Below are 72,089 nucleotides of genomic sequence, written 5' to 3' on the forward strand. Positions count from 1 at the left end.
AGGTTCAGTAAGCACCGGCTACTGCGGAGAGGCTCTGGCAGCAGGGATTGCCTCAGGCTTCCCGAGGCCTGCCCAAGCCAAGGGCCGAGAGCTGCCATCGCACAGGCCCTGGCATCGCTCTGTTCTTGCCAGTGAAACAGGCAGGACTACGCTCTTACGCTCCCATTTCGGTATTATTTGCACTTCGTTATTTACAGAGAGTGTGACTGGAAGCCGTGATGAAGGTGCCATGAGGTGACAGGGCGGTGCCACCCGCGGCGCAGGCCCGGCCAGCGGTGCAGGGCAACACCGGCCCGCTCAGAAGGCGGCGCGGGCGGGGCCGTGCCCGCACCACCCGCGGTCCCTTCACCGCCGGCGGATATTTACTGCTCGTGTATTCACTTGCTGCCGTGCCCCGGCCCCGCCGGCCGACAGGAGCCCGCTCCCCGCTCCGCTGGCTGCCCCCTACCGCCGCCCCGCCGAGCGAAGCCCCGGGAGCCGCGGCACGGCCGGCGCCGCCGCTTTTCCTGCGCTACGGAGTTTCCGTAGCCGTGTCCTCCGCTGCCCCCGCGCGGCGCCCCCGGTTGCCAAGCGCGTTTCTATGAGCCGCCTATAAACAACATGGCGGCGGCGGCCCCTCTTCCTGCCCGCGGTCTGTAGGTGGCGCGGTGGCTGAGGGGGCGCAGCGGCGGCGGGGCCCGGCCGCGCCGGCCGCCTGCGCTGCTCCGCGTCCCGCGCTCCCCCTCCTTGCCGGGGCCGCGGCGGGGGCGGCAGGGCTGCGCTCCGCCCCACCCCACCCCACCCGCCGCGCCGTGCGGGGGCGTGCGAGCGCCCGGCGGCAGCCCGGCTGCTGCATTGCCGCGGCGGCCCGCAGCGGAGCGGAGAGCGGCGGCGGCTCCTCGGGGCGGCTCGGGGGCGGCGGGAGGGAGGAGTAGAGGGCGCGGGGGCTCGAGTGCCGGCGGGAGCTGCGGGGCGGCCGGGAGCGGGGCCATGTCGCTGCAGAGCCCGCCGGCGGGCGCGGCTGCCGCTGACCTGCCCCCCGGCCCCGGCGCGGGGCTCCCGGCGGGCGCGGAGCTGAAGCAGGGCAGCGCGGCGCCCCCGTCAGCCGAGGAGGGCGGCGAGGAGGAGGAGGAAGACGGGGAGAAAGACACGGAGCGAGAGAAACTGCCGCCCATCCCGTCGGCATCCAGCGCGGCTGCTGCCGGGGTAGGTGTCCTGCGGCCGCCGGTGGGGCCGGGCGACCCGCCAGCGCCCGGCCGGTGCCGCCCGGCGGCGGGGAGCCGCACCGGCTTTGCGGACCGCGCTGCCGTTTGCTGTGTTTAACGCTTCATTGGGGGGGGCCGCACCGTGTTCGTTTTCGTTCATGTCCTTTTCCCTTGAGAGGCTTTCATTCAGTTTTTTTTTAAAATAACAAGTGCATCTGTAAGCAGTGACATAATGAAGCTATAAATTCTTCCGTCTACTTATAGTTCTTTAACATTTCTCACCGGTCTGCGCCTCGGGGTTAGTCATGACTGAGGCTTTGCAGCGCCGAGCGCTCGTTGGGGGTTGTCGGGGGCGGGGGGGGGGTGTCGGCTCGTAGCAAGCCTGGCAGCAGCAGAGCCAGCTGGAAGGTACTTGTGTATTTTTAACTTTTTCTTACGAGATCTTTTCCGGTTTTTACTTTGCGTTGAAGCAAAGATGACAGAACGTTGCAAGAATCGATGGATGACTTAACACGGGTAAAAAATCTGTGGGAAGGATATTTGCCAGAATAATTTAATTTCAGAAACCTTGTGAGATTTTTAATTCTACTGAAGTTATGATCTCCTTTGTGCTGACCATACATTATTATGAAACATAAAATTTTCCTGGCATGAGTTGGGTACTTACATAGCTCAGCGTTAAAGCTTGCAGTGAGTTATTTCAGTCCAACAACAGAGCAAAAATTTCACCAATCCCGTAGTAAGTAATACGGTTATGAGGTTTTGATTCAACGGTTCTGATACGTAACTGACTTGCTAGAAATTATTTTACATAATTTGAATTTAAAAGATTGAGCATCTGATGTTTGACTGTCGTGAAATAATTGTAACATTAAATGAAGTAATGCAGGCAGACTACAAACTCCCATGTGCAATTCCAAAAGACTTTAAGCTTTGCAATTCTGTCAGAGTGTGGAAGAAGATGTGTGTTCTTGTGATACGGATTTGGTGGGAGAGGTCTGTACGGACAAGTGCCCAGGAGTTCTTTTTACCTTTGGAAATCCCTATTTCAGACTTTGAATGGCAAATGCTAGCCCCTTAGAATAAAAATACAAGTGCTGCTCTGAAGTTTGTCGGGCTTAGCTCAGCTAATGAAAAAGGTGCGCAACTGGGCAGCCATGCGGAATTCCCACCGCCTTGGAGCTGGATGTGCATTGTGTACTCCTGAACCGTTGCCCACAGGCCTGAGTTGGCTAAGTTGACCTGCTACAGATCTGGCTAGGTGTGACTGCTTATCAAATGCCTGTGGGATTTTGAATTTACAAAGAGCTGCATGTGGGTTTTAATATTATGTTACAGACAGTGAGTTTTGTGGACAGATGTAATGGACAGTTCCATAGCCCTGGATTTCTCTGTAACAGAATACAGAGAGAACGCAGGTATGCTTTTGTGAGGACCTTTATGAGTTGCTGTAAAGAAGATATCAAACCATTGGTCTGCTAAGCCCTAGTTGTGACCAGCCTACCAGGGCTTTGTGAAGTATGTTATGAGATTCATCATACGTAGCAATGCAAGTTCCTGTATTAAAAGTTCTGATTGAACACCAAAAAATGAACGTTACTTCATCAGATTCTCTCAAACACTTTTTAAAGAGAGAAGTGTGTTCTCAGCTTCCTCATTAAGCTAGGGAAGTTTGTAATACGGTGTGATGACAAAAGGGAGAACTTGCTGTCTCTTAAAAAAATATCTTTGCTTATTCTTGGGGGGTTTGCCATTAAAAATTACCTTCCTTTAAAAATACATGCCTGATACAAATACAGTGATATTCCAGATAACCTTAATTTTTGTATGCTCCCTGCCTATTATTTTTAATTTTATAGCCACCATATGATGACTATGGTGATATAGGTACTATACCTTGTTTCTGTATGAAGTGAGACTCAGATATCCATGTCTCAGAACATCTCCCCAGATTTTGTGTAATTGACATTTTCTCCAGCGCTTTAAAGATGCACCATAGATGTCTGCAACCGATGTGGCAAAGGTGAAGGTGACATGAAGGTGTGACACACCCTTTAAACAGTTTCCATTTTCCACAATAGCTGTGTAAAAGGTCAGAATTTTAGTAAGTCAGTAGATAACCATGGTATCCTTTTTCTCCTCTAGTGCTGAAAGATGTCTCATCTGCAGTTTAAACTGGTTGCAAGTTGGAATAAAGGGATGGTGTGACCATTGCTGTTGTCATTCATATCCTGGCTTTTCCTAGCCAAGGGCTGTGTGGAGTTGTGGAAGAATGGTTACTTTTTTTTTTCCCTTGTATTTCTGAGGAAAGTTGTGGAGATTAAATTAGTCCATGAATAAACTGACAAGGCACTGCAAGGAGTTCAGGGCCAAATGGTGATTAGAAATAATGCATAAGGGGTGATGGTTTGGAGGTCAGTGTTCAAATTCTAAAAAGAAGCTTGTGGGAAGCTAAATAACTTACCCCCTAGTAAGCAGGAACGAGTAGAGGCTTCTGTAATGCAAAACCAGTCCTATGTTATGGCTTTCAAGATAGGGATGGAAGGGAAAAGCCTACTTCTTGCGTAGGCTGTTTTATTGACAGCTGCCTTTAGGTAATCTGAGTATCTTCCATGTCTTCTTGCAAAGGCAAGAAAACCTTTTACTCCTTACTGGCCTTTGCTTGCCACATACACATGGGTCTTGAATGAGTTATGTTAGGGGTAAAGAGTAGGATTTTCAAGAAGTGAAGCATGTGCTCTTTGCAAACAGTTTGACTTTCACCATCTAATTTAACTTCAGAAATGAAAACCATAGATCTGTGAAGCATAATGCTAGTACCTTTCCAGTCTTATGGAGAACTTAATGCTTTGGAGAACTTCCATGAAGAAGCCAGCAGAGCAGAGTTGTCAGTTATTAATATGCTCCTCTTAAAAAAGAAGGATTAAAGATTACTTTGATCCACTTGCTCCCTCTAAGCATACTCATTCTTGTATGTAGGGTTTCAGTTTTCTGATGGCAGTATGTGTGTAGGCTCTTAGGCTCTAGAGGCTTGCTGACCTCCTACAAATTTTTCTAAGTATGACATGGTGCTGTACATTTGTCCTAGATTACTCTCCCAGGAGATGTCAGAGATCCTCGTTAATAAGTATGCAGTTTCCCAATATTCTCTAGGGATTTCCATTAAAGCCTTTGTCCATACATTTGTTTAATATTGTTGGAACTGCACTTGGAGCAGGATGATGGAGTTAAATAGCACGTGCATTTTTTATTCTGAGAGTGTCATTAAGAACATTTTAAAATAACTGTTCAACTGTACTGTTTCAGCGGTGTGGCTGGAGTGAAACCTAGAAAGCTGAGTCAATCAAAAAGGCTGTCACAGTAGTCTGTTTCATAAAAGCTTATCTTCTCAATTATCTGTGATAACTATTCTCTATTAATAGAGACTATTCCAAGCTCCAAAGGTTTTCTACCTAGAGCACACATTTTGTGACACAGCAGATTAACCTCAGATCTGGATTTGTTTAAAAGCCTGTTTGTCAGTTGATCATGTCTTGGCATGTTTGTTCAGGACCTGGTTTTCGCCAGCCATGTGCCAGGTGATTTTTAAGAAGCATCTTAGTGATATTTCAAAGGTGATAGAAAAAAAGAAAAAGGTAATGTGAAAATTCCAATGGTAACTACATTTTATTTTTGATTGTTTGTTGCATACCAGCAATTGGGAGCTAGAAATTGAAACTTTTAAAACCAGAAGGCTTGCTGATTGTGTAATTTGCTGAGTTTATAAGCCATGGGAAAATGGATGTTTGTGCCATAGTTATTTAGAATTCCTGACAGTGCACCAGCTTGCATATACTGTGGCATGGCAAGTTTATGGGCTGTGTTACAACCCTCCTGGTGGTATTTCAGGATGTTGTGGTGTAACTGAAGTGCTTTCCTCAGAACTCTGGCTGCATGTCTTAGTCCAAATTTACTACTCTTAAGGGGAAAAGGGAAATGTATGGGTTTAAAAAAATTGATGGGATATTATGTTAATTATTCTAGAATTTTTATTCTTGTTTGGGGAATTACAGTTTTGATTTGCATGAAAACATTTTTTTCTAACTGGGAGCATAGATACTAGATATCAAGCAAATGAATCTGTAGGTTAGTGTGAGGCTGAAAATTACGATGTGCAGGGAGAGTGTGTATATTTTCTGAAGTTGATCTACTTTGTCTGGTTTCAACTGATGACTTGGAGCTGAGATGGAAATTAAAAATCTCCATCATGCAACTTCTGTCCTCTTGGGCAAGCTGCTTAACTCATCTATGCTTTGCAGGTTGTCCAGAGTAAATAACTGTATCTACTAGCACTCCACATCAAACAGACTGACTGGAGCAATCCTTTGGAAGTCTGTTGTGTGATTTCACTTCTGTTCACTGTTAAAACACATTAGCACTCAACACTTCTTAGCAAAGGCTTATGCAGACAGACTCCTTGGTGGCAGCACATACAGGTACTCCAGCAGGTTTTTTTAACACAGTGTTAACAAATGTTTGTTGGCTATCCTTTCTTCACCAGGAGCAAATGCTGATGATTCTGAATCATTAGGGGCTTTTACCCAGGTAGCCACTGTTGAAAATGTATTAACATAGAATTTTTGGTCCCACATTTCAAGTCTTGGGAAATTTGTCTAAACTACTGCAGTATATTAGGGTTATTTGGAAAAAGGACTATGTGGCACTCATCTGTTTAAACTGAGCTGGATGTAGTGAGGAATATAAAAGCAGTTAGAAATCAGGATATGGACAGTTAGAACATTGTTGAAAGCATTCTAATCTTACTGTGTTTTTCTCGCAGTAATCCAAGGATATCTTCATACCCTGAAAATTAATACCTGAGTTTCTGAATGTAATGGAAAGGAATTTTATGGTATCTCCCCTGAATCAATTTGAAATAAACTTGCAGAATCATTATTTATGTCTTACTTGGGTATTACCACTCTGATTTCAAGATAAAAGGTATTTAAGTACTCTGTGTAATACCTCATAAGTAAGATTACACTTGCAGTAATGTATTAGCCCTTTATAGCTTGCTGTCATCTTAATTACAGGGGTTGGAGAGAGGAGCCAAAAATCAGTTTTCTACTTTCAGCAATTTCATCACAACTATCAACCAAAAGAAAGAAGGCATCGGAAACAGAAATTCACCTACGCAACTTGTTATGCCCAACATCAAAAATGGTAAGAGAATAAAAGCCCTGTGTTACTTAGTTACCAATTTAAGAAGGTGCTCGGTGTTCTGCCAGTATTTGTATTGTGGTAGTGCCAGAAAATCTAGAAACCTAGATTTCATTAAATTATGCTATGCTGTACATTGTACAAGCAGTGACATACATGATAATCCATCCTCTGCAGAGGTTAAGTCAACAGAGACGAGTTGGATAAGAAAAACAAATAGTCTTGGAGAATGAAATAATAATCTGAAGTTTTAAAGGAAGTTACAGATTGAGTAGTCCATCTGCAGATACTGTTTGTCTAATTGCAGTCAGATGGCAGCTTCTCTAGAAATTGTGTCAGAACTTTGTGGAGAAAATGTTTCTATCTCCATCTGAAGGATGACAAGCATAGTGCTTTTAAAGGAGACAGATGCTGAGAGTTGCTGGGTTTTTTGAGTGAAGATGAAGGCCAGTGATGACACGCAATAAAATTCACAGACAAAGATTGGTCAGTTCTGAAGAGCTTTAAAGGTGAGAGGAAAGGTGGTTGTGGTATGTTAAGGTAAAGATAGGGAAAAGATAGAAAGTGGACTTGTGTATTCAGTATGGTAGGCTAGAATTGTGAAGCCTGATGAGATGGTTCATCACAGACCTGAAATTTTTATTAGATTGTTGGGCTAGGATATGGAATTTTCATAATTTGGGACTTCTGATAAAAGGCTGTTCAAACATTTGTCAGGTTTGTATTGATCTTGCCTATGAGCAGTTCCCTCTCAGCCTTATTCTGTGATTCAGTAAGTCTTTATAGCACTCAATGAATTTAAAGCTAGGAAGAAAGAGACTGTATTAAATAAGAGATCTCAGTAGGGTGAGTTTGAAACAAAACTGCTGACAGGTATTGTCAGTCTTAAATTTGTGTAGAGAAAGATGGCTTATACCTTGCAGGACTGGATTCTTACTAAAATAATCTTTGTATCCTTGCAAGCTATTCTGCAAAAGTAAAAGTCACTCTCAGTGATGTTCACTCTCATGTGCCTCAGTTCTTGCTGCACATGATACTGTCCCAGTAGTAATTACTGCCTCATAAGTGCTTAGTGGTTAATTTTCACCACATTAAGGCATGGCAGTATTTATTACAGTCAAGGATATATTCTTGAAATAGAGCTCAATGTGTAAAATTCAGCAGATATTCTAGTAGTTTCAGGATAACCAACCTATGTAAAACCAGATAATTTTTACTAACAGTCCAAGGTGCACTCAAAATTTTTTGAGGAAGTAGAAGTATTCTATGAAAAAAATCATCAAAAAAAATATCAAAATAATCATTGAAACAAACTTCTCATTTAAAAAGGCTTCTTTTGCTATTCTAGAATTCAGGAATGAGGCTGGTTTTGTGGGTTTTCTTTATCTATACACATATTCAGAGAAATAGCATGTGTGTGTATGTGTGCTTATACTGGTAATACTTCAGGCCTGAGTTCAAAGACTGCTGTTGAAAAACAGAAGCATGGAAGAGGTAATGCTGGTAAATACAGCACGAGAGCTAGGGTGATGTTTGCTATGTAGCTACCACAGAGATTAAATTTATATAACAAGTCTTCTAATGCAACAATGATCTAGTATGAAATCTAGATATGAACTAGATTGTTCTAGTTCTTCTATAATGTTACAAATATAGCTAAGATTTGTTTGCTTTACCTACTTCGAAAATTTTTATCTGCTAGTAGCCATGTTGGTCATAACTGCTGTTCTAAATTCATTCACACTAAATTTCCTTGTACTAGTCAATTCTGCTTCGTATCAATGAGATTTTCTTCCTCAAAGTTTTTGATCATTCCCTAAGCAGTCATGCATTGCTGAGTCTTTGTTTGATGTAACTGGGCAAACAGCCAGAAATGATTGCTTTTTCTTGTCTTGTAATAATGTGTTATTGCTGCTTATCAACTCAATGCATAAAGTTTCAAGTTTCTCCTCAATGGAACTCAAGTGAGAGATCTTAATTAATATTTTTAAATGTCAGATGAACAAATACATCTATTTACAAATAAACTTGAATTATGGCAAAACATACTGAAGTTGACAGTATTTATTAAACATGTTATTAAACCCCAGTTTTAGTATATCTAATTTAACCTACATATATTTCAAAGAAAACTGCATCACTGACAGGGTGCAAGTTACCAGCTTAGCACCTGCAGCCTCAATTTACTGAAATGAGAAACAGCTTCTGTCAGCAGCTGTCTCTTCTACAGATGTGGAGAGAATATTTTCCTCATTTCAGTGTATTCAGCTGGTTATAATTCAATGTTTAATCCATTTCAAACTGAGAAGACAGAATGAGAGCTAAATGAAAGTGACTTGTCTTTCTCAGAGTATAAAAATAAGACATAGTCTTAGTTTCTTTTAGGTCAGGCCATCTTGCTTTCAGAGAATGATGTGCAATAGCAGAGCACTTGCCTGGCAGCATTGTTTGGCACCTTGGCTTGAGTTGAATTGATTTAATATGTATGTGTCCACTTTGGTTTTTTTTAATTACTGCTCTTCTCTTTCAATAGCTTTAAATTTCAGCCCTGAGAGTGGGCAAGATTCCATATCTGTAATCAATGCCATACTCGGGGAGCAGGGGGCTTGAGGGCAGCTCTGATCTATTATCATCTGGTGAGTGGTGGCTGAGTTAAGTCACAATGACAGCGTCTCTGTCATTAGCATGAGTGTAAAGAATCTGCCTTTGGGTTTTGGGGATTTTGTTAGCATTTGTTTCCCTGCTGTGACAAATGGAGTAGGCAGCTGAATAGTGATACTACTTTGATGTTTAGTTAATTTTAAAAAACAACTCTTGGAAAAGGCCTAGAGGGCTCCTGGAAAATTCATACAGGGTTTTGGTTTAATATGTTTGACTTCTGAGGACACTTTCTTTATATAGTGTCTTTTATCCCAAACATGTCATAATTTATATAGATGCTTTTAAAAACATGCAGTATACATCAGACTAAAAAAGCATTTTAAGGATATTTGAGAAGACACTGTCAGTAAAATGGATGTTCGTGTGTACTGCATTGGAATAATTTTTTTTCATTATTTTGGTGTGTTTACCTTGGCCAGCTGCCAGACACCCACCCAGCTGCTCTATCACACTGCCTCTCCTCAACAGGACACGGAAAGAAAAATGAGATGAAAAAGCTCATGGGTTGAGGTAAAGGCAAGGTGTCCACTTTCCAGTTACCATCACAGGCAAAACAGACTTGGCTTGAGGATATTAATTTATTGCCCATTAAAAAAAACCCAAAACCTAACACCTTTCCCCTGCCCCCCTTCTTCCCAGGCTCAACTTCGCTTCCTTGTTGCCCACCCTTGGACTTCTGTCCCCCAGGCGGTGCAGGGGGTGAGGAGTGAGGGTGGTAGGCCACTCACAACATTTGTCTCTGGTATTCCTTCCTCCTGGTGCTGTTACCCTGCTCCAGCACAGGGTCTCTCCCACCAGATGCAGTCTTTCACAAATTTCTCCAACATCGGTCCTTCCTGTGAGTTGCAGTTCTTCACGAACTGCTCCGACGTGGCCCGTGCCGCAGGGTGCAGCCCTTCAGGAAGGGGCTGCTCCAGCATGGGTCCCCCACAGGCCCCAGTTCCTGCTAGCAGCCTGTGTGGGCACGGGCTCGCCACGGGCCACAGGGTGGGTATCTGCTCCGCCGTGGGCTGCAGGGGGGCAATCTGCTTCACCGTGGGCTTCTCCGTGGGCCGCCAGGGAATCTCTGCTCCGGTGCCTGGAGCACCTCCTCCACCTTCTCCACTGACCTTAGGGCCTGCAGGGTGGTTTCTCCCTCTCTCCCCCCTTTCTTAATTTAAAAATCTCTCTCAGCCGCTATGCGGTTTTTTACCCTTTTTTAAACATATCATCACAGAAGTGCTGTCTTGGCTTTGGCCAGTGGTGGGTCTGTTTCGGAGCTGGCTGTACCTGACACAGAGGCAGCCCCATCTCATCTCACAGAGGCCACCCCAGCAGCCACCCCTGCTGCAGAGCCTTGCCACGTAAACACAGCTCAACACTCTGGAACCAGGGAGAAAGTAAGGAGCAGAATAGGAAGGCCTTGTTAAAGCACTACTATCTGTACTTAGAATAGGCAGCCAAATTTATTGAAAAGAAATGTTTAAAGATGCTGCTGTTTCAGCTGTAATTCTCTGCAAGACAGAAAACTTGCATTTTTCATTTAATTTATTGGTGAGATTCTTTTAGGAGGCTATAGATGATCCACAGACAGCTTTTAGCTAAAAATTATGTATCATAGTGTAGAAAAATTGAATGAAGACTTGTCCTTGTATGTCAGAAAACAGTTGGACTTTGGTGTGGTTGTGCTTGAGATTTTTATTGGGTAAAGGGAACATCAGTGTTACAGTTTGTATATTACGGAATTTACATCATATGCTGTAAATACAATAATGGGCAACACTACTATTTATGGCTAATAGCTACCAGTCATGGACTGCTCAGTTTCTCTTTCAAACAGCAAATAGAACAGGATCATTCTGTGTAATTGTAATTCCATGACATCCTGTGATTTTTTTTTTTTTTTTTTTTTTTGTAGTAATTATGTTCTAACTTGCTTAGCTTGAGTTCCTTATAGGTTCAGGTAGATGTGATGTTCAGAATAGGCACTTTGTTTATGCATCTGACTTCAGAAGGCACTTGGCTTAATGTTCAGAAGGTTGAGCATCTACAGCTACAATAAATTTAATGAAAATACTGCAGCACTCATTTCTTGTGTGGTGTGAATAATGCTGTGTGTATACCATTGTGTGATACAATACCAGCGTGACTTACGTAAGTACAGTGGTTTGCTATTTTCCCTAAGAATGAGTTGGAACACAGGTCACCAGGTTGGGGTTTTCTTGGTTGGATGGGCTTTTTGGGTGTTGGTTTTTTGGGTGTGTTTGCCAGCAGCATGTCAGCAATTCAGTTGTGAGAATCTGTCTTGTTTTTTCCTTTGTTTCTGTAATAGCCAATCATTTGTTTGCAACTTGGTCCAGAAGCTCGTTTATAAAATGGTAGCAACTGCCTTCTTTCAGAAGGTGTTAGATAGGAGACGGGCTGGCCAGTTTTCTCACTCAACTGGCAGGAGGCAGCACTTCATTCACAAAGACATAGTTATGAACTCAGGATACAGTTTTTTGTTTCTAGGGTTTTATTTCCCTTTAATTAGTTGAAGTTTCCATCATGTCTGGGATGAGCATGTGGTAAGAAAAGTACTGGGATGAATAGGGGTTTAAAGATGTAGAATCAACCAGTGTGACTTTCCTTTTTTATTTTTCCCCCTAGGTCCTACATACCTGTATTTCACGAGCTAAATGTTTATGTATATTGTATATGATTACATTGTGTTTATTGTTCTTTGCATTTTTTTAAGTGAGGGACCTACCACCTATTTGTCTCGATGTACGACAAAAGCAGCGCATCTCTATAGATACACTACCCCAAGAACTGAAAGCACCAATTCCTCCTGAACCTTCCCTTCCCATCCGAACCAAAACAGTGAAAGATTTTCAGTAAGTTACACTGAGGTTTCTAAAAGTGTACTTTCTTTCTTTGGACTTTTTTCATTTTGTCCTAATTCATACATCTCAAATAAGGAAACAGTTCAGTAAGACTGACAAGTAGTTAGTCTGGTTGTGATGGTGGGATCGATAACTTTGTTACTGTGAAAATGATCAAAATACTTTCTCTAGCTTGAAGTGATGTTCTGTTCAAGAAATGGCAAAGCTTGTACTTCAGAGTTAGAAATTCAGCTTCTGACATTCAGTGGATGTTTAGTCTGGGGGGAAAAAAATGTATGGCTTATTGTAGGCTGGAAAATCCCTTTCAATCTTAGCTATTTTGTTTGTATTGCCAATTATGGGGTGTCCTGTCCATTGAGGTATTGGGCATTCTCAGTCTTGTGTGCACACCAGACACTTACATGTGTAACATCATGTTTGAGGACCTGGAGTGGTGATTATGTGGACTACACTATTTCTGACTTCGTCCAAAAGTGCCTTTCTTCATGCATTATGTTAGAGAGTGTTGATTTTCAATATTAGTTTTATGGCAAAAACTTACTACTTTTTTCATGTATCCTTGCTGCTTATGTGACCAAAATTTTAAGCAGTGTAAGTGTAAGCTATTCTAGCACTTCTGAAAGGCACGATGCTTTAAGTTTGTCTAAGTAAAAGTAAAAGCTAAGATCAGAGTCTGCGTAGTCAGTATTTATGTTGCTGCCCCATAAAACTGATTTTCACATCAATTCTACTTCTAGATAAGTGTGTTGTGTTCCACTTCTGTTTTTGCAGATCAGTACAGACCCTTAATCAGAACTGTATCTGCATTAGATTTCTTCCAGCACTGTTATGATACTCGGCACACAATGCTTGATTGACTTAGCTAGGCTAGCAGAAGTTCCCAGGGAAACCACCTGAATTGTTTTTAAGTAGTATAGCCCATTTCCTTGATGTCAGGTCTGCATCACAGAGTTTTGCCGGCTTTACTTTGTTCACTGTAGGGACAAGGCAATAGGGAATATTTTTCCTCTGCTTAACATAGCTATGGTCCTCAGAATTGTGATATTGGCACTGCTATTTGAGGAAGTGGTATAATTTTGTGGGAAAACTAATGATATAAGGCTGTTATAGACCCCCTAAACTGGGGGACTCTGCCTGCAATACGTGAACATATATTGGCATAGTATTTCTGTAGTGTGGATGTGTTCTTAGGGGGGTATTACTAATTCATTGGAAGCATGGGGTGGGGTTTTTTTGTTTTTTTCAGCCTTAGCACCTACAGAGCGGCATTATGCTGCTGTAATACCCTGAAGTGTTTTACAGTAGGGTAATCTCGGTCAGGAAATAGGGAAAAGTATTCCTAGGAAGAAGCCTGATTCTTCTGTTTCTCAAACAGATGGGGGGGAAAAAAAATCACAGTTGCTCCAAGTCATGTGAGCATGTACTCTTCATTGCTCTTTTCTGTATTTGAAATTTTTGGCGTTCAGTAAGGACAAGGAATGCTTTTTGATTAATCAGTGTGTGTATTTGGTGGAAAAGGAAATGTATAAAAAAGAATTGGACAAGAGGTGATCCTTTGTTGGTATTCAGGTGATCTGAAGAGCTGAAATCTTTTCCATATTCAGATTTTTGTATCTATTGATTGCTCTGCCTACTTAAGTAATTATAAAGATTTTTTATTCTTTCAAGTATAGTATAAAAAAGTCATTAGCATTTTCAGTATGTCTTACTGATAACGTCTTAAAAATAGCTAGTGCAGAGAAATTATCTGGGGTGGTGCGAACTGGGATTTGTATCACCAGCATTGTAGATAACCAAAATAAAATTCTGCTTCAGAGGTTGGTTGGTTTTTTTGTTGTTTGTTTTCAGTGTGTGATATTATACAAAATTTCATATACAGTTACTTGCTTTAAGGTCCAAGGACTTTAAATATAAATCCAAAGTTTTGTTGTCCCCTTAAAGAAAGTGTACAGTCACATACAAAGTTTGTTTTATTTGAAAAAATTGAAAAGAAATAAAACCTTTTACAAATGATAATGAGTTTTATGACTTTAGGAGCCTGCATACTTAAATAAACTACTCTCAGAAATCTTATTATGTCAGTGTATCTTCAGCATAATTCTGTTCTGCTAATTATTTGTCTTAACATACCAAACTGTGACACCATGAATTAACATTTTGGATAAAAGACATTGTTCAGGTATATCAAACACAAACTATGCTTTTGTTCTCTTGTAATACTATGATCTTTAAATGTCAAGGAAGATGTTAGAAAGATACTGGTATTATACTTGCCTGTCTTCTAAGTGTGCTTAGTGAGGAAAGCTTAGAGTTACAGTGCAGTCTAAGGCCTAAGTGTCTGGGAAAACTGAACCCTTATATTACCAATATTTTAATATATTCTTTCTAGGGATGATGTGGAAAAGGCTAAGTCATCAGGAGATTGGAAGGCTGTACATGATTTCTATTCTACAACATTTGATTCTTTCCTGGAGATAAATGCTGCATTTAAGGTAGAAAATAATTCATAATACTCTTTAGTACTTACAGTGCTTTGTTTCTTCAAAGTGTTTACAAAAACATCGGTTAAAGGCTTGCAGCTAGTTACTCAAGGCCACTAAGATCATTTTGTCATGATCTTGCCTGCTTTTGGTGGACCATCTGTTATTGCATGGATTTATTGATTCCAGTTTCAGCAACTGTATTTCACATGTCTGTGGAGCTTTAAAATTCCAGTATGTAGTTCGTTCTGTGACACTATGGCTGTGTAGATACTTTCCACACAAGGTACAGTTTAAAAACAGCTTATGCAGCTAATACAGAGGCCCAGGCAAATCTGGAAGCAGAAATTCCCTGTGCCTAAAACCGAAGTGGGATATGGGCTTAAGCAGTATAGCTGTTCTTGTGTTGTGATGACATACTCCAGTTTTCCTTGGGAAAGATCGTATTTGTGCATAAAAACTTTCTGAATTCATGCTAAAATTAGTATTTCCTGACTGTTACAGAGCAAAATGTGCTCAGGATATTTAATATGGATAGTAGAGCTTGAACCTAGACAAAATAACCTGTGACTTTGAGTTACTTGACAAATACCAAACGCTTATGGTTTTGTTGCTCTTGTTTGATGATGGATCAACAACAAAGATGAAAAATGAAAAATCAATGTAATTCATTATTTGAAATCCTCTTACATTTTTAAAATGGAGCAATAAGGTAATGGAGTTACATGAATATTGCCAATGTTAAGTATTATTATTGTTTAGCTTAATCTTTCACATATTAGTAAAAGCAACTTAGATTCTTATGTTTTCATAAGGAAAATAAGTAGTTATATCTGTATGTTTTGTTTAAACTTGCTGTTAAACTTTTATTTTTCAAAGATAGCTAAAATATTCAAAACATTCCAAAACCAAAATGCTTCATGTATTGTCTAACTTTACAGAAAGATACCAATGCACCATTTAATACCATTGAGGACTCTGGAATCAATGCAAAATTTGTGAATGTTGTCTATGATGCCTTATTAAATACTGTAAGTAGAAGAAAAGAATTCATGTTTTAAAATATTGTAACAATTATTTCAGTAAAGAAGTATGCTAAGAAGTAATTTATACCAAAAGTTTTTCTCAGATAGGCACAATTTCTGAAGAATCACTCAAAACACACTTAAAATGGTCCTATGAGAATTGCCCGAGTCATGAAGGCTGCTCTAGTAAAAGAGGAGAAAATTTTTGCTACTAGTAATGCACTAGTTTGTACTGTGGTAGATCTCAAAGACTACTTGCAAGATATGTATGACTGTGATCAGACATTGCATGGTGGAAAATAAGGACAACATGAGGATGGGGGTAGCAAAAAGGAGATTCTGTGCCTCGTAAACAAAGGATAGGAGTAATTCAGAAATTATATTTACAGTTTTTAAGTTGTTTAAAGCCTTGAAAGCCACCGTTGGCACAGCTCCAGGCCTCGGCTAATAGTCTGCAGGGAAAGACACTTAGGAGCTCAGCATCATAACACAAAGACTTCTTAGCTGGCTTGAATCACAAGCAAAACAAACTTGCTTGTTCATACAATATCTTGTATAGAATATTTATAATTACATCAGATATGATTTTTCCTCTCCTTTTTCCATAGCCTCAAGATGTTCAGAAGTCAGTCCTAAAAGGAATAATTAATGGTCTGCTACAAGAATGGACAGGGTAATTATAGCAAATGTTTTCATTAGTGCTGTGCCAGCACTTAAAACTGATACATGTTTTGTCTTTTTTGCTTTAGCCAAAGAAAATGTTCTGATAAAATTTATTTGTATCTCTTAAGATACATAAGAACTTGTCTTCTTTTGTAAGGCAAATCTGCTGAAATGTACCTTGAACTCTGTAAGCTGACATCGAACCTCTGAGAGGCAGACCCAGACCCAGCCATACATTTCCCCACAAAATCTCAGCTGCTTGTAGCCAGGGTGATCTTTTGGGCATCTGAACTGTGAGATGAATTAAGGAATTTATCCAGAGTAAATCATATTTTCCCCCTACCCCCAAAAGCAACTAGGATGTTTAACCTATATAATTCCATGATCCAAAGTTTACTTCACAATTTACGTGTGTGGTAACAGCATAGAAAGGGTAGTGCAGGATGCAGAAAGGGATAGCCCAAAGGTGGGAGGTTTGGAGATGACGCCATTTTAACAGAAAGTAATAGAAGTGCAAATGCAGTTTGATTCACAAAAAGATACAGCAAGACAGCACCTTGTTGTGCCTCACCTGTGACCCAGCCCTTGGCTGTTCCTTTCTCCACTTTATACGACCTTTTCTGTGCTGTTGTGCCATGTATATCTGTGATTATGTAAAAGTCTTGAAGCTGACGAACAGCAAGAAGTACAGAGGCTGCAGTGGTACAAGTGTATGGAGAATTCTGGCAGGAAATATCAAAGATGAGTCAAACTCTTCTGTGGTATTGCTCGAGATTAGACAGCAGCATGGACTTTGGAACACCTCTTGCTCTTCAATTCTATAATTCTTTTTTTTGTTGTTGTTTTCTCTTTTGTTATGCTACAAAAGATGGCTGATACAACAGCCTTTAGAGAGGAGTCGGAATCTTTAAGTGTCCCTCTCTGTTTCTGAGAGCAGTGGAGATCCTTACATGTATTATTCTACACGTATTGGCAAAGCAAATTTAAATTGTAGAGTGCATGACTTCGTGACTCCTGATGTGTGTATATGATGTATACATACATTTCTGCTTATTATTTCATTCATTCATAGGCCACGAACAAAAGATGATCTTAGAGCATACTGTATACTTCTACAGGTAAGAAAAATACAGTATTTTTATTTAAGTATATGTCTGATTAACTTATAATCTATAAACCAGTATACTACGCAAACAAGATACTTTGTGTAGCTGAGATAATTCACATTTAATTTCTTGATATAAGAATGTATTAAAATATGGAAGAAGTGTAGGGTATGCATGATGGGAATGGGAGCTTAATGGAAGATGGTTGATAGGGAAGGGTTGCATAGATTAAAACCACGAACTAATAGGCATGTAATTGTTTCCTATCATTTTGTGGGTTGAAAGAACAAATGTTTTAGCAGGTTATTTGTTCTTATTTCTTCCTTTTTCCCAGATTTGCTTTGTTGCTATGCTGTAACTCTCATCTTTCCAGAAAGTTTCAGTATATGCACTTGTTGATATTGTAGCTTTCTCCAGTGTTGCATTTTATCCAGCAGACTTTCTCCAGCTTGACTGGCTACACTGTCTGATTTCTGTTTGTGTTAACCTATTACCTTTGCTACTGTAGTTGATCTGCATTTGTAGCAAATTTCCCCTTGAAATTTTGCCAGTGTAGGTAACACCTCTCCACACAAGGAGAGGTTTCTGATGTTATTTGAGAAGATCAGATGGTAATTTGATTTTTTCAGACAGTAGTTCTGTTCTCTGGGGTGGTATACTAGCTGTGAATTATGAGGAATGTATCCTGCTGAGAAGTGGGAATGTGTGAACTCATGTGTAAGAGGGAGAGTAAGTTTGGACTGATGTGCGGGAAGACGGGAGCTGTGAGAATCCTTATGACTGAGGTGGAAGGCACATCACTCAGAGGAGTGTGTAATTTATGTGCTACATAGTAAATGATAATAAAGAAAAATATGTTGAGTACTGCCTTAATTACCTGTGGGCTTTCTTCTGAAACGAACAAAAAAATCATACTTTAGAAGTTATGTATTTTTTTATTTGACTGGAAGTTGCAAATCACTTTTTTTTTTAGTTTTACCACTGTCACAGTGATTTTGTGTATTCCTTTCCTGCGTAATTGTATTGGCAACAACAAACATAAGAAAAAATCCTAATGACTTTTTCCCTTTATGCAGTTTATTAACCTAACACATTTTTTTAATCTTTTTCAGAATCCTCAATTTAGTAACACTTCTACTTATGTCATCTATGCTCACTTGCTAAGACAGATAGCAGCATTAACAGAAGCTGACCATCATTTCCTAGTGCACTGGTCTAAAAAGTAAAAAAAATAAAAAAATAAAATAAAAAATTCCATTTTTAGGATTAAAATTGTTACTGTATTTCCATTTATGTTGACTGTTTTAGAAATTCTATGAAAGTTCATTTAATTGACTGAAGAGATTGTTTTTGTTGTTTTCAAAGTACATTTGGACATAGACCACTGGTGATACTGATTTATAGATGCAAACTTTATATAATATGTAAAAATGAATATCTACATGCAAAACAGCCTTAACTGTAAAATAACTTACGTTTGTAAGTTTCTTAGATACATGTTTAAATGGTATTATTAATACAAACATCTTCATGATCTTTAAATAAAGGTTTGTCTTGCATAATTTGCAAAAGACACTGTAACTTTACTGTATTGTGTGAAAAACACAAATGAAATTGAGTCCCTGCTTTGTAGTGTAATAGAGGTGGTGAAAGTGTGTAGTTAGGGCATTAGATTTTGAAGTAATTGAAATAACTCTAATAGCACCTCACTAATACAAGTCATGTGGGGGTAACTGCCCAAAGAGCAGCTTCTAAGGTGGTATGCAGGTTGCATTCCTTTTGAATGGCCATATTCACAATTCCCTTATCTCCTAGGGAATCTGTTAATAAAAGGCTTTCTTCTCTGCAAGGATGGAAATTATATTTCCCTCCCCCCACCCTGTAATATGTCTAGATTTGCTTAAAAGTGTGGTAATGTATGATTTCATTTGAATCGGTGTTTACAAATAAGGTTTACCATCTTGGTTAGGGATGCAGTAGGCATATTGATGTTTTTATTCTTTAAACTTGTATTAGAAATCTAAACCACTAAAATAAGAAAGATCTTATTTAGAAAAGGATGCTTTAATATATCTACATGTGTATGTGTATTGTTGTGATATTATGAAAGTGGTGCAGCACATAATTTAAAATGACATGCTCTTGTCACAAGCATGTGAAGTACTTATCATGCTTTATTCAATAGGACCAAGTATCTCAAAATAAATTAAAAAATCGGAATTCCTCAGTATTCAGATTATGGAGTGAAATAGCTAAGGATTTTTGTTTTCTTTTTGTTTTCTAGAAGTCAAGAACAAGTAATGATTCTGTTGCTTTTATTTATGTATTTATTTTTGTCAAATCACAGACATTAAAAAGCATAGTTAGAAGTGCACTGAAGAGCATTGCTGTTCAGCCAGTACTTAAAAGCATGTTTCTTCAAACTTTATATTTAGAATTTTGTGTTTATGTATAGGACAAAAGCATGGCTTTTAAAAAATAACATTGAAATCTGATAATATGAACTAGTGTGAACAGTGATCACATGAGAGTAATTGCAGCATGTTTGTTTTAGGATTTCACAGAGGAGGTTCAAGCAGCTGGTGGACAGGTTACTGCAATTTATTTCTTTACGCTTGTTTCCTGCAAAACCTGAAGAGTTTCCACCTATGGTGAAATGTACCTGGTGGATTCCATCAGCAACCAAAGTTCTGGCTTTATTTAGTAGGTATTTTTCTTGAACTGTGTATGCATGTGTATGTATATGTATGTGCGTTTGTGTGTGTGTATATATAGAGATATATATGTGTATATGTACATGCACGTGGTGGTGGGTGGAACAGTTGACACATCTCTTCTCGGGGAGGAGACTGACAATGATGGTGGCACAGTATAAACTACAGTAAAATACCATAAAGTAGTAAGTAACAGAAAACATCTTCTGTGGGCAAGTCCTCATACTTGTTTTCCAGTAGAGGATAACTGGGATATGTCATTTTCCTGTAACAACTGAAGATCATTCAAACAAAAATCCACAAAAGTAACTGATGTTCAAGGTTTCCCTTGGATTTATAAAACAAACAGTTTTAAGTGTTTAATTGCCAGAATTTCTCCTGCAGCTGGCTTTTCCCCTGCAGAAGTATTTAACGTCTAAGAGAAGTTAGTCAATTCGTATGCCTCTGAAGTCCAAAACTACAGCTTAAAACTAGTAAATACCTGTCCAGTTCAGCACAGAGCACAGCAGATTTGACCACTGCAGATGCAAACCTCCTCCTCCATCATCCCCAAGAGCTTGGTGATTAGAGCATTTACTATGGAAATGGGAGGCTTAATATCGGTGCCCTTTTCTTGAGGGGTAAAAATCCTTTTTAGGAGAAAATGAAACCACCAAGTGAAAATTAAAATTGGAATGAGGATGGTCTCATTTTGCTGTGAACTTAAAACTTTTAACTAAAAGCATTCTGCACAGTACTGCCTGTCCAGAGCCACAGTTTAGATACATGAGCTCAACTGTATCTAAAACCAAGATATGTGTTGTCTAGTCATCTGTTGAAGAGTTAATTGATTAATTCTGCAAAAAGAGATATTTAGTAATGCAAAATATACAACTACTGACTGATCAAAATTAGATTATATTTAAGTGCAAAGAGAGGATAGTTATTGGCTGTTTGATGTTATATGAATGTTGCATAATGAGATAGGCAGCTTAAATGAGAATTGGTTTTCTTCATTTTGTCAAGTATTTAATTTTTTGTACTGGTGAGTCTAGGTGGTACTGTAGTTACCTGAGGAAATAGGTGTATCTTTGCATGCTATGCTTTTTACACCTCCCTTTCCATCCCTTTTGCAAGCAGACATCAAACTCAAACAGGTAATCGTTAACTGGAAAGCATGTAGATGTAATAACATAGCTATGTTTGAAATTAAGGTGTTTAAGAAATCCATCTATCAAACTGCTTTTTCATTTATTTCAGCAGAACATAGCATGCTTTATTCATGAAACCTTAACTTAGTGTATATCGTTAAGCAGGCTGGAGTCAAATGGAGGTTCTGTTATCATATATGGCTGAACTAGGGATTTACTATATTCTACAGCGATTAATGTGATGTCATACAATATTACGTTATAGTTTTAATTCTGTAGCTAAGACTGAGGCAAAGTTATTTGTAGCTGATTTGGCTTAAAGTTTCTGAGGTCACTGGTGCTCGGGATGCCTAGAAAACAGATGTGCCTGATCCAGGCAGTATTTTAAGAGGGTTTTGTGTTTTCTTTGTAGATGCTGCAAATAGTCTGATCAGTCCTCCTATTATTTCATATACGGATTTCTATAATTCTACACTTGATCATATTGATCTTATGGAAGAATATCATAACTGGCAATGTTATGGAAATTCTCACAGGTAAAAGGAATAACTGGTTGTTTCTTGTTAAGTAGTATTTCAAAGCACTGTATTTATACTATGTATATCTATTGGATATACTGTGTATGTGTTACACATACCCTTTATGTGTGTATATAGAGTCACATTAAATGCTGTATTTTATTGGGAGAACAGTATAGCTACTACTTGCTATACTTGCAACTGCATGGGTGCAAGATTGACTAATAAAACGTTCTGCTGTTGTAGTCTGAAGAAAAGGTGTAAAATGTAGATGATAATAATATGGGGTTATTATTTATTGGCATAGACTTCTGTGTCTTACTACAAACATATTTTAATGTCCAGTATGTTCTCAGAAAGTGGTATTGTATGCATACTTAACCATGAAAATGCATCTAACTACCTGTATATATGTGGGTCTGATCATATTTGTTCCAGTGAAATCAATCGTACTTTTTCTGTTACGTGAAAATAAACACACAAGTTAAGTCTTTACAGACTCAAAGGTTGTAAAGGTATTTCTCTTCTTGTGAGAGGCAGCAGTCAGTATGATTTAGAAATGTCTAGAGAAACGGCAATTTCATCCTTCTGTTAATGTTTAAAATCTTACTAACATTTTCTTAATAAAAATGTTATTTGTGTAGCTGTATTTTTCAGCTTATCAGTCTGTATCACTCAGTCTTTACAGCTTGAATCACAAGATCTATTAAAATTTCCCCATATTTCAAGACTTTTCAGTAAGCTAGTTTAAGACATTAGCCATCCAAATGTAGCTTTTTGTTTATTGTGTCTGTGTGCAATTTTCCTTGCCTTTATCAGCAGTTGAGAAAAACTTGGAGAGCATAATTTGCTCCACCAAAGCAGGTATTTTAGGCCAGGCTTCTGTCTGATACCTGATATTCTGCTTAGGAAGGAAGAAAGAAAAAAAAAAAACCAAACCACAAACCAAACAAAATCCACCAAAACCCATGACATGATAGCAATAGAAGTACAGTAGGCTTTGCGTAGTCTCAGTAAAAGCATTGGTATCTGAATACTGCTGAGCTTCAGAATTTATTTTTTTTCCTTTGGCACCATCTGGCTGTTTTGGCACCCACATCCAACCTTACAAAAGGGCTGTGAGATTTCCACCTGCTGCAGTTCTTTTCAGTTAGCTGGGACATTGGGAATTCAATATATGTCAAAATGAAGTTTGCTTGATACATCATTTCTGGAGTAGCTGAAGTGCAGACTATGGCTGTATAATTCTTAAAGTAAATATAATTCTTTTGCTTTGTTACAACTATATGGTTAGAACTAAGAAGGCCAAGTAGGAGCATGTCCTGATTTACCTTCCATATGAAATATTTTGAAATACGTAATTCTTTGAACTAAGTCAACGCTCCTTAGTAAAATGTTTTGGATTAGGATTTCCAGCAGACTAAGTGAGAATATTTTTTTCCTCATTTTCCTTCCTTTCCCAAAGACATTAGAATCTAGAGCTTCTCACAGGCAAGATTCAGGGTGCACATGCAGTCTGGATTGAAGATGCACACATACAGTCTGAAGCTCTGGGTATTTCTGTGTGAACTTCTGCTAGGTGATACGTGAACTAAATCAACAAAAAACTTAGCAAAATAACCAGTAATAAAAAAAAAAAACTTTTACCTTGATTGTTCAAGTTTTTCCAAGTTATTATATTACTTGACTGCAGTGGAACATGGCTGTGATCTGATGTTAGAAATCAACACCTGTAACCCTGGGTTAAATCTGAAGGACTAGTGGGAAATCAGGTCCTTTGAAAATCAGTTATGTAGCAAATAAGTCAAACTAGAAATATTTTTACTGTATACCTAAGAATGCTGCACTTAGATAGCTTTTTCCTGTATTTAATAAGAAGAAACTTAATGTTTTCTTTAACTCAGTGTATCAATTAAAATTTAGTACTTAAAGCAGATGACTGATTTTAAGTCTACTGATAATGATAAAAAAGCTTTATTGAGGATAAGTATTATTACTAATTACAATTTTAGTAGTATTTGAAAATAACAGTTTGTTCTACTGAATTAAACATGTATGTAAAACAAAAACAACAGCAGCTATTTGCAAATTACTGTCGGTGGAGGAAAGGTAGTTACTAAATGATAATGCAACAATTCACAACTGTGTACTTAAAAAGAAAATAATATGCTAGATGCTAAAACGGAAATAATGTGTTGTCTTTTCTCTTGTTAGGTTTTCTTTCTGTCAATACCCATTTATTATTTCTATAGCAGCAAAAAAGCTTATTATTCAAAGGGACTCAGAACAACAGATGATAAGTATTGCACGGGTAAGTCATTTAGAGATAACTGTTTGTCCCTTATCCATCGATATTTTATCAGCTTTTGTTAGATTGATATTACATACAGCCTTTCATCACAACTCCTAGTATTTCAGATTACTCTGAAACAGAACTTGAGCCATTTTACTATTACTAGTTTACAAATGTCCATGCTGGATTGTCTCAATATTTTTTATTTTCAGGATGCTTATAAATACTGGTGTTTTGGAGAAACAGTTACAGTAATTTAATTTTTTTTTCTTTTTTGAGAAACCAGCATAATGTGCTTGCTTGTTAAATTAACAATGTAATTAAGGAAGAAAAATTCCATAAGAATTTTGGGTTGTTTCCTATCTTATTCTGCAAAGATATGTTGTCATGGAAGACCAGGATGCAACTGTACGTTCACAAGTGACAGAAGAGGTACTGCTTCTGGGCAGCCTATTCTGTTTCGGAAGGGGCATTGTCTGCTTCCTTCAGTGGTAATTTTCTTCAAGTGCTAGGTGATACTGGCTTCCTCGGTGCTCAGCATGGCAGCACCGCTACATATCCATTCCTGTCTTGCTGGATGTTTCTTGTGAATAGCTAAGTAAAGCACAACCCAATCTTGTACGTATGTTTTTAACTGTTTGGGGAGTTAAAAAAGTTGCTGCACAATGGCCACCTTCTTGTTAAATTTCCTGGTAAGTTAGTTCAAATATGGTGTAAATGCTATCTGCAGTAGAAAAATTGCTCTCCACCTCTCAGAAGATATTGAAACAGCTATGATATTGGGGTAATGCCTTTAATGCAAGATACTAAGGACTTGTGAAATGTAAAAAGTGTGGCACTTTGCTTTTTAAATGAAGATACTGTATGTATGATGTTTATTTTTCATTCAAATAGCAAAGCCTTGTGGATAAAGTCTCTCGTAGGCAGAAACCTGACATGAATATGTTGTTCCTAAATGTGAAAGTGAGGAGGACGCATCTCGTTAGTGATTCACTTGATGAGGTAACAAAATATGTAATTAAATGGTGTGTTGCTGCAGAATAGCTATTGAACTTAGATTTCAGTTTGATAAGTCATATTTAAATTTTTCTGAAATAAGACATTGGGAATAAAACTGTATAATACTAAATAAAAATAATTACATTTCTGTCACAATAACAGCGCTGCAAAGTAGATTGGGTTAGACATTCTGAACTTTATTTTCTGTCCTTATACTGCTCCATAGCTAAGCCCATAATAAACACACATTTGCATGCCATATAGTATGTATTTGTGTTTGCAATTTTTGTTTTAAGAATACAGTGCATAATTGTCATGTAGGACTTGGTTCCACAATAGGAACATGAATAGTAAGTCACTGATCACTAATGAGTTTGTTCTGTTCTAATTCTTGGAATATTTTTATTCTTTTCCTTTACCAACTTCTCTACCCTGCAATAATTATTTTAGGCTTTCTTTAAGTTCTTGTCTTGATTTTAACTAAATTGCTTGCATTCTTGAATGTAATTTTTCCTTTTTTAGAAATGAAACAGATGTGTCCATTAAAGTGGGCAATTCTTCAGTGTCCACTGAACCATGCCAATTAACATTATTTAATGAAATCTAGTTCCCTACTCTTTCTCAACATTAAAACGAGCCTGATGGTATTGAAAAGTAAGTCCAAGTGGTGAAAACAAAACCAAAAAAATTCTGATTACTCATGTTCAGAAAACATAAGTTTAAACGTTTTTTTCCTAGATTAAAGCCTGTCTATTTTGGCCTTCTTTCCTGAGATGAAAGAAATAAGAGTCGTAATACTGCTTTCTGTCAGGCATTGTAGGGATAGCTTTACCACACTGAAATAACCAAGAGCGACTTCAAGTTCTGATAGCCAGAATATTCTCCTATTTATTTCTGATGTTTTCTTCTGCCCGTCTTGGGGATGAGTGAGAATGTATAATATTCTCCACATTCCCAAAAGTTTGGGGAATGGAAGGTGGGGAAAGATGTCTTATTTATATTTCAAATTGAAAAAAAATCAATTTGCAAAGGAAAATCAACTAATAAATAGTTTGTGTTAAATAATACAAATACCTATAGTTTTAAAATTTGTGCTAGAGGAATTTACTTGAGCAGCTAACAACATAAAAATTACTTTAGCACATGCATCTTCCTGGTTGGGGAGCTTTCTCTGGAGCTGGCCAGTAATTAATGATTTAAAAAATTGTATAGGGTTTTGAACTGAAAGATCACTGCTAATTGTGAAAGACGGTAGTCTAATTCTTTGCAGGTCTTTTGCATATCTGGATGAAATGCTGTCTCTCAAGATAAAGGAACGAAAACAGCTTGTTACCATTGTCTCAAAAACAGTTTTACAAAACAGCTGATACTTGCTGGCAGGTATCTTATGCTGAACAGAACAGTGTCCAAATACTGAACGTTTTAGCTACCTCCTTATTTCTAAATATCTCCAAAGGATGTCTAATTATTTTTTTAATCTATCATTTCTTCCTGGTAGCATGTCTTCTGTGCAGGTAAAAAATTATGTAGGTCCGAAATATTCCAGACAGACTCAGTTCATTGCATCTAGTAGCGTATTAAAAGTCTGTTTGCATACCAAGTAGCTTCTTTTCAAGTCTAGAGAGTGGCACCTTGTGCAAGGCAATTGATGATGTTATGTAGGCACGATCATCTTGTTTCTGTAATTCAATCATTGTTTTAATATAGTTTTGACCTATCAGTAAGAGATGATGCAAATTACTAGTTTAAACAAAGCAAGAGCAGTAGACAGATGTGTTCTCCATGGCTAGAGGTAAATCTCCTTTTTCTTCCTTCCTTCCTGTTTTGCAATAGCTGGCAAGGAAGAGGGCAGATCTGAAAAAGAAGTTGAAAGTCACATTTGTAGGGGAAGCTGGTCTTGATATGGGTGGCCTGACGAAAGAATGGTTTCTTCTTCTGATTCGCCAGATTTTTCACCCAGATTATGGTGAGTCCTTATGTATGTTCTTAAGTGCAGTGTTAAAATATATTCATTTTAAATTATTGAAACAGTGATGGATAAGAATTCTTCATTAATCCAATATTAGACTAGTTACTAATTGATGTAAAAACAAAAGCAGGCAAGTTAGACTTGTATATAGATGAGAAGTAGTTTTGGCATAGAGGAAGGCAGAAGGGAGTGGGAAGCACCTGAAAAGCTTTGAAGACCTTGGCTTTGGACAAGATGGTTCAAGCATTGTTGAAATACTGAGATTTTGCTTCAGTGGTATAGCAAAATCAGACTGTGAACAAATCTCTGATCAATGGAAAGGTTTAGAATTAGAATTGGGATTCCGAGTTTTATGCCTTTAGTCATGGTAAACCTTGTTTCAGAAACAGGAGACTCAATGTGTATGGTTTGTTAGTGTCCCTAGACTAGTGAGTATATTGGATACAAAGCAGGGGGATTCAACACTAGCAGCAGACTTTCCTTGAAGAAGTTCTTCAGATATGTCAGTTTTGTTACAGTTTTTCGGTCTCTGTCCAGAGACAGGATCTTGATTTACCTCTGGGCAGATGGGAGAAGGCCATCAACTTCTTTATGGAGTAGGAGAAGGATAATTTAAATAAAATTATAATTATATTAAATAATAAAAATATAAATCTGTTATAACTCAAATGGAGTCAGGCCTTTGAAAGGGTTATTTCTATTTCTCTTCTGAGTAGAAAACTCATAACAGTTTTCTATGAGTGCTAGTCCTAATAACAAGCTACGAATAAGCAAAAGCTATGCAAGCCATTGAAACCGACATTTATCTGCCCTTGGAAGTTTTCTGTAATTCACAGAAATATATGTGTGAATGTGTATATTTGAATTTAAGAATAAATTTCTTCCATTTAGCATAATATATCGTTTGTTTGCAATTGAAATACGATATTCCTGTTGCAAAACAGGCAGAGACATATATAGCAGCCTCTGAAGTAGATGGTTGTTGTGGCTTAACCCCACCTGGCAACTAAGCACCATGCAGCAGCTTGCTCACTCCCCCCCCCAGTGGGATGGGGGAGAGAGCTGGAAGAGTAAAAGTGAGAAAACTCACATGGGTTGAGATACAGACAGTTTAACTAGTAACGCAAAAGCCGTGCACACAAGCAAAGCAAAACAAGGAATTCATTCACCACATCCCACCGGCAGGCGGGTTTTCAGCCATCCCCAGGAGGGCCGGGCTCCATCACATGCAACGGTAACTCGGGAAGACAAACGCCATCACTCCGAACGTCCCCCTCCTCCCTTCTCCTTCCCCCTAGTTTATATGCTGAGCATGGTGCCATATGGCACAGAATATCCCTTTGGTCAGCTGGGGGCAGCTGTCCCAGCTGTGTCCCCTCCCGACTTCTCGTGCACCCCCAGCCCCTCGCTGGTGGGGTGGGTGAGGAGCAGAAAGGGCCTTGGCTCGGTGTGAGCGCTGCTCAGCAGTGACGAAAACATCCCTGTGTTACCAACAGTGTTTTCAGCACAAATCCAAAATGCAGCCCCATACTAGCTACTATGAAGAAAATTAACTCATCCCAGCCAAACCCAGCACAAAGGTTTAGCAAATATTTGGGTAGACATAAGGCCAAATGTGTTTGTCACCTGCCATCCTTGCCTCTTTCTCCTCATGCTGCATTTTCTGTTTTTACACTGCCCTCAGCTGTCTTCATATTGCTAGTTTAGGGGATGCTGTTACTGTGCTCAGTTCTAGCAAAGTGCTGGCTGCAGCCTCCCATGTATCGATGGTTTCCATTTGCCATGATAGCTGCACTCATGTTGCCTGCAAGTTCTAGCACTATTTCTGTGATTGGTATAGCTAGAAGTTAGTTCTTACCTGAATCTTTGTCATCATATATTCTTTTTGGTGTATCTGTGGGGCCAGTATTCTTAAAGTGGTCTGAGATGCTCTCAGGAGAGGAGTCAGGTGCAGAGACAGTATAAGCAGTTGTGAGACTGAATGAAATAGCCTGCCTCTGCTGTTACCAGGACCTGTGAGCCCATAATGATACCTGCAGGCCCAAGGAGAGAGGAAAAAAAAAAAAAAGAGGAAGATTTTTGGAGTTAACAGGAGATTGGAAGATAAGAATGAGCATTCATAAACAGGCATTCAATCTACTTGTTTTATATTGCTGTAGATGGATCTGGGTGGTTTCTTTTTCCCTACTCTAATTTATCAAATGAGTCAGCTTTCCTCAGCTGTGCATGGATACATTACTGATGTTATAATAGGTTAAAGTGTTCCCAGCCTGGCTTTTAAATTGGAAAGACAGATTTCCAGGGACTTCAGCACCTACTAGTCATTGGTAGAATGCAAGAGCTTGTCTGTCTTTGCTGGGGGTGTTCATGTCTCTTAAATATGCATGATCCTCTGATGATTATAGAATTCCTTCTAAAGGTCCAGAGTTTTAAGTCATAAATATGTCCTCAAATCTGCTGAGATCATTAATTGTCTATAGCCTTTTTTCTAGTAAAAAGGGGTCTGTGTGGAGAGATGACATTGGTGATAACCTTAATAGGAAACAATTTATCATGGAGAAAGTGTTCTGTAGGTTTGACAGTTCTGTTAGTAAAAATGTGTTGTCAGCAGAGCTTGGTAACTGATGAGTTTGGAAATATTAGAGAGAAATATATTTTTTTTTCGCAAGCTCTGGCAGGCTTCCTTGCTTTAAAGTGTAAATTCTTCCCTTGATAGGACTATCAGTCAAGTGTGGGAGGAGTTCAGAAATGCTCTTGTCCCTTGGAAAGGGACTGTATGCTCTTGTTGTCTTTAAAGCTGCAAATAATGTATATCAGAAGCTTCACAGGAAAACATCACTGTTGTTACCCTTTCCAGGTTAGCTGATCCTGCAGATTTAACCCATGAAATTAAGGAACACTCAACTCGCTCAGTTTCTGCCTTCCAATCTGCATTACTATGTTTTCTTCATCTTGGTGTGGACAATTAGTAAATGGGATTTGAGACTTGTTTTTTTCCAGCATCACTGCCACATTTCAGTATGTGAACCTTGCTCAGCCTTGCATGCAACTGTTCTGTTGCTTCTGGTAAAGGCACTGTCTAAACCTTTTGTGATGAGGACCTTTTTGAGCTGAAGTTGAAAAGCTTTTTCAGGAGAGTAGGGGAGTATAAATACGAAGGCAGAGTTTTACGTATAAATTTGTATGAGTAGTAGATGTCCCTGAGACATCAGTTGGATTTTAGTTCTTTTTTTAACCCAAAGGAGTTTGATTTTTCATTTAAATATTTTTTTTTTTTCCCAAACTTCATCTTCAAACACAGATGTGGTGAGCTACTGCATACAAGATGTCCTTTAAAACTATTCAGTGCTTTGGTTTGTACACTGAGTATGGAAGCAATAATAAATTGTCAGCCCATTCAATCCCAACAGATTAAAACCAGTCCTCACGTTTTATCCAATTTACTTTGCATTGCTGAAGTGAATTTCACTGTTAGTGCACACTTAACTAGAGTGTGTCTTGTTTCTCTGAGCAATACTTTCTAGGCATCTTAAGGCTGTTATGTGGTTTCATTAGGTAGGTTTTTGCTTTCTATCACTCTTTAAAACAGAATGATCCATATCTGATGCAAATAGCAGTCAAACTAGTCTATAGTACTGATTTCAGTAGGATCTAAACTTGTCATTGAGACCAGTAAGCGGCTTTTTTAGGGTATGTGTGGTTTGGGTTTTTTTAATTTTTTGACAGAAAATGTGAAACATACCACTTTGCTGCTAGTGCATGTATAAAATAAACCTTTTACAGCTTTCTGTTCTAAGAAGGAAAGCTTCATGGGTTTTTGTGTTGTGGAATTTATGCCAGCATTTTTAAAGACTGTCGTCTGCTGCTGACCCAGGAAGGGGGAAGAAAGCGGGTTACAGCTGTTTTGTTTCGGGCTGTACAGATGATGAAGTACAGCGAAGAAGCAGATGGCACAGAGACAGTGCGGAATATCCACGACTGGAGGCACTGAGGAACATGTCGTGCCAGCACCCAACGGGGCTGGTGGGCCTGGGCCTGCTTCGGGCTTGGCACTGCCCTTGGTGGTGTTACTGGAGCACCTGCAGGCGCCTCGGTGGGTGGGAAGACGGGGCTGGGGACAAGCACGGAGGTACAGGTGCTCCTGGCAGCGCTCGTAAGGGTGCTGGTGTGAGACCGGAGGGTTTGTGTGACGCTTTCCTGAAGCTCAGGCTATGTAACGGCCGCCGTTCTTGTTCTGCAGGCATGTTCACCTACCACAAGGACTCGCACTGCCATTGGTTCAGCAGCTTTAAGTGCGATAACTATTCTGAATTCCGATTGGTTGGAGCCGTATCCTTTTATGTCCACTAGAGGGTGCTAAAGCGACAGCCGGCCGGGGAGGTGGTGCGGGGTGAAAGGCGCTGGTTAAAGCTCCTTCAGATGTGGTATGTACAAGTATGTTCCTCTTAAAATGTATTAAAAGAACGTCATTCAAGCAAGTGAACTAAAACCAGGAAGAAAACGGGGGTATGTGGCACATTTTACAGCCAGAAAATACTAGAATTAAGATTAAACGTGCAACTTTTTGGTGTGTAAGCTGTATTTTTTTTTACGTACTTACGTCTCCAAGTTTAATTCAATAAGTATAAATGAGGCTGTATGCATTAATATTTTAAGTCCCCATTGATCATTTTTAACTGAATGGAAGCCACATGCTGCTTTGAGTGTGAGTTTATTTCCTAGGTTTTCTGTTGCGCTCATTTACGAAGTCCTCAGTGAAATGATTCATGATAATAAACACTTAGAACTCCACTGAGATGATGTCTCCATTTTACTGATTGCAGTTGGACCATATGATTGTTGTAGGTCTCTTCCTACTGAACTATTCTATTCTAATGAGAAGCTGAATCATGAACTAGATTCCTCTAATATTTGGTATGATTTCAAATTTGTTTCACAAGACACGCTTAATTGTGCTAGCTGATGAGTGACAGTGCAGGTTTATCTTTATGCTTTTAGATTTATTTAAAAGAAAAATTACTATACTGAGCTCTCTCTAGAATTTTTGAATTAAAAATACATTCTACAGTTCTTCTTAAAAACATATTTCTTAACAATACTTCGGAATAATTTATTCTAGAAATGCTTATATAGAATATTCTGATGAAGATTCTCAAGTGTTCTGTTAATGTGCATCATTTGACAGTTTTAACTGCTACTTAATTGTAATAAAAAAACTGCATTTAAAACTATCAGTCTAAAAAATATAAATATTTCCATTCCTTCTGTGTATTTAGCATGTATTGGAGTATACTGAGTAAAATCTTAAAATATTTATTCCAAGTAACTTTAAATATTAACTCTAATATGGATGTGTGGGGATTGCCCTTAACGTTTGATATGTATAGCTTATGGGACTTGCTGTATATAATAGCATCACCTTGGATATTCGTTTCCCACCTTGCTGTTACAAGAAATTATTGAGTCCTCCCATTGTTCCCTGTGATCATAATGCACTTGTAGGAATCTGTGATGTCACGTTGGATGACCTGTTTCAGATTATGCCCGTAAGTATTATGGGTTTTAAGAAGCTAAGTTACTGATTTAAAACCTGTTTTATTTGTGTTTAATGCTTGCATTATAAACTGTTTGAAAACAGCCTTTTGTGTGTGAACAGGCTGATCGTGTCCTTTTGTTGAAAACAGAAATTTTCCATGTTTTCTAGCATGGCAGAATTTTTATTGATCTACTTGACATTAGAATATGAAAATCTGATATGAGCATTCTAGACACATTTTCCATAGTAAAAAGAAAAATGTAACAGTTTATGCTGAAACAAAAATAAATATATATATATACACACACACACAGATGTGTATTAATTAAGCAGTGAGTTTCTCTTTGTGTATGCATTTTGAATATACAGCTTTTTTCCAAGATACTTTCTGTATTAAGTAATGATTCTGGCACATCCTTGCAAAGTACATCGCTTACTTTTGTAGATTTACTGAAGAGTTTTTACTTGTATTGTAGGAACTGGCCCATGGACTAAGTGAACTTCTATCCTATGAAGGCAATGTTGAAGAGGATTTTTACTCGACCTTTCAGGTCATTAAATATATAGTTATGACTGATTCTCAAACTTGTTCATAATTTTTACCACTTTTTTCTGTGGAGTGGCCTGCTACTGTGTTATTGCTGGTTGTCTGGAATATAACTGCATGGGCACTGAAGCTTGCTTCAAGTCTGGTCCTGGGGCCTCAGGGCATAGAGGCTGGTTCCCTTACTGGGCTTGAAGCTGTTGTCCCCTGGCAGCGTAGGTGGATCTGAGAACCAACTGCCAGGGCTGCATGGCCAGCTGCTGGTGCATTTCCAGCTCTTTGCTTGTTCTGACACCATCACCATGCAGTCAGTAACCCAGTTTGCAGAATTCATCTGGCTGCAAAACAATCCCTCTTCTGTCTAACCCAGATGCTAGTCAAAGCTTGGTGTGGTTATTTTGTATGGTTGTTCAGGAAATCTCACTTGAACAATAGCTTATTCAGTTTCCGATAGTTTTGCCTGACCTGTATGTCTTTACTGCTATTCCAGTCAAGAAACCTTTTTCATTTATTCATTCTTTCAGAGCACATATTAGTTAGTAAGATTTCATGCTGGCTTATGGATGTGTATTGCACTAGTATTGACTTTTTTTTTCCCCCTCAGCTTTGAATTACTTTATTGTCAGACCATATGAGAATTTTTGTAAAGCAGGTACTTTTGAGTTCGTAGGTGAGCTACAGTAGAACAAATAACTTTTTAATTGTAAATTGTTCTTTTGTATGAAAAACTGTGACTCCAGAGCCTGCAGGTCAGTTTGATATGCCACTGTGTAACAGGACCATTCATTCTACTTTGAATACCAATTTCTTGAGTAATTTGTTGAAAATTGTAATATTTAACTTACTTAAACCCCACAACCCTCAGAATTACAGCATATGCTAAAGAGGCGGACAGGGGAGATACATGAAATAGTAAATATAAGCTTTGTAATTTGTGCGTATGTGAATGTATTTTCCAGTACTGACCTTGACCCCTCTTTTTCTCCAGGTTTTTCAGGAAGAATTCGGTGTTATAAAATCTTATAACTTAAAGTCAAATGGAGATAAAATTCCAGTCACAAATCAGAATAGGAAAGGTACTTCAATACATATTAATGACATATTTAGCAGATTTCAGTTTGTCCTTTTTTCATTCTTATAAGCCTAGGTATTCTTTAAGAAATTGTGAAAATGAAATTACAGTAGTCCGTTCTGGTATACCTACCGATTTAATACTATCTAAAATTAAATGCATTCATTTTTCTTTATTTAGTATAATTTGAGAGAACACAAGAAATGATTATTTTAAATTATTTGATACATCAAAATACAATGTTTTTCTTTTTTAGAATATGTGCAGCTCTATGTTGATTTTCTTATCAACAAATCAATCTACAAACAATTTGCAGCTTTCTATTATGGATTTCATAGTGTCTGTGCTTCATATGCGTTACTGGTAAGAACAAAATGAAATACAAACATCTGTTTCAAATATGTGACTGACTTATCTAAATTAAACAAATTACACTGGCTGAATTTAGAATTTGTGAAGAATGTCGATTAATCAATGTAGCTGATTAAGCAACGTAAGCAGAAGAAATTAAGCAGGCAATCAGCTGTTCCCTGTACTGTTCCACTGAAAACAGATAAATAAAGCTCTACAATTAGGTTTATCAGCATGCGTTCACTGACACTTCACAGGCTCTCAAGTGAATGTTTACAAGGATTCTGTTATTCCCTACAGTTATGAGCAGCAGAACAACTATGTCTGTGTGCTCTTGAGTGACTCCTCTGAAAACTCCTATTACTTTTTGGAGGAAGAACACTCAGTGAGGTTGAGATTAAACATTCTTCCATGTGCAGTCCTGTTTGGCTGTTGGAATGCCTTTTGTAATTTTGTAATTTACAACATCCCTTATGCAGTAAGAAGAGAAAGAAAGAGGCAATTACAATTTGCATGAGATTTTATTCATCCTGTGAAATTAGCCCACTATGACACACTTGCAGCAAACTGAGATGTGGCTTAACGGCAGGGAAGGTTCTGGAAGGAGAATGAAAATCCATTGAAATGCCCTGACATACTTTCATGCAATTTAACATGATGTAGTAAATGAATAAGTAGGTTCTGCAGGCGTCAGTTGAGCAGTTGTTGGACGTGGTTTATTGTTATGTGTATTTGCTTTGCACAGCAGTGTGTATAACTTAAGAGTCAAGTTCTGTCAGCCACTACTGCTCAGCAACCTACATTGGCACTCTTCAGTGTAAATGAAATGGAAGTTGTAACCAGCATTGAGATCAAGACGCTCGCTCTGATTTCCATATGTACAAACTTAATTTTCTCCCTGATCCATTTGTAATCTAATCAGATGACAAGTCAGTGTAATAAATGTAAGAATGAAAAAGAAGTGAGGAACAAAAGAAATATGCTAACATATGATGTTACCCAGTAACTTGCTTTTTGTTTTATACGGTTGTCAGAGATTCTTCAAAGTACTGAGGAATTTGTTTTTCTATAAAACATATGTATCTAAGCTACAGATTTATATGGAATGAAATTCTGTAATGCCAAAAGAAAAATTAAATCTGGATCTAGTAGCATCATTTCTCATCTTTTAAAAAATTAAGTATTTTATTCTTAATTTCTGTCAGCTACTTCGCCCAGAAGAGGTTGAAATTCTTGTCTGTGGCAGTCCTGAACTGGATATGCCCGCTTTACAGCGAAGTACCCAGTATGAGGGCTACCAAAAAACTGATCTGACTATACGGTAGGCTTAATTTTTTTCATTTCGATTACTGAGTTTAAAAAGATCGTAGAATGGTAGACTGTTGGCAATAATGTCTTCAAGGATAATCTGAGGATGACTGAAGTTATAAAAACCTGTTTCCAAATAAGATAAAGACACTATTAAATTACCTGCAAGTAGGAAGAGTTAGATCCTTAATGGTATAGCATGTTGCTGAATACTTTTAAAATGTTATGATCAGTTTGAAATGGAGGTAGTTTAAAAAGAATAGCTTCAGACCCTGCATAGTGAAATTTGCACCTTTATTTTTATTATCCATTCTTCTAAAAATGCTTTTTCTCTTCCAGTTCTATTTGATACTAAGGACATAGACGTTTAAATGGGCGAGTAGAAGGCATTTATATTTTTATAGAGAAGTGGGTTTGGGCATTATTTGACAAGACATCAGTCCAAAACTTGTGACATTGTACTTGTCAAGTCCATAGGAATGTATTTAACGCTGCATATTAGGGCACTATTGGTGTCCTATATATTACATTAATTAAATTCTCAGTAAGTGACATTCTTCATGCAGTGCTTGCAGTTGTCTTATGATCCTCATACTGTTTTGTCGTGAAACTGTGTCTTTCACCTTTTCTTGTCCCTTTGTCCTGAATACAGATACTTTTGGGATGTAGTACTTGGATTTTCTCTTGACCTTCAAAAGAAGCTGCTACATTTTGCTACAGGAAGTGATAGAGTGCCTGTGGGAGGAATGGCCGATTTGAATTTCAAGATTTCTAAGAGTGAAACATCCACTAATTGGTAAGTAGGGTTTTTTTAAATTTTGTTGTTAAATTATTTCCTGAGAGCTTTTATCACTCTTGAATGTCTTTTTTAGAAGATCAAACTAATGTATAAGGAAGCAACTGCATGGGCTCCTTTAGTTTGTCTTCAAAATATTATGCCCATTTATTGATTGCATGAATTTTGCAGATGACAATTAATACAAGATTGATTGCTCAGTCGGTGTTTACATTTGAGGCCAGGAATTCTTTATTTATAGAGATTCCTTACATGTTTTCAATTAAAATAATTCCTTTAATTGTTCTTAACATGACAGCTGAGCTAGTGAAAATATACTGTGAATCACCATGATTTTCTCTGAATTCATTGAGTGTCTGTCATTTTGTATAGCAGCCCCTGCAGCTGCAGAAAATGCTTGCATTCTTTCTTGATGGTCTAAGTAAGAATTTTAACATGAATGGCTGAGAAGATGTAGCCTTCCTTTAGGGTCTCTGGTGAGTAAGTGTACGGCTGGTACAGAGGCTGCTCAGAAGGAACAGGAACAGTGCAGCTTTAGAATTTCATTGTAAAAGTTAAATTGTTCATGCCAAGTTCTTATGTTTCTGGTAGTGTTTTATTTTGTATTGAACTGATTTGAGAAATTCCACATACTTTCCAGCTAGTATTTTCCTTCTCAAGATTGGAGAAAGTCAGTTTAAATAATTTGGAAAGCTCTATAGAAAAGCCTACTGTTCTGAAGCTCACTGCTGAGCAGTAATTGCTGCTAAGCAGTAATTACTGGCTTTACCGACACTTCTCAAACGTTTAGAATAATCAAAATATTTAAATGGAACTACGTTTTTCAAGTTTAAATTTTGTTGAGTTTCTGTGGAGAGCTGAATTAAATGCATAAACAAAATAAATTTTGGTTTTGTTTTTAAATTTGGTGTATGTCATTACTGTGATATTTCTAATGTTTTATTCAATGAGCTAATAACTGGTTCCAGTAACATGTTAAAGCAACATGAGGATCTGATGGAAAATGAAGAAAAATCAGTCAGTGTTGAATCTCTGTTTAAGTTCATTCTCATGTAAATTGTTCTTAAAAATGGAAAAAATGTTTTGAAGTAGTGTGCATTTTAAAATTATGTAGGTTTATGTTTTGCAACATGATTTCAGTGAGACTGCCTGCACAGAGACGAATGTAGACGTTGGCATTGTATTGCTCACACAATAGGATCAAAGCACATAATAGCAATAGGAATTGCCAAATTAATATCCAGTTTCCCAGCTTTCCAGATGCTGAAGCACATGACTCCAGTCTGATTAACGGATCTTTACTTGCTTATTTAAAAGGTGGAGAGGGGGAAGCAGCTTGGGTTTCCAGATCTGGGGAGATATCACCCCCTTTCAAGAACATTTGATAATGACCAAAGGCCAAGCTGCTGCCATTCAGAAGACTAAGGGCTTCGGTGAAAACAGAACTAGAGAGCTTTTGAGTCGCATACTGAAGTTTAACTTTTAAGTGTCCAAGTCGTAAAAATTTTTCAATGTGTTGGGTTTAATTCCAAACGTCAGGTTGAGCTTCAGCTCACTCTTTCTCCTCTCTCCCCCCAAGTAATCAGCTGTGGGACAAGTCTATATCAGTGCTGTCCTGCATGTCACTTCAGAATGTTAAGGGGAGGAAAATCCAATGGCTGCTTAACGCCTGTGGCTATGAGGCGGGATGTTAGTGGCATTGCATATTGATGCGATGCTAAAACACATGCTTCTGCTCCTGAAGGACAGTCCTCATCAAACAAATCTGTTCCAGTGAGGAGCAGAGTTTTCAGTGTTTCAGTCAGGCAATCCTAAGAGGTGTCTGCAGTATGTATTTATACTAAGCAGTCAGAAGAAACTTGCAACTGGAAGTGTTGGAATGGCTAAGACCAGAAGTTGTGAACTGTTGTTTTTCCAGGGCTTCCATCAGCTCCTCTGTGCTGTGCACCGAGGCTTATGTCTGTGAGGATGTATTTTACGAGGCTGAACGTTGGCTTCTGTATCCTTATGGTAACTGTGGCTCATCTAGGTGTCACTGTAGTCAATATAGGACCCTTCATTCTTCATGTTGTGGATTCTGATTATAACCAGATTTTGTGTTTAGAGAAAAACTGACTTTTGAAGGCATGTGGTACCCATAGTTTCCAAGATCTGGAAGGAGATGTTTCTCACTTACAAGAAAAGAGTGGTGGGGAGGGGGTTGCAGGCAAAAAAATTCACCTGGGGTGCATATGACCAACAGTGTTCAACAGAACTTGAACCACCAACACCAGGATAAATGTTCCTTTTACAGAGTTTCTTATTTAAGTAATGTTTAACTGAAAATGTGTAGGCAGTTGGCAGTATTCTGCTTCTATTGTATTACTATTATTATTATTTTTATTAAATGTGTTGTGTTGAGGTTTTCTTTCATTATTTCAGGTTACCTGTGGCCCATACCTGCTTCAACCAGCTTTGTCTCCCTCCTTACAAGAACAAGAAGGAACTGAAGCAAAAGTTGATCATTGGAATTTCAAATGCAGAGGGGTTTGGTCTAGAATAAAATGAAATACTTCAAGAACAGCTTTTTTATGTAGCATTCACTCTCTTCTGATTGTGCCTTTAAGCTTTTTGTTGTTATGTTTCTTGATACTGTGCCAGTCTTACCCAACTTAGAGATTTCTTTTTTTTATTAAATATGAAGTGTACGGTTTTTCCTGAATGGCAATACATTTACTGCTTGCTTTGTCACAGAAAGTAGCTTTCTTTGTACAAAAAACTAGTCTATTTGATAAATGAAACCCGACTAAAGACAATTTCTAAGTTATAGTTTGATTCTGTTTTTTCTTAATAGCACTTTATCATTCATCATAATTCCTTTACATCACAGGTACCCCACCGGGAGATAATATACAGAATATTTCTTTAATAGCTAATCCCAGTGGTAGAATGTTTTCAACTAACATGAATAATAGGGGGAAAAAAACAAACATACAGCATGTAGCCATATTTTCACAAAGGCAAATAGGAATTTTAGTCTTTATAAAATGTATGCAGTTTTAATATTCTGGCTTTCCTTTTCAATGAAACAGGCTGTCTAAGAAGCATGTAAATAACTGCCTGTGAACAAATAGGGTTTTGATAGTGCCATTTACTGCTAAAAATCTATTTTTATGAAGAGGTTTTAGACGTTCTATATTCAGCTTTTACACTTGACTGTACAAGAGTGTTAAAAGGTACTTTTTTCAGCTTAAGGGGATTCAAGTTCAAACTACAGGTGTTAAGCAACTTGTATGTTCATTCATTGACAGAAAACTAACCAGATCTGCTGTAGCATTATAGTAAACAAAGCTAAGTATTAAATTCCACATACAGTGAAATATTTCAGAAAAATAATTAAATCCACAACACACAGAAAACTGATACAGGGTATCATGCTATCATTTTTGTCAGCAACTTTGTTGGAAGTCTTAAGTTGTGACAGAACTGAATACGGTAATGTTTCAGAAGGATGTTGAAGCTTTCATGAACTTGAAGACCAGCATTTAAAGACAATGTTTTGTGGTTTTTTACTGCACAAACTACATGAAAAGAATTCTTGCTATGCGTGCTCTGAGTTAGTAAATTAGGAGCTGGGAAAGAAACTGGTTCTAGAATGCAGATGTAATTATAAGTCTGGGTTTTATTCATTAAATGGAAAGAATTTATCAGCATGCAGTATAGTATTTTTTTAATATGAATAGCTACTGTGTGTTCTATAGATTTTTTTCTTTCAGCTGAATGAGGCCCAGATGTTTCAAGACACTTTGGCATCTAATTTGTCAGCTTTGCCCATTGACTTCTGCTGGGGCATGGATGCTTAAATATCTTGTGGTGTCTGTACTCAATTATTTGCAATAAGAGTGAAATGTTATGTTATTCTTGTTTTCCCTCTCTGTATTATTTACATACAACTAAGAGATTTATACAAGATGAACAAATTAGTCTGCCTAATCCATGGTTTCAAAGCTGTTGCAGATTTTCTTCAATAGCTAAGTGTAATTTCTGTTTTATTCTGCTTTCTAGAGAAGGTACTGATGACATTAATGTTTTATTAAAGCAGAGATAAAGAGTAGGATATTTTAAAATATTTGGCACTGTATTCATTGTGGTCTCCTTGAAATGTGTAATACAATTTCCAGTGAGTTCAGCCTGGAACAAAACTAGGTTAGCACAGAAAGTGTTAAAAGCAACACTTCAAACATGCATTTTACATTGTCTCTCCCAAATGGAGATTTAAAAATAAATTTTAATTTACAGGATTTCAAATGTTAAGAAAGAAATTAAACTTCCACCACTGCACTGAATGAACTAGATAGCTTCAAGCAATGTTAAATTTCTAACAGCTGAATGTGGATATAGATAAATCTAGAGAGAAATGCCTCCCCCCTTTCCCCTCTCTGTAGAATGGGATCCATGGAAGGTTGGCTTATGAATGAATAGCTATACAGTTTATGTGAAAACATGGCAGATTAGCCAAGATATTTTTTTATGGCTTAAGCCCACTTTTAATAAATATTTATCTATTATTGTTAAAATAAAAGCTTTATCTTCTTATTTTCAATGAATTGCACTTTGCCTTGGGTTTAGTTTTATTTATTGAAGCTTTTTCGATTTATTGTGTAATATTACCTCAGAATTCTAAAAAGGCTATTGTATTTGCATCAGTTTTTAAATAAGATTGTCATTCAATGACATTTTATATATTTCCTGATGTTGATAAATTCAACAGTAAATTTTGTATTTGTTAAATGAAAGCATTGCACTGTATTTATGAAATAAGCCTTTGATCATTTTAAAACTTTCCTTCAATGATGTTTTATTGTTCTTTTGTCTTGCCCTGTAATCCAGCAAATTTTTTTTTATCTCATCATTGTTTTGTACCGTACAGAAGAAATCTGGTTTGTAAAAACTTGTTCATTACTAAGTATCTATTTTTATGTATTAAAATTGTGCAGTCATTAAATCAAATACTCCAGTTTCTGGCCTCATTTAATTTCACATTTCCAAAATTGATCATAATGGGTTTAGAAGTATGATCAACCTATCTGCTTTTGTCTTATTTTTCTTCTGAAAAGTTTTTTTTACAATAACAGTTTTGCTAAAACATGACATGGTTTACTGAAAAAGGAACTGAGTTTCAACTACCAAACATAGAGCCAGAAGTATATTCCATGTTTATAGTCAGTTACAGGTGTTCCAGTGGATGACAGCATGTAATGATGCTGTAAACTAGCGTGGATCCTCAACTTAATTTTCCCTATTTTTTTTTTTTTTATTTCTTCAGTTGCAAGATTACTTTGAGGTACAAGGAGAGAAAAAGCCAAGCTACTGAATGTTTTATCTTCTCCTGACTAATTGTAACATTAAAATGGGGAGGGGCAGGCAGCAAGGACGTCCTGCTTTCTTACGGGCACAGGTCCTGATCACAGGACCAATACCTGACCAGCTTCAAACTTGCTGCTTCCCTCCTTTGTACCGCTCAGGCTGCCCACAGATGGCAGCAAAGATGAGGACTGAAACCACTTAATTAGATGCCAGACCTTCTGCTAAGTTGCAGTAGATATTCTAAGTACGAATAATGAGGAAAAAAAGTTACATCTTCAAAATGTATACCACAAATAACTTCAGATTTGCAAAATCAGCGAATATAAATTGGCTTCTAGCGAAGGGACATGGAGGAGGGAGAAGCAGTTGCTTCTGTCTAGCACTGGGATTTGAAAATGTCTTCTCTTTCCAGGAAGAATTCTCTAATGTGTTCTGGGAACAATGAGAGACTCTGCCAAAGCCTCAAAGAGAGAAGATTGATTGTTACTGATATCTGAACAGTCAATAGCCTCCAGACTGATATTAGAGGTTAGAAAACCTAGCTTGCCTTGTCCTGTTCCAGCTAGGGATCCGGATGGCTGGTGCTGGGGCTTAAAATTGAAATGTAGTATTTCCTTTGGGGTTTTTTGGCCAGAAATGGTGAGGTTCCTTCCCTGTAGTTTTAGTTGGTCATGGTACTGGTTGACTTGCTCCAAAAGCAAATGCTATATCTATTGTTATTTTTCATAGCTGTGGTATTTAATATCCTTCCCTGGAAAAAAATTGGAATATTTTTTCCTCTGTTTTGTAAAAAAGCCTCTGTTTTAATGTCCTGACTGGTAGACTGTAAGAGAAAGTGGTTTTCCTTCTAGAGCACCTAGTTCTCATCAAAGAAGATTCTTTTCTTATTTTGGTCAAGTAGTTTTCCGTTCTATTTGGATTTTTTTTTTTTTTTTTTCCTTCAGGATCTGTACTGTTGTATGTGGTGTTGAAGTTTCTTGCACTTTCAAAGATTCATAGTGTCTAGGAAAATAGTAACGGGATGGCTTGGACTGCCACAGCTGTTTCACTTGTGTTAGAAAGGTTCTAATTCATAGTCAGGCGGGGTTTGTTATTAAATTATTGAGCAAAAATGGGCCCCTAGAGATCTGCACCTTTCAAATCGTTAATGAAATTCTTATTAAAGTCTTTAAACCTCAATGGCTTTATGTAAAATATAACAGGGGGACAGGTATGGCAAGGGTTGTTATAGTTTGATACAGCATTCGTAACTGTAGAATGGGTATTTGATTCAAAAATAACTTGTTCTACAAATTACACTTAGGAAAGAACTCTGAGGTCAAGAAGACGGAGAGCTTTTTGTCTTCAGGATCTGGTAGAGTAGTTGCTCATTAAATGCTGGAAGGGTGAGAGAAGTTCATGTAAGATGGGCAGCACCTAATGTAAGTTCAGTTCTGGACTCTTTTGCAGTACTAATGTTAAATAAAACCTATATGTGTAAGAATAGGATATATATGTTAATGGCTTTGTTGCATGATTCAGGAGCATGTTCTACCACAGCAGGGCTTCATTTACTGTTTTTCTTTTTGATGTCTGTTTTTGTGATTTGATATTTTGGTGAGTGATGAATAGACTTCTACTTTTTGACGCAGTATTTTCTTCCCATGAGAGTTGTCCTAGATTATGTAGATGTATGATGGTCAGGTTTAACTTAAAGCCTTCTGGTTTGTGTGGTGCTTTTGACTCACTAGCACGCTTTCATTTTAACCAGGAGAAATATATCTGTTCTCAGAGAGTCCTTAGTATCTTTACACTGGCATCTCTGGCTGCTACCACACTGTGGATAATGGTAACCCAGCTTCTGCTGGGCTCTGTAGGCATTACGGGAACAGAGTTCTTTGTAACAGCATGTGATCCAAACCATCTTGTCAGTGTGAGTTTACTCAACATACATGCAATCTCTTTGCGTTGCAGAGAGCTAGAATATCCATTTATGTTGCTACTCATTTCGTGTCAGTAGGGATACTGTGGAGGGCAGGAACTGAGTTTTGTCTCTTGGAAAATCAGTCCTTCTGAAAACAGTGTGGTTTAAACTCAAACATGTGGGTCTTTGTTGTCTTCTAGTGATTTTATGTAACCTCACACACCTCATTTTCAAGGACTGTGGTGGCAGCATGTGTACTGCTTGGAGGTTTTAATAGCTGGGCTTGATTAGTAGCAGGAATGGGTGGATGGGCCAGTAACACACACGTGCCATGGTGAGCAGAGGAGGCACTTAATTTTGTCATCTCGCTCATCTGTCCCACATTACAGAGGGATACTTTCCCAAATCTTTCTGGATTTAGTTGAAATTAAGCTGTTTCTCAAATGGCACATTCTGGAAGATGAAAACTCTCTTCCCAGTAGTCTGTGCTACTGGAAGTTACTATAAAGCTCTGGAAAGGATTCCAAGTTAATAATTTCTTAGATTGCTCTGTTAGTTGCCAGATAGGGGCTGAAATCTCCTGGGGTGTTATAACCAAGCTGTGTTTGAATTGCCTAGGGGGTGTTTGCTTTTGGCTATTGATCATCTCCTAGCCTGTGCTTGCCCTGTTTCTCCTGGTGATAGGGTTTCACATGCTTACAGATTTTTTTTAAAATGTGTTTCTTGCACTGAAATATTTAATACCCATCAATTCTTCCTTTCAAAAACTGGGCTCAATTTCTGCAATAGTTTAGGATGCTGGTCAAGAACTCACAGGTACAGAACTAGAATCTCAATGAAATTAATTTAGAAGACCCAGTTTTATTTTATTTTTTATATATTTGATTTTAAGAGTTAAACATCCTATAATCAAAGCTGTTCAGGCAGCATCGACACAGCTGTACTGAGAGCCTCTGTTCCTCACTCCCTGCTTTTTTGTGTGTAAACTACTGTAGGCACATAAGCAAAATGTGAGAGATGCAACAGGAGTAAGATTTTTGATATTAAAGTGATAGTGTTGGTATTTTTAAGCTCTTTGCTTGACTTCCCATCCCCCTGTGCTAGCTGTACTTGTGTTTTTCATTTGTAACTGTTTGCAGTGGGTACACTGCAGTCATGAATCTGAGGGTGATGTTGTTTGTGTCATATTTTATATCATTAGTTCTTCAAAAGAAAAATGAACTTCCTCGATTTCTCTTCCTTGTCTCCAGGGCACCAACTGATACGTCAGGGCATTTATATTTTATGGTGCGAAGGTACCCTCAGTTTATCTTTTGACCTTGAATTTCATCTCAATTTATTTGTTGCTGATTTTATTAATTATATGTGTATGGATTCTATGCTTAATCATACTTGTAGGTGTACCATGAAGAAGAAACCAGTGCTTTCATGCAGCACAACCAATCCCTGGCTAATTTCTCCTGTCATTACTTATAGCAACAATCTGCATTCTTTGGATAGCGATGCTGCTTTTCACTATGTTCAAGATCTACTGTCATTTGTAATAAAACAGATATCTAATTGTAGGATGATAAAGAAATGAAAGCTTTCATTTGAATTTCCCAGATTAGGAAATCGTGCCTTGGGCTATTTATGACAAATATTTTTCTCCTTATTTTTACCTAGACCTCAGGGTTGTTGTTTTTTTTATTTTTCCAAGGCATTGGGTAACTTAGGGGAATTTAGCAGACATTTAAGAACTGAGTTGTCACTTACGTAGATTAATTATTTGGCTAGCTCTCTTGTCGCTCCTTATCCTAGCTACATGCAATGTCAATCCTCTATTTGTAGCACACTTTCATAAATCAAAGTGATTCTAATATTAATGAGGAACACACGGATAAAGCTGCCGAGAAAGGATGAGGAGGAGTTGTGTGTCTAGGGTGCAATTTGTCAATGTGTCTTTGCCTCTTCAGAAAAAAAAAAGGGGGGGGGGGGGGCTGTTTAAAAACACTGGTTCAGGGTGGTAGTAGGGGGAAGCGCAGAGAATCACTGTGCTTCATCTCTCGTTTCTGAGGAGCTGCATAGAGGCTACATATTGAAGAAAAGCTGTCTGGGAGAAAATCCTTGCGGGGTAACATTACGAGTTTCAGCTCAGTCATCACAATTTGACCTCCTCTTCCTTTTTCTCACGATTAGCTTATTTGAGTTGCCTTAGGTGGGTGTTTGCTTTCTTTGCTGTCGATCTGGCCATAGCCCATGCTTACCTAATTTCTACTAGTGATGGTTCCCCATGCTTTCAGATTGTCAGAATTCAGGTTGTGCAACCGAGCTCCAGCCCCGAGAAAGAAGCCAAAACTTGTCATATGGACCACATGAAACCCCGCCCTACCCGACAACATTTAGAAAGCTCAAGAGTTAACAGCGTATATCTCAAGCCTGTCTAGATGGAACCATTTTTAACCAAGACTGATCCCAGCATTACTGGGAGATGATGATGTCTGCCCAGCTGGTGCCCTGTGCCACCACTGCGGCGGGGCTTGGCAGCGGCAGGTCCGGTGGTGCCCTGGCTGCCCACGGGCAGCGGCTGCAGCCCCTCGCCCCAGCTCTCCTCCTGCTGCTCAGTGTTGCATTTGGGAGTCGTTTCCACTTGAAAATGTCAGCCAGCAACAAAGGCTGGATCCCAGCTGAAGCTCACTGGGTGGCTTGCCTCTGTATTCCGTGGTTGATTTTTCATCCTTGTTCAAACAGGTTTTGCTAGGAATTAGCAAGTGCAGGTGAGCAAAAACATTTGAAATGTTGGCTTACTACTATATTGATAGGATTAACAGGTTGAATACCAGTCCTTCTTTCTTTTGAAGAAAATAGGTATTCCTCCCCTTCCCCCCTAATTACCTGCCTTTTTTAGGTATCACTTTTTTATGCTTGTTAGTACATGGACATACAGCTGTCTTGAGAATGTTGTAAATGCAAAATCCTGATGTGCTAAATTTCTGCAAGTAGCATTCTTCTTTAACTAGGTGCATATAGGCATCTCAGTGATGACTTCATTCAGTTTAGATCCCAGCAACTTTTCAGCTGAGTCAAAGGAGAAAACCAAGAAGCAGGAGATTCTTGTGTTTTGAATGGATCAGATACTACTACCAAGGTGTCGGCCAAGTGGTTGCTGACTTCTTTAAAGTTTTTAAATCAAGGCAGTTTTGGAAATGTGCAGCAATGTCATAGCTTCATTTGTCTTAATTATAGCAGATAAAAGACAAAACAACTGCAGCAAACACTACCTCAGAGCTTTTTGTTAGTAATCGCAAAGAATTTTTCACGTAGCTTATCACACCTAAAAGCAGTGTATAAAAAGAATGTGGAAATGTAGTGCTTAGAGGTTCATCACAAGCATTGAATATTGCTAGTCCAAAGCAGCTAAATAAAGATGTCTCGTCTTAACATACGGTACGTGCTGCACACTTTATGTCCATTATATTTTGTAAAGCTGAGTAAGAGCATTTCCAGTCTCCCTCAACTACTGTTTTAGCATAGGCGGATTGTGAAGAAAGAACCACAGAAAATACTGAAACACACATTGGCAACATGCATATAATGAAAAAAGGTTTATTTATTTTTGTGTATTGAAGGGTGGGGTTTTTTGGATGTGTTTTGTTTTGGTGGTTTTATTGGTGGGGTTCCCAGACTGCCCACAAGCAGAGCACAGGATGGCTTTGGCTGAAGGGAATTAAAAAAACAAGAGGTAACTCTAGGGCAACGCTCTGGTTTGTAACTACTCCCTGCTTTCAGTATTACATCTAGCCAGTAGCGTAAGTGCGTGTTTCACCAATGGCTTAGTTTTATAGCAAATGTATCTGACTTTTGCAGCAAGGTAAACTAATATACATCAGAAATCACATTTGATAAATAAAGCATCCATAAAATATAGCTACAGGGATTTGCATATTTACAGCTATTCAGACCTATGGCAATCCTCCCTTGCGCCTTCAGAACCTACCTGAGGTTTTGCTTGATCCAAAACTGCTGATAAAATTTAGTGGCAAATTTCAGCTGCTGCACTTTGCAGAGAGAAATATTTGATTTATAAAGTGAGGGAGGTGTCATGCCTTTCCATCCTTTCCACTTAACACTCAGGTGGTCAGAGCATCAGCTGGTGCTGGGGGGACCTGGCATTCAAGCCTTCTGAGGGCAGGATTTGGACTTGTGCCTGCAGCCTGTGAGCTCCTGAATCGCTGGTTTGCATCAGGCAGAGGGAGCCCGGCCCTCTCCTGCTCAAGGTGAGCACCCCGACTCACAGACTTCTCCCGCCATCGTGAATGCCATACGAGCTCCAGTTTTCCAGCTGGATGGTTGCTCTTGCTAAACACATCCCAGTGGAACAGAAGTGGCATTTCTGATTCGGTGTGAACCAGGGCCTTCTGCCTCTTCACCTCCGGGAAAATAAAACAGCCCGTACTGCACTTTTATCTTGACTTGCTTTCCATCTTTGTTTTCGGAGGATGTTTTGCTTTGGTGGCTAAAGCAAAATATTAATCATACTCAGGAGCCATGCCTGAAACCCTCCCTCCTGTGGGCAAGGCAGGTGGGACCTAAGAGGACGACAAAAGGGGCTGAGCAGGGGGAAGAATTCTGCAAGGTGTGGTGAGTCTAATAACCAAAGTACCATCATTCTTCGTGCCTCAGTATGACATTTTCCTGAGCAATGTGCAAAAGTAACAAGCCAGAAAGACCTTAATGGCTGAAAATACAGAGAACACTCTGAAAGCCATCATGGTAAAGTGTTCCATTATTACATAGCACTACCTTCTTTATTATCAAACTCAGAAAATGACATGTTTTATTGTGATATCAACAGTATATTCTTTGGGCTGTATTTAGCTGTTTACATAACATCATAAACCTTCAAACAAGGCCTTGCCTGGCCTCTGAGCCATGGCAGGGATTATTTTCCCGGGGGAAATTGCCTTGTCTCGGGAGAGGACCAGTGCAGTCAGGCGCCGAGCTGCGTAACCGCTAACTGGAGCAGGCAGGGAACCTCTGTGTCCCAGGCTCAGTTGCCCTTCCTGTCAGGTGTTGGTTTTATTTCCTGATGCCAGTTTATTGGCAAACATTTTCTTGTGTGAGAGTAAGAGACCGTATCACTGGTTCTTACTTCTACCTTTCAATATTTCAGTCTGCGTCCTGCGCTGTGTATAGTACTCATGTGTGAACAAGTGCAATTTAAAGCAGCCTAAAACTGCCATTTCTATATCATATGGAGGGCTTTGTAAATGTGTTTTTCTTAGTGGGTGTTTGCAGAAGCTGTACCAGCCCATGGATACTTATGAATGTTTTCTAGGCCATTTCTTCTGCAAAACCCTGCCTTGGATTGCAGATAATTAAAAAAAAGAAGCTTGATTGTTCAGTTTGGTGCATGTGTTTCACAAATTTTGTTAGTAGAAAAAAACTTAGCACTTCAGGTGCTAGAGGTAGAGCATGCCTACGGCATTCCAAAATTATTTTAATCATGGAAGAATAGAGCATCTCGCATAAAATCACGTACAGGATTGAACCCAACCTGGATTTCCTGACTTGTAGTTCTCTGTTCTACTGATTAGCTGTTTTTTTCCATGTAGATAAATGAAATATAGACAGTTTTGAAAAATACTGTGTTGAAAAAAATGCATTTGGAGTCTCCCTCAAATTTTTGAATTTTTAATGTGCTTTCTAAGCGGAAAATAATCCATTTTGATCATAAAGCTTCAAGCAGTTTTGCAGAGATAGGTGTTGAGAACGCTGTGTCATTTGCATTATGAAGCATATAATGTGAAAGTCCTTAATTCAAGTCAAGGAAAACGCTCCCTGATTTCAGCAGGCTTTGGATGAATCCTATATTTGCCAACTTGTAAAAATCCTGTCAATATAGGACTCAAGTTTGGCTGTAGAAATTTCAGCCTGACAACTGATTGGCAAAGACTTTAATACAACTATTTATATGCTCACTAGTTCACAAAATATGTTGCCCAAACTTAACAACTTGAGCATTCATTCTTTCCTTATTTATGAAAAATTATAACTTTGTGTATAGAGTTGCAATCTGCACAATGGAAATGTATTTTTTAAGCTTATTTCCATTATTTTCCCCCTTTTATCAACCTTGGATGTTTTGTGAGTGTTTATAGCCAAAGCATAGAACACAGCAGAAACACATAAAGCTCATATCCCCTCTGAATATTCCTAAATTGCCTTATTTTTAAGATACATCTTAGAATACTCTTGAAACACAAATACCCTCTGTTTTAATTGAGGAGGTGTTTGTTTTCAGCTGTTGGAAGGTAAATAGCGTTCCTGTAGGTTGTTCCCCCTGCCCCCCCCCCCCCCCCCACACACCTGGAAGTACTGCTACACCAATTATTATGCATCTTTTTCAATGAACCTCTCATTCTTTGATGAACTGATTTTTGTCAAGACAAGTAAAATAGTTTGAAAATGCTCTTAAAAGTCTCCAGTCTGAGGGGCAGGATTGTAATCAGCTACAGGAACACTGCACTGTGTTTCTGAACATACTAAGCAGAAAAATCATCAAAACAGAAAGGAGTAAAACAACATGAGCAGTGGTGTTCCTGTTTCCCATGGGTATTTATGCAGCATCTATTTAACTTTTTTACATACATCCTATTCAGTAAGAATTAATATTACCATAAATTAGCTGCTCCAGTTCAGTATTTGAGCTCAGCTGTGCTAGTCACTTTCTGATATAATCTCCCTAACTCCAGACGAAATTCTGCCCAAGGTGGGTTTGACCATTTCCCAACACAAACTCTGCATCGCTGCCCTCTGTGCGGTCACCCTGAGGCTGCCGCTGCTGCGGAGCGTACAGAGCCACTCACTAATCCGTGGGCAGCAGCTTCCATCCAAACTCCATCTTCCAGCACTGTTGGCTACCATTGAATGTTTGAAGTTCTGAATGATCAGGCTGAATTAATAAATTAATGTCCAGAATGTGTAACTTTGCAGTTCCTGCAGGTACGTATTTGTACGGGTATCTCAGTGTGGGCTTGTATAACTTATCAGCTTTAACTTCATCAAAATCATATTTTGACTACTTCTCCAGTCTAATTTGTTTTTATTTACTCTGAAATAGTTTTTTCTTTGTCCACCAATCACTTAGTCTGTTGCCCTCTTTTTTTTCCTCCTTTTTTTAATAGGAGATCAGGTGTTTGCCAGTTGTCCTCTAAACTCATTGAAGAACTTTGACTCTGTCCAAGCAAGACAAGCTGTTGGTATGTTGACAAGGAGTTCACGTGGGCAACTTGCTCAGGTCATGTGTGCTGTCAGCACCAAAAGCTGTGACTCACAGCGTTAGCAGAAAGACAGCTATTAAACAAGCAGAGCCGTCCTCCATCCTAAAGGTGTGAGTTCACGCTCACAAGAATCCACCCCAAGTTTTTATCTCCATATTAAATCCTCATTCTAATGTGGAGGAGTGTTTGCTCAGAGGAGTGTTGACAGTTAAGACTGGGGGAAAGGAAAAAAAAAATCTCTCTTAAAAACTCTTGAAAGGATTTCACCTAAAGAAACATACCCAGTCTTGCATTATAAACTTTTAAATCACTGTTAAATGTTTTCTCTTCTACCATGTAAGACCAATTCACCACCTAATTACCCCACCTTTTCAGTGTAATTAATGCGTTCTTGAAACATGGTAGAGATTCCCTTTAACGCTGGGATTTGTGCATTAGGGACATCAGACTGCTTATAGCACGGGGTACCCTCCTGCCTCCAGCACCCGCTGTATAAAGGTGGGTTCGTGGGCTCTGCCACCCCTGTCCCCACAGGTGGCCTGGTCTGTCAGCAGGAGCTGCGCCTTCGATCCCTGTCCCGCAGGTCACTGCCTTAGAGTGCCGCTGAGCTCCTCCAGGTCTGCTGGGGAGCGGGCAGGACATGCTGGACATGGAGTGTGGCTCTAGGCAGGGCTTGGTGTCTCCACACTACCCCTTCTCAGCTAGCCACGAGATGCAGCAGTAGCCCACCCGGTCCCGGGGGCACTAAGCTGCACCCGGCAGGACCACAGCCGATGGTAACGCAGGCTTAGGCAGCCTCCCCAGCATCCCACCGACCTGCCCCAGCTCCTGCTCAGCAAGTGAGCAGACCCACAGGTCCTTGTGCGTGTGTCACCTGCAGACCTCACACAGCAGCACCCACCCCTCCCTGGTAGAGCATGGAGGCCCCTTTAGCTCTGTCCCATCCCCAGGGATTCATCCCAGCTGCAGTGATATTCCAGTCACTCTCCCACAGTCTCTCCCAAAGAGCATCCAGTGATGCTCTTCTCATTGCAGCTCCCAGGTCACTCCTCCAGATAGTGCCTGTGTATACGGAGGCAGCCACTAATAAAGTAAACATGATTATTTTGCTTTTGGGTTTAGTACAGCCAACTCATTCCCCGAGCTACATCGTTTGTGTGTGACATTGGTTTTGTAAACATCAGGATGCTTCATTATCACTCTGTTTTGAAAGCCAATAGCCTCTACCTTGGAATTATGCTGTGTTGTCAGTTTCCTCAAACAAGGCTGCAACAAGATTGGAAATTATTGACCCTACACTAAATCAGATAATTTCCCTAGGCTTCAGTTTCCCCATATGCAAAAGTGGGAGTAATGCAGGGGTTTAGTAAAAGCTCTGGGTACTGAAGGACACCAGACAGTGGAGAACCACAAAAGCTGCCCTGTTGCTTGCAGAGTAGTCGGGTAACCTCACCAGAATCAACCTTCCTCAAAAACATTACCTCGGGATGCAGATTAGTGTTTGTTTTAAGAACATATATGTATCTGGAAGGAATGATAATACACTGAGTAAATGAAGATAATTCTGGACTTAGAACAAACATAGCTGAGCTTTCAGCTGGGGCGAGAGTGTCTTGGTGCCAGAACAAACACGCTTTAGTTTTTCTTTGGCCTTTCTTTGGAAAAACTAGCTGTGCGCTCATAGCTGCCAACTTCTGTTGGCCGAGTTGACACGCTTCTTACAGATACAGATTTAACTCAGCCAGTGATTGCAATAGACTTTTTTGCCTTTATATGGTTGTTTCATATTTCCCTGCATCTAGCTCAGCCTACTCCCAGTTGTGTCTGCATAGATTAAGAAACAAGCTTTGTGTCTCTGGTGTGTGTGCTGATGCTTTTATGCTTAAGGGGTGCTTAAAGCCCTGACTTCTAGTCAGTTGTTGAAACCTGATAGTGTCAATAAAGAATGATGCTGAATAAGTATTAGAACAGCCCCCTTTTCACCCCAAGAAATACGTTATTCTTGATCATTCTCCCCTAACATTGATCCATATTCAGCTTTTCAGAAAGTGTTCTTAAATAAGCAGCAGACTTAGTTTACACATGAAATAGTTCTTTGTCCAAATCTTCACCATATTTAAGCACAAAGATGTTTATATTCCCTAAAGAAAGAGTTTTCTCCAGGACGTGGTCTGTTAGCGTTGCATTAGCAGAACAAATCTGGAAGCTGCAACACAAATCTGTGCTACTGACTTCTCTCTTTACCCAGGATGAATAGATGTGCAAAATGGCACATGACTATTAAGCCATATGCAATGACTCCCTATGACCCTCAATTTCCACTCTCTGCAGTGGCAATTGCTACTAAACATAGCTTTATGTTGGGGTTGTTTTGGGTTTTTTTCTCCCCCTCCAGGGTTAGGACTGTCAGAAGTTCCGTGGTTACTCCCTCTCTGGCAGATGTGACAGATGGAAGGGGAGGTACAGACAAGTAGGAGAGGCAATAAAAACAGGTGAGAAAAAGTTTGGGAAATGTTAATATAATGTGTCCTGGTTTTGGCTGGAATAGGGTTAATTTTCTTCCTACTAGCTGGTACGGTGCTGTGCTTTTGGATTTAGTATAAGAATGTTGATAACACACTGATATTTTAGTCGTTGCTAAGTAGTGCTTACTCTAAACCAAGGACTTTGCAGTTTCCCATGGTCTGCAGTGAGCAGGTGCATGAGAAGCTGGGAGGGAGCACAGCCAGGACAGCTGACCCAAACTAGCCAAAGGGATATTCCATACCATAGAACACCATGCTTAGTATGTAAACTGGGGGGGTTGGCCAGGAGGGGCTGACTGCAGCTTGGAGACTGGCTGCGCGTCATTCAGCGGGTGGTGAGCAGTTGTATTGTGCATCACTTGTCTGTCTTGGGTTTTATTCCTCTCTTTGTGGTCTCTCTTTTCATTACTATTATTATATTATCATTATATTTTATTTTATTTCAATTATTAAACTGTTCTTATCTCAACCCACAGGTTTTACCTTTTTTCCGATTCTCCTCCCCATCCCACTGGGGAGGAGATGAGTAAGTGGCTGTACAGTGCTTGGTTTGCCGGCTGGGATTAAACCACGACAAATGTAAGCAGTACCAGTATTTGTCACCTGCATATTCTGCTTGCAATAATAGATTATTATTTTTCCATCCTGATAATATCAGTGTGGTCCCAGCCCAGTGCCTATGAAAAGACTCTTTTCAGTGCACTTAGAATTAATCTAAACCATGGTAATGCAAGGAAGACACATATCGTTACATACTATGCATATTTGTCTGGCATGTATTAGATTTTTGGTTTTATCAGCACTGAAGAGTGCAGTGCTTTCAAAAATCGCTTTTTGTGGTATTTTCCTATTTCAGGTATATTTTACACAATATATCTAAGCTGAAGTCCATTGAAAACCTGGATGCATTCTTGTAACTCACAATCACTTTTTAATATCCAAGAAAAATTAGGCAGGACGTAAGAGCAAAACAGTATATTGGACAAAATAAAGAATTAAAAACCTCTGGATTGGGAACACTTCCATGGCAAGCGCTATCTTCCTCTCTTTTATTTTAGAGGTTAGCACAGGCAAGTACATAGTTTGTATGGTAAGAAAGTGCAGCCTCTCTTTATATATTTGATGGTGGATTTCTGCTATAAAGCAGCATTCTCTCAGGAGACTGTTTTGCTGCTTCATGGGAAGCTTTGCAGAGGGAAAATAGAATAATATCCTGAGTCTGCAAGAGTCAGCATAATGATAGCGTGTATTTCCAGCCAGCCTCAACCTTCATTCTTCCGGGATCAAGGCAAGGTGCTGGGGTGCCAGGGGGGTTGCTCTCATTCCTTTTTACCAAGCTGCCTTTTGCCTGCCACCACTTCCTTACCGCAACAGCCCTCTCTCCAACAACTGGTAAGGTGCAGGCGAGTTTGCCGTCTGGCATCCCACCTGCTGCAGCCCTGGCACTGCTGCTAAGATCGTTAACACCACTGAAATTCCTTCTTTGTAGTCACAAAATGCCCTAAAGCGGGTTCACCAGAACCAGAAAAGAATGCTGGCAAGGGCAGCAAAGGGCAGGCAGGATTGGGGATGTTTGGGTGAGAAAATCCTGAAGCTGCTTCGAAACTGGAAAGCTGTGGCCAGGGAAGAGTCTGGCTCCTGAGGGAAGCCCCTGCTTAGTAGGAGCTCGCCTGGACTTTCTATGTTGGCAATTTGCACCAGAGTTCTATGCTTCCCATACCCTGGGTGACTGGGGAAAGGAAAGAGAGACAGCATGAACCAGAAGTGATGTGTGAGCAGGTTGGCTCAGCCCAGAGTCAGGTTTATCCGGCTGCTGAAAGCGAGGACATTTTGATACCAAAGGTATGGCATAGGTACTCCCAGCTGGCTTTTCTTTGCCTGAAATGGTTGAACATCGCTTTAGCTGGGTCTTTTCCTTTCTTTCAGCAATATCCATTTGCCTCACCAAACAGCTCGTTTATCAACATCTTTTCAACACAGTCAATTGATCCCAGGCAGAGCTACATTAGTCCACTACTGGGATAAGACACAGTAATTTCTAGCCACACAAATTATGCAGAATGAGGATTTTGGCCACTGAAACAAAGCCACCTCATACTGTTTTCTTATTCCTAGCACTTCAGGAAGAATGGGGTAAAGGCATTTGCTCCTGGATGGCAAACAGCTGCCTCTGTTCACTTAACAGGGGTGAACCCTCCATTTAGGAGCACTAACAGTTCTGATTGCACTCAGAGTCAGCAGAGAGACTCTGGCTGGCATCCTTCAGAATTCAGGGGTGCATCGATAGTCTGTATTTGGAAGAGCCATATCACTCTTAGCTTCTGTGTTTTGTGTTTGTGCTGGCGTGGATCCTCTCCGTGTCTCCATTCATATCGCAGCTGTGTACCTCTGGGATATAAATACTCATTGGTAAAACCTAAGTGAAGATTTGCTGTGTGGCGTAACTACCCAGGGTTGGCTCCCATTCAGGTGCTGGTGGGTGCAACCTGGGTGGTGGCACCACGTGAGCAGGGCTGTATGCCACACCAGGGGTGCTTCATCTGCTGCAGGTGACTCTGTGCTTTCTGTACCCAGAAAGCGCATCTATTTGTTCACGTACCAGCTTTCTGGAAAACTCTGGCCACCTGACCTGATGGCTTTTAGCAAAATAATTTTAATATGTCAGCTGTGAGGATTATATATTTTCCTACATTTTCAATGAATGTTTTAAACAATGTACAGATATTTTTTCTAAACCAAATATTTTTTTTTCTTTTTTTTTTTTACTGTTTGAGATTGAAAAAACTGAACAAATTCTTGTGGGACTGAAATGACAAAGGACTTTCTGTCAGTTAATGAGTCCCAGGATTGATAGCTAGTAGGTATAAAGATAGAATGAAAGCCACTTTGATTTCATTTTTGGCAATATTGCCTTTAAAGAAGTTTAAATACTTGTTTAGAGGCCAGTTTAAATGCTTGCTTGGGGAGGAAGGAGAGGAGGGGAAGACCTCTAGTTCATGGCATGGCTTTAGTTCATTAAACTGTAGAGTTTACATTTCTGTTTGCTAAATGTGGAAACAGCCAAGCTCTTTCGGCTTAAAGCAGCATCTGGGGAAGTGTATTGAAATACAAAAAGCACAAAGCAAAATAAGCTGCAGCAGGGTTGTCCTGTATGTTTCTAGAAGACATTGGTGGGAGATTGTTTTCTAAAATACATTAAGAAAAAGAAGAATCTCACATTTTGTAAGCGTTTCGTGTTTGTATGTGGCACATGATTTTGTCAAGAGCTGTATTTCTCCGATGACCACAAAAGTCACCTTTGCTTTCCGCTGCAGTAACATTAATGCTGCAGAGGCCACAGCAAAAGCTTATGGCTTTACTACAATTTCCTCACCTGCCTACATCAGTTGTTTACGCTTCATATCGCAAAATCCAAGTTTACTTGGATTACAAATCCTGCCCTCCTGAGCAGGGCAGATGGAAGTGAAGCACGGTGTATGTGCTGGCACACTCGCAGTTCAGTACTGTCTCACTGAAAGCAGAGGCTCTTCAGCCTGCTGGAAGTTTGCTTCATGGCATCTCCAACAGGGAGCAGAGGCTGACACCTGCTGCAGGGCTTCAGAGATCCCTGTAACCTTTTGGTGATGCCCGGGGGCCCTGCACCTGAGCTGGAGGGGAGGCTCATCCTTTTAGATCCAGGAATGAAATCAGCACGCCGTCAGAAAAAGAAACACAGAGCTGAACCTGTAATACCTACACCCCAGCCTCTAAAAACATAGAAAAGCTATCCACTGCTGGCTGTCTTTTGAATTAATGATAATTGGATTTCAATGTGGTAAGACTTCACTAATAGGATAGCAGGAGAAATCTGCGTCATACACAAGGTCTATAGATGGGGTGAATACTGATAGTAACACGCAACAAGTATCTCTGCTCAGGTACTCCTGGCCAGTCTTCAGGCTCCCATTTAATGCAGTACTATGTAACCCAGATATGTAAAGCTCAGTGTGAACTCGAATTCTGTATGGCATAGTTGTAGCTGTCTACACCTGGGCTGTGTGGTACCCTCACCATAAGCTGCGTACCTAAACAACGATGCTGTTGTACTGAGGAAGGAAGGAGAAAAAGGGGAGGTTAGAATAGCTGCGCCTTTACAGCCCAGCTCCAGCAAGCAAATCTAACTGGTTTTGCAAACAACTTTCATTGCTCTAAATTCATCAAATTCAATTCAGTTGGAGAGCTGAAGCAGAGGTCTAAAGGACTGATTTTGGCAGGAAATGCAGACTAAATGAGAAAAGATTCTGCTTTTGTTTGCTCAGTCCCATCCTGAGGTCTCCAGATTAGCCCATCAGTTACTAATGAACATCATGCTAGATCAGGGGTCCTCAAACTACAGCCCGCGGGCCGGATACGGGCCCCCAGGGTCCTCAATCCGGCCCCCGGTATTTACAGACACACACCCCTGCACCGGGGGTTGGGGGGGAAACCAAGCAGCCGCAGATGGCTGCCTGCCACTTCATCCACGCGCCGGCTCCCTGTTTAAAAAGTTTGAGGACCCCTGAGCTAGAGCAAATATCTTTACATAAAAAAGACTTGAGCAATCCCCATCTTAGGTCAATCTAGACTTATTAGGGTAAAATTCTGTGACTTTAGTTTTATTTTTTTTTAAACTGAAAGGTGCTGAAAGAGGACAGAAATGTTTAGTGAATCAAATCCAAGAGACATTTCACCATGCTCGAGGCAGACCTTGCCAAGAAGGATCATTTGTATTGGCAGTCCTTCAAAGGTCGCCCTCTAACCATGCTCAAATCAGGTGAGTCCCACAGAGAACTCCTACTTTATTTTGGGCATGGCTTCGGTCTGCAGCCACACAAGCCAGAAGACAACTGTTAAATTTTAACTGGCATTACAGTTTCTGTCTGAGCTATTAAACTCAGGTAACCTGTCACTGGTAAATACATATTTTTAGACATCTGCATGTTAGTAAACACGTGGAGGCTGATCAAGAAAGTTCTGCTCCCCCTGGGTTTTCAGTGCAACTTTTTTAGTAAAAAATTGCAATGTTTTCATTTTTAATGGATTGTAAGAATTTTTCCTCCATTGTTAGCTAAGCATTATATTAGTGCATTTTAGAAAATCAGCAAACTTTGAAAGTTAGGAATATATTTTGCTTTCTTTACTTCATACAAATACTATTATTTGCCCATAAATGGGAAAAATGAAAAACAAAATTTAAAAAATATTCTTTTTCACAAGTTGTGAAATACTCTTTTACTTCTCTGTGTTGGGCAGACAACCCACCTTTTGGCAGCCTGAGAAGCTGGTACAAACCTCTGCAGTCATCAGACTTGGATTTAGTAAAAGAAACAGGGCTGCTTGTTTGCACTTCTTTTACAAAATTAACTTTGCAGGTGAGTCACATAAACAAAGCACCAGTCCCAGCAAATAATGTTGGCATTTATTTTACCCTCGCTGGGTATTTAGAAATTTGCTTACGTGAGAGAGTGAGTTGTACCCTTTCTGCACTCTCATGCCAGGGCTTCTGCAGCCTCCCCTGTCACTTTTGGGGGGGGGGCTGGGGAGTCTGGGGCTGAGGAAGGGGCGGTCTGAGGCTTTGGTTGCAATTGTAACAGTGAAAAATGTTCTTTATATTCCTCTGTGTGTGTGAGTGGTTGTGGGTGGTTGGAGGTTTTTTTGTTATTTGTTTTCTGTTAATGAAAGTTGAGTGAAAGGTTGAGGGGGAGGCTGGTGAGATGCATGGGTTATTCCTAAGCCCATTTCTTGCAGATTCAAAGGTCTGTTCCAAGCTGCTCCAAAGCATCAGCAATGCAGAGGTTTGCTTCTGTGGGGAGGTGGATCTGCCATGTAGTCCCACCTGGGAGCATGTCTCTGGCCACGTCAGTTAGGGTGCAGGGCTGGAATCACATACATGTCAAACTTCTTTCCCATCTCTAGAAAGGAATAATGTACCAGAAGGTACATTTTTTATTCTGTTCACATGAGGGAGAACTCAGCTCAGGTGTAAGGTTTTGCTTATAGGCAGGTCAAACATAGTGGTTTTAGCCAACTTAGTTTTACTTTTCTTTTTGGAAAGATTTAGCACGTATGTAACATGGCGCTCTAAAGCTGAGACTTCTCTTTCCCTGATATCTCCAGTCTTCCTTCCTGAGCAGCAATTTTCTGAAACACATCACTTTGTCTAGCCTGTCACTGATTGAACATTAGTTATTCTAAAAATGTCCTCGTTGTGTCTAAAGGGATTTGGTCTGGCTGCCTGACAGAAGGCTGCAAAAAACAGCCCCCAGCTCTCTTTCAATCTGCCACACACCAGTGTGGAGCCCAGGCTGTCACTTGCCAGGTATCCCCCAGAAGATGCTGACAAGCTACACCACCTTCACTTCTGAAAATTGCCAGAGTCAAAGGGAGTGATGGGAAGGAAGTTCTGCTTTTTGTAGAAGCTGAATGTGCAGCAAACTGGGCGCTGTAACCTGAATGCTTGCAGAATGCTGTGGATGGACAAAGAGGCTGCATAGACCTAATCGATGTACAATCTACAAAATAAACTTTTGAATTGAAGCAGGCCCCTTGAGGCGCTCTGTTCATGTACAACGTGCTGCATACTCTGACTGCTGTCCCAGTGACACAGCAAACTAGAAAGTGTGCTTCTGCAATGCACATGCCCTCATGTTTCAAGCCAGCTTAAAATTCAAAAGGTTTTTGTAAGCTTCGGTTCTGTGCCTGTGACACCTGACCATCCTCTGCAGTCAGGAGGAGGTGGGCACATTGTCCATACATTGACAAGTATTACTGAAGTTTGGCATCGTGGTTACGGTCATACTTTAGGAGATTTCTTCATTCTTAAAAGCTTTTTTAAACCACATCTTAAAAGATGCACCGATATTTTTTTCCCTGTGAGCACCAATATTGGACGGCACCCCAGGGAAAACTATCTGTTGTACAAGGCTCTCTTGTGCTATATTTTCTTTTTCAAAGGTATTTTTGTTTCTTCAAAGACAAATTTATGCAGTTAAAAAATAGATCAGATGGTCTTCTCACTGTAGGTTTTTCCTATATGGTGACAATACTATGCAAAAAATATATTCTGTGGTTTTTCAGTTTTCTGAGGCTAAAAACAGTAATGAAAATCATGAGCTAAAAGATGCACCAACATACTTGAGTTCACTGGAACATAGGCCCCATTCAGGAATGTGCTTTTATAAAGTGTAAGAATATACTTTATATGGAATCGACTGTTAATAAAAATACCAGTATTAAAAAGAATCTAATATAGACACATTACAGCTTAAACCAGAGATTTTGTTGAATGAGTTTGTAGTCGAATGAATCATAGAATCATAGAATGGTTTAGGCTGGAAGGGACCTTAAAGATCTTCTAGTTCCAACACCCCTGCCATGGGCAGAGACACCTCCCACTAGACCAGGGTGCTCCCAGCCCCGTCCAGCCTGGCCTTGAGCACTGCCGGGGATGGGGCACCCACAGCTGCTCTGGGCAGCCTGTGCAGCGCCTCACCAGCCTCACAGTAAAGAGTTTCTTCCTAATATCTAACCTAAATGTAGTCTCTTTCAGTCTAAAACCATTCCCCTTTTCCCTAACTCAGCCCCAACTCTCTCAGCCTGTCTTCATAGGAGAAGTGCTCCAGCCCCTTGATCATCTTCATGGCCCTCATCTGGACCTACTCCAAGAGCTCCACATCCTTCTTTCTGTTGGGGGCCCCAGAGCTGAACACAGTACTCCAGGTGGAGGGTCTCACAAGAGCAGACCAGAGGGGCAGAGTCACCTCCCTCAACCTGCTGGTCACACTTCTTTTGGTACAGGCCAGGATATGGTTGGCTTTCTGAGCTGCAGACACCCATTTCTATGTCATGTCAAGCTTCTCATCAACGAGCACCCTCGAGTTCTTCTCCTCAGGGCTGCTCTCAATCCATTATCTGCCCAGCCTGTATTTGTGCTTGGGATTGCCCCGATCCATATGCAGGACCTTGCCCTTGGCCTTATTCAGCTTCATGAGGTTCACACGGTCCAAGCTCTCAAACCTGCCAAGGTCCCTGTGGATGGCATCCCTTCCCTCCAGCGTCTCCATCCCTCTTGTACATTAATTATTCCGCTTGTCAGCTCATGCAGATTGAATTGTAGCACGGGGCTGGACACTTTACAGTTTGCCAGCTCTCCATCTTCATGGTAAATTGTAATACATGAGTTTAAATTGTTTCTGTGTTTGAGATTTGCTGAAGTATTTTGAGTAGAGGAATAGCAAACTTGCTTTTGCTCTTGCTCTGAAGTCTGTTCCTACACGGTGTAACAAGGGAGAAGAGTGGGAATGGAAAAGAGGCAGAGGAAGAAGGGACACTGTTTGCGTGACCTAATTTGGTCAGGGTTTTGGAAGTTCATAATAATTCACAGTTGTTTACTACTCTCATTTGGTATTTCTACACTAAGAGTAATTTTACTTGCAAGATCTGGCAAAGGGATGGTTAGCACTTATTAATACAGCTTTGTTATTCAAAAGAGAGATTAAGATAGAAGTTAATTGACAGTCTACCCACAGTTGCACTTTATAATTCATAATGCCGTGCATGAACAAGAACAGTCTATTCTGTAAACTTGCTCAGGTTCCACAGATCTATAGATCTTGAATAGGCAGGCCAGTGACTCAAGGCTATCCTCCTAAATGATGTTGTAGTCATGGCTCACAAAAGCCCACTGAAGTCACGACCAAAAAGCATGAGTCATGGGTGTGAGCACCATGCCCAGTGGCTTTTACCTGCTAGTGGGAACTCAAAAAGTGCCTCATCTCCCAGGAAAACTGTGAGCTGCTCATGCGCAACCTTAGGTTGTTGAACTCAGCCTGAACCCTATTTATTTTTACTTCTGCAGAGAGGACACGAATTATCCTTCTGACACCAGATCTGAGTAAGTGGATGCACTCCATGTGATCGCATTCTTTCTATTGCAGGAGGCAGCGGCAGGCTCCAGTGCTTCCTCTCAGTACTCTGTTCCTATATATATTGCTGCGTCGCATGGATATGCTTACATGGTCATGTGGGAAAAGAATCGTGTAGCTTGAGAAAAAGTGTGTGGGAGTGAATTATTCTCGAACAGAGGGAAGAGAGTCCACAGCTGAGCAAAGCTGGCAGGTCTTGGCTGAAAAAAAATTGCATGAGTTGCATACAGTCTCTTATACTACCCACAGTAATCACAAGAAGAAACGTCCCATATTTTGATTCAGACATAAATGAAAGGCAGATTTTGCAGATAGGGGTCCCGCTCTCATGAATAACTAGTGGACTGATACTGTTCCCAGCCCTATTCCAAACCTGAGTGAGACTGCTCTCAGTTCCCCCAGTCCAGGGGCTTCACTTTCCCCATGCTTCCTTCCCGTTGAGGAGATCCACCAGCAGCTGAGCAGCCTTCTCACTGGAGTCTGGGCTGGGGCTGTGTCGCTGGTGCCTCTGTTTTCATTTCACAGCAGAGTCTGAAGGGCAGGAAAGGGGCAACTCTCTCTTCCCTCCTGAAAGCAGCAGTGTGACCGACGCTAGTTTCTCTGGTGGTCACTGTATCTTGAGCAAATGAAGGAACTGAAACCTTCTTGCAAGTCATTCTAAAGCCTAATAGAAAGCACTGCGATGCTGCTCATTTAGCCAGCTGTCAGGAAAGCCCTTACTGTCAGACGTGATGTACTTCAATTAGAAACTCAGCTTAGCAAGAGGAGTGCTCTTCAGACTGCAGGGCTGGTTCTCATGACTTAGCAGGGCAGCTCTTGGGGCTAGGTTTACCCAGGCATGCAAGAAGTAACATAAGCTATTGCTTTACATGCTAATATTGGAAAGATGACAATTTAGAAGATAAAGAAATTAGCATGATAATGGGGAAGGATGTTTCAGCTCTTACAGTTCAGTCCTGGGACAGGGAGAGAAGTCCAAAGTGCTCTTAGTTAGATGCTCGATATATACCTCCCCAATTTCTTTCCCCAGAGCTCGCAGAACCACTGACATACAATTTCCCTAGGTAACCTCCCTGATGATATCCTGTAGCAGGGATAAAATGAAAGAAGGGCAAATGGGAAGTTCACAGCATCCAGGACCACTGAATGGTGGTGGTAACTGAACACGACCAGGTGGGTGAGCTGCTTCTAAAAAAGCAAGAGCTGATCTCCAAAACCAAAGAGTCCAGTTCAAGCCTGAATGACTTCTGTGTCTTTCTTACCACCTCCCTGAGTAGCTGCTAGCTTTTTCTTTCAGTTTCTTCCATGATGTCCCAGAAGGGAGATTTCAACTCTGCTGTCCATTCCAGCCACTTCTCAAGATACTGAGTTAACAGTCAATCCTCATCTAGCGAAATCAGAAAAAGCTAATTCTCAACTGGCCTTTCTCTGTACTTGCATTTTTTTTTGCTGCTGTTCATAAGAGATTTCCTTATGTTTGTCCCGTTTTATGAAAGTAATCTGAGCCAGCTTATGTATACAAACTCCAGAAATCTCCACATCTTCTGGTGGCCTTGAGACTCAATTCCTTTAGTTCTGCAGCTTTCATTCAGAGATAAATTGATCTCTGAAAGGAAGCAAAATGGAGCTTCATTTAGCTGGTCAGGGTTCAACCTTACCTGTAGCAAAATGCAGCCCTTTTCTCCTGGGGTGACTAATACCCACATAATAGCAAGCAGCCTTTGCAGAGCGAACCAAGCAGCAGCACAGTGGCAACAGCAAGTCCTGACAGGGCTTGCTAACAAGCAAAAAGTGAATAACATTGGGAATGCCACTCGTGGCAAAATAAGAGCTGCAAGAGGTCAGAGGGAAAAGAGAATGAAGATGAGTATAACCAAAAACACTTGAAAATTGGACAGATGTTACTAATGGGAGAAAAAACTTTTAAAAGAAAAGCATGGCAAGGAAAGGGCAGCACAGAAAACCAGCAAGTTAGCAAACAGTGGACTGAGCTAGCTGTGTACACACCCCGTTTGCCAGAGGAGGGAAGGAGCAGAATGCAATGTTCTTTCTGGCCAGTCAGTCCAGCATGGCATTGCAGCAGCACACGTGGATAAAAAAATCTGGACTAGATCCAGTAGCAGCAAAGACAGTACAAGGTGATAGAAGCAGGAATCCATTTCATAGCCAAGCTTCCATAAGCTCAGCAACTTGCCCTGTATGATCTAGTAATTGCTATCTGCAGAAAATGGCCCAAGGTGAACCTCAGTTACCTGAAACGTGATTTACTTGGCTTTGGGAGAGATGGTCAGTTGCTGAGATTAGACTGGGAAGCTGTCAGGTATTTTATTTATAGTCAAATAACTCTATTTACAATGTTTGAATTGTAGTTAAACTTTTCTCATGACTCCAGCAAAGCTCACAACCAATTTCAGTCTGTTACACAGTTTGGCAAACGTTTGTCAGTTTTTCCAAACATCCTGGAACAAAATTTATTCAGCAATAATGAGAAAAGTACCTAGAAATGGACTTGTGAAAACCAATTGTACATGTCACCAGTAAAACCTCAAGCAAAGTTACAATCTATAGCTGCTTTGCCATTGCTATTGTGATGAAGGAAAGAAGGAAATTCTCAAAAGTATTATTTTTTCTTTTTTTTTTTTTTTTTTTTTTTTGGGGGGGGGGGGGGCGGGAAATCCACCAGGCTGAAAGACAAGAAAAAAATTTGCACAACTAATTTTAGCAACCCCTCATTACTTTTTAAGAACCAGGCACTCTGGCCATGGCTGAACTTTAAGGCAAGGTATGTTCTCTGTTGCAGAGAACTGAAACCCTAACCCGGTGCCATACAGTCAATGGGAACAGGTGCTTCTCGGCACATTTGAGGCATGGCTGTCAGCTTTGCCAGTAGAAAGTACAATGCTTATGTTACCTGGCAGCAGCCTACCCAGCACAGCTTGTCAGGAGTTAAACGTACTTTCAAATAATTATAGGGTGCTTTATGAATGTATAGTTAATAAACAGAGGATAAAGAAGTGCCTGTTTTTCAAACAGTGAAAGCTATGAGCCTGCAAATGGTGTATTTAAACATAGGTGACGCTATTGAACAGAAGAGACAAGTCAAATTTCAATATAATTTTACCACAGAAGCGCTGAATTGTACAGTCTGCAAATGCCGTATACATATAGCAGCAAATGCCATATTTCTGGCTTTTGATAGATATTTAGGTGTACCTTTAAATTTATGCATAAGGACATGTAAGCTATTGCTGTCAGAGTATTTGGAGTGTGTTTTTACCAAGGCATTTAGAAACAGACTAGGAAAAAAAAACAAACTGTGCTGCTTTTAAACGTTCTGACCTGAGCAGTTATTAAGGATAGACAATGGTTTCAGCCAGCCTACAGCTTACTGAGCACTGCAGACTGCTGTCCAAAAAGAACATTCGGAAAGATCTAGAATTGCACAGAGCAGTAATGTGTTAAAGCGGAGAGAAATGTGAAATGAACTCCATATTTTAAAATCTTTCAGGGAACACCTGTGTCCCTCTTTGTCCCCACTGAGAGCTCCTACTGTTCCTTTTGCATCACACAGTCATGAAAAAGACCTGAGAAGAAAGTGTTGTATATACTGCTGGAAGGAAAGAGCCTGTGCCAAGGGGGTGTTTCCTGGAGTGTATTCTGGGGACTCATTACAGGGAAACTTTTTAATTCTAAGGGAAATGGAGTATCTACTTTGTTTTAATCCCGTAATGCCAATGCCGGGATCCTGGACTGCCAGAACTGAGAATGTCCCAGGAAGATCTCAACAACTGCTGCTGCAGAAGCACCTACCCTGGCAGCACTCTTCCTAATATTAAACCCAGTCCTAAATGACATTAAGAGCTTTCTCAGGACAGCCCAGCTTTAACTATCAGAGAATGATTAATTTTAAGACTTTTTTTTTTTTTTTAAACAGACAGATGGAGCTGATCCCTCAGCCTGAAGAGGATTCCATGCAGAAAAACTATTTCCACGTAAGTGGGTTATTTAGTTTATTTACCTGTATTTTCATGAACAGCTATGCTATAACAGCAGCTCTTTAACTAGAGTGTGTCACATGGAATTTTATTGTTTCTGCAAAGATTTTGGAGCACTTACCATATCCAAGACCAAGTCTTTCCAGTTATGGTTGAATGTGAAGCCTGCACTCAAGAAGCAGGCTTGGTATTAAATGAGAACAACCCTCCACTGAGGGTTGCCACCATTGTAGCACTGTTTACAGTGGGTTTCTATGTTACCTCTGCTTCTTTCTTAAAAAACAAAACTGAATATTTACCATAGAAACTGTCATGAGCTATATTAAACAAAAGCACACTTTAGAAAAATCACTAATTTTAGAATGATTATAAATATTTGTCCCAGACAGACCATAAACAGCATCTTAGAGACTGCACTCTGTTTATATAAATTCCTCTTAATTTAGAAAATATTGATTTGATAGACTGAGGCAGCCATAGCCAACAAACCTATATTTGAGAGAACAGTCTCCTGTGACCGAAGTTTCCCCATTCGTACAGCATTCACGTTTTGTTTCTGATTAAAGCCACTCATAAGGGTTGCCTGCCATCATTTTTTGTGTAAGTGCCTATTCATCCTGAGTTCTCATGCTGGAAAGTTTGCTCGGGCCCAGAGGTTATAGATGGGGGCATATAGAGAGGTCCTTTCAGCCCTGCTCCCAGTCGTGCAAAAGCTTTCTGCACAAGCCCAAGAGTCCATCGGCAGGCGCAGGGCTCCAGGCTGCAAGCTGTAGGCAACAGGGACCGTGCACGGTTCTGTGGTTGGGACGCCAGAGCCCCCATCCTCCTGAACTGCTGCTGCAATATAAACCAAGTTATTTATTTACAGAAGTAAAAACGCCTTTGAATTGTACGTGGTTCAAAAGCGCTTTTGTAACTAAGACTGTCAGTCTGGGATTATCCCAACCTGGACTGCTGAAAATTGAACCCAGCAAAGAGTGACTTTGTTTTGCAGCTGGGTGAGTGTCCTGCTCCTGTCACTGTCTGGTCACACAAGCCCAGGAGAAGGCAGGAAACAGGCGGAGGAGGAGGGCAGGCCAGATTTGTTGGTGGCACCTTGCACTTGGGTTGGCTTAGAGCTGTTGAGAAAACATCACGCTAGAAATTATTTCTCTAAGTGTTTTTAAAATTTGATCTTGGTCTTGGGCCACATAAGTCTTATTTTCTACCCAGAACAGATTATTATCTGTGGAAATATGTCTGCCATCCGTGGGTTGTAATTGCAGTTGGAGGTTATTTTCAGATGTTCTTAACCTCAAAAGATATAATTAAGTGTTGGTTCTGTACACAGGCTGTATATACAGGAAAACCACATTGCTGAAAATCCTTTCATTTGCTGATTGCAATCAATTTTGCTGCCCTGCTGTCCACTCTCAAATCATTTTTATTATCACAGAGTAGAGCCTGTGGCTGTCCTTTTCTGATCAAAAGGAGGGGTTGCCCACATCCCTCATCTGTGAGCAGGTTCAGAGCTGGGGTGTGGGAAATAAGGGAGCAGCTGAGTTTCAGAATCTGCACCCAAGCCGCTAGCAGTAATGGCACTGGATTCCCCAGTTATAATGAGGCCACATTCCCCAAAACAAAAGTATTATTTATCTAACATTTCCTATCCTGCAGCAGAAAATGGGAACCAAGTTGACAAAAAACCTTGCTAATGAGAAGTTTTTTGCCAAGTTGCCATGTCCCATTAAGTTGGCACAGTATTTTATACACTTGCATTACTGTACTTTTTTCCCCAAGTTTGAGCCCAGTTTCCTGATATAAAAGTAATTTCATCCAAAATGTGAAGGCACAATGTGAGAAACAGCAGCTGAGGGCTCTGGGTGCACAAATACCACTGCTGCGTGGGGTTTTACCGACACAGATTGTGGAAAAGGGCAGTTCTTCTAGAAGGATTTTTCAGCTTGCATGATGGGGGCAAAGCTTAACTATCTGCGCTATGAAGAGATCTGCATTTTCTCTCTGATATCCAGATTACATTGAACTGTCCTTGGTCGCGTCCTGTGCCTTAATATTAGAATAGTTTAACAATATTCTTAGCAAATTTACTTAGTTAACCCAAATACAGCTAAACTCCCAAGAACTTGTTGGATTTGGTGGTTTGCTGAATCTGTGTTTTTATCAGAATGTTTATTCTGGTGCTTTGCCCATCTGTTAGACCTCTCATTACTTTTTAACTTTATTGGTCGTTTGTTGCTGCTCTGCACATAAATCAGTGACGGCATTGTATGGTTTTGATTGTAACTTTTTCTAAATATATCTGGTTTATACGGGGTAAATTCAAATCACTGGGTGGAATAATGGATTCCTCAGAGAACTACCCAGAAAGATATTTCTCAAGAAGTGATGAGGCTAGCACAGGGTCCTACAAAAGTGCTTCCCTGAATGCTGCAGTCTCGCTGACCCTTTCTTGATTTTCTCTAGAGAGAATGAATGTTCCTTATCACATAGCACTTGTCCTTCACATTAATTCACTCCCTAATTAGAAGCAAGAAAACCCCCAGAACTCCAAAAAAGTGCATCTGGGGTTCAGAGGAGGGGGGAAGGCGCTGGACTTGTATGTACTGAGCTTAGAGATATATAGGGGAATTTTTCAAAAGGGGAGGAGGGCATAAAAGAAAACCAGGGCTCACTCACTGTCTAGAATGGATTTCAAAATTAATCATAGAATTATTTAAGTTGGAAAAGACCTGTAAGATCATTAAGTCCAACTGTTACCCTAACACCGTGAAGTCCACCACTAAACCATGTTTCTAAGTGTTTCCAAGTATTTACTCTCAGATCCAGCTGGAAAATCAGCTCATGAGCAGAATGCTGAATTAAGAGCAATTTTTAAAGTACAACTAAGTAAAATGCAAAATCAGTTATTGAGAGGAGCAAGGCTTGGCACCCACTTTCATATTGGCTAACTTGAATGGTCTCCATAACTACCTAGCTATTACAGAGATATTTTTTAAATGCCTTGCTTCCCCTAAGGAAGAGCACAAGCAGACTCAATTCTGAACTTAGGGAAAAGTTGTTGCATGAGCAAAACCCAGCTACAGGCTTAGAAACCTTCATGTCTGCTCTCAGATGTGACTTCCCCTGCATGGCCACAGCACTCCCATTCCACTCACATCTTTCCCTGCTTTGCATTCAGATGGTCTCTTGCTTACATTAAAAACCCAGCACTTTCATACTGACGTGCCTTCAAAATATTGTCAGCCCTAAAGAAAATATTTGCAGAATGTAACATCTTAACACTAAGTAAACAAATAACAAAATGTGATTTTGTAAAATTAGAACATCCATAAAAAATACTGTCTTTATTAGTGGCTGCAAATGCTCTTCAGGGTATTACACAAAACATGTTTAGGAGATAAGGGATGGTTATCCACTTGGCCTTATAAAGCACTAAGAGGACAGCATGTCGTTGCTGTAAAACACAGGCAAAATATGTTAAGCATTGCGTTCCTTAAGCCACAAACCAGGAGTTTCTTGGTGTCAAGCTGACCCTCTGCTAATTCGTCTTGTACAAAATATCACATAATTAGTAGGTTTTGTTTGGGAAGGTAGACCAGAAGGGGAAGGCATTGCCAGACAGGGTCAATGTGCTGGCAGGGCTGTAGAGGAAACTTGCAGGCTTATACGTCCTGCAGAATAGTCTACCTTGTGCGGCTCAGGCCAGTGAGGGTTCACCCCCAGCCTCATAAATAGCCACCCCCAGGCATACTGCTTTAACAAGAAATTAGAAATAGTTAAATTTTGGAAGAAATGCTTTGACTTTAGTTTACGTTGTTAATTACTGTAATTTATAACAACCATTAACTAAGCCTTATCACACAATTAACAGTTGGTTCCTTTTATTATCTTGGTATGCAGTGCTGTTTTGCTTGTTTTTATGGATGCTGCAATGTAACCCCACGCTGGATTCATTAAATAAATCCAGTCTTTTTTGTTCAGATGGTAGATTTTAACTCTGCAGTTTGACTGACATCAGTATGACACATCTCTGTGATACCTGATCAGCCATCTGCCTCCAGCTCCTCAGAGCAAGTAATAAGCGAGAAACACATGAGAACTGGCAGTGATTAAAAAGGCAGAACAACTGGAGAATAAAGTGTAATTGCTAGTGCCTCAGTTGTGCCAGGATAATACTATGAGCACTCACAATAAACTGATTTCCAACTACAGTGCTGTGTGTTGTGAGAATCGAGATAAGAACATTTGACAGAGTAGACAAATGTGAAATTGCTCATAGCACTCAGGCGCCATCCCTGCCCTTCCATAGTGCTTTAATTTGCAGTCTGTAAATACAACGGGATAGCATATTTTGGGCTACTACAGAAAGCTTTTAGGATAATGATCTATTACACGATCGCTGGTGATTGTGAAGCTTGAACCTGATGACTCGGGTGTGATGACTTCCAGCATGATGCGGCTAGTAATGCGTTCTGCTGAATCGCCCTCAACCCCTTCACCACTGCCTCTCCTAAAGCTGAAGTGTAATTACTGCTGACTCACACTGGTGTGTACAGCCTGGGAATTTCAGGCAGGGCATAAGGTGAGAATAGCTCTGCTGCAAATTTGGAACTGGGGGTGCACGAGAGGGAACATGGCAGGGAGCCCAAGAAGGGAGGCAAGCACGATGGCAGAATTCTGTGTTGCTTGACCAACTGAAGTGAGAGCTAGCCAAGAGAAATCGTACTTGCAGCACATTCAGTGCAGGTGGGAAATCCAGCTGGAACTAAAAAATAGCTCCCTCTACTCCAGAAGCAGTCTTTGTACTAAGAATATATTTGTTAATTGTGTTTGAAGTATTCAGCAGGCCTGCAAAAACATGAAAATGGGTGAGATGGCTTAGATCAGCCACACCATCACACCTCCACCTCCTACTCCACTCCTTGCTAAACATAATTCAGATCTGATCTGTAGCTCTGGCCTTTGCTGAATGAAAGGAGTAAAACCCCTGTGAAAATAGCAAGGGATAAAAATGTATGTATTTCTCTGTTATTTTTCCAAATCAGCCAAATTAGACGGAGACTCTCGGCACTCATCTCCCATCACTGGTCCACCTGTCAAATGTAGGAGAAAAACAGGTGTTTCAAGGAAGCAGATGCTGGCAGTACAGCTATTTCAGTGTCTCCTTAGAGCAGAGAAGATTTCCCTCAGCAGCACTGAGCTGCAGCCCAGCCCTCACTGACCCAGCCATCCCCTTAACCCTGTGCCTGAAGCTGGCTGGGCTCTGCTTGGCAGCCAGCGTGGGAAGCGAGGAGCCACAGCAAGCATTAGGGACCGGATGGTGGAAAATATCCAGGGACTCCAGTCCATGTCCTGTCCTTTTTCACTTTTGTGCTGCTTGCCAGATTGAGAAGCAGTCGCACATGTCCCAAATTGGTTGAAGGACAGAGAAGCTTAATTTGCATCATTATGTGAAGGGAAATCCACACTGTCTTGGAAACCGTGTGGGCTCACCGTGTTGAAAAGGAATGCCCTTTGGAGAACAATAGATACTTGAACATAATGGGCTAAAGTCACTCTAGCAGGGCTGGCATTAGTTCAAGAGGAATTGCCCTACATATACTTCTCCCTCACCAGTGATGTCAGACCAAGTCAGTCGGGTAGTCGCAAGACCAGTAAATTCATAGTAACATCAAAGATTATTATGCAGGATGCTGGAATTTAT

The 72,089-nt window shown here is 39.9% G+C and overlaps 1 protein-coding gene across 2 annotated transcripts; it reads left to right on the forward strand.

Moving 5' to 3' along the window:
• Positions 1–651: 651 nt before the first annotated feature.
• Positions 652–41,403, forward strand: HECTD2 (HECT domain E3 ubiquitin protein ligase 2). Of its 2 annotated transcripts, none has more exons than XM_055817046.1 (21): positions 652–1,185; positions 6,257–6,386; positions 11,761–11,899; positions 14,298–14,400; positions 15,330–15,419; positions 16,022–16,086; positions 17,149–17,194; positions 18,295–18,404; positions 19,737–19,885; positions 21,439–21,562; positions 23,759–23,855; positions 24,732–24,839; positions 26,670–26,802; positions 31,046–31,134; positions 32,193–32,351; positions 32,818–32,892; positions 33,874–33,961; positions 34,214–34,320; positions 35,514–35,629; positions 36,269–36,412; positions 38,834–41,403. In XM_055817046.1, the coding sequence occupies exons 1-21, from the start codon at positions 970–972 to the stop codon at positions 38,952–38,954; spliced, it is 2,409 nt and encodes an 802-aa protein (XP_055673021.1). In that variant the 5' UTR covers positions 652–969; the 3' UTR covers positions 38,955–41,403. The 2 variants fall into 2 exon arrangements, with proteins under 2 accessions (XP_055673021.1, XP_055673024.1); XM_055817049.1 differs by lacking the exon at positions 652–1,185 and adding an exon at positions 6,032–6,164.
• Positions 41,404–72,089: the final 30,686 nt, after the last annotated feature.

Source organism: Falco peregrinus, chromosome 1 (genome assembly GCF_023634155.1).
Source record: "Falco peregrinus isolate bFalPer1 chromosome 1, bFalPer1.pri, whole genome shotgun sequence".
Lineage (NCBI taxonomy): Eukaryota > Metazoa > Chordata > Aves > Falconiformes > Falconidae > Falco > Falco peregrinus.

Bases quoted from the DNA above. Each gene is read 5' to 3' on its own strand.
- HECTD2 (XM_055817046.1), top strand. From the start codon at position 970: ATGTCGCTGCAGAGCCCGCCGGCGGGCGCGGCTGCCGCTGACCTGCCC. The intron at 6,387-11,760 runs GTAAGAGAATAA...CATTTTTTTAAG, and splicing joins TATGCCCAACATCAAAAATG to TGAGGGACCTACCACCTATT. The intron at 35,630-36,268 runs GTAGGCTTAATT...TCCTGAATACAG, and splicing joins AAAACTGATCTGACTATACG to ATACTTTTGGGATGTAGTAC.